Genomic DNA, 72,089 nt, shown 5'->3' with positions numbered 1-72,089 from the left:
CCATTGATTGCACAAAGCTTTCCACTGAGGCCCTAAGACCACTGGGAGCAAAGGAAAGCAACCGGCATTGTAATGGAGTTGATCTTAGTCATCTTCTTACCGGGGGTTTACTGATATAGAGAAGGAACAACATTGGTGCGAGGACGCAGCCGTGCCACACACCTCCCTCCAGTGCAAAAGAATCTGAACATTCACCGCCTGATCTGTACCTTACGACGGCTTTAATCCCACTGTGCACAGCCCTTAGAAATGCAACCAAATCTTGGTCCAGCCCTATCTCTGACAGAAAGTTACAGAGTTTACTGTGGGTTACCCTTTCAAAAGCGCTACTCAGATCCATAAAGGAGAGGTAGAAACCCCCCCTTTAGTGATGTATACTTATTGATCAAATAAAGGTTAAGGCATTATGATTATTATTAGAGTCAATCTAGCTAGACAGTCATCACCTGCCAAACTCACCTGTGCTTTTCTCGTTCTTCCCCGTTGTCCAACCAGACTATTGCCTGTCCTTCCTAATTTGTTCCCTCTGACACTCCATCTTGAGCGGTTCCCCACACTCTCCCACTATCACGCATTATACTGATTGGCTGCTCTGCATGACCCCGCCCCAATCCAGGGCTTGTTGTATGAGCACCTCAAAAGGATTAAATGTTGGTTTAAATCCTTTCTTTCCAATGGAACTCGCTTCATACTGCAGTTCTGGGATCATGCACTTCGCCCCCTCTAAGTTAATTTGTTAGGTACCCAACCAGTACGCCCCCTCCCCCCACCCTTGGACAATAATACTGATCTCACAATTATCTAAGGAAAAAATGTAACCCTTTTCGTAAGGAAATCATCCATCAAGAAATGCAACTTCTCTAACTTTCCTGCCCACTCTGACTCATCACAAAACCACCAACTCACCCATCTATCACCTATAACCCCAGACCCATTACCCGGAACTCTACCCATCAATCTGCCCACTCCAGCTCATGACCCTAACCCACCACCAGTCTATATTTCAATTCTCAATGTATTTCCCCGGTGGATTGCATGTGTTTTGCATTACGTATTGCATCTGAAGATGGTAACTGCTGTCCACTCAGAGGAATCGCCCCTTATAATTTGAAGGTATTGTCACTTCCCTGCAGAAATGATACACGGTTTTCCACACACTTTTAAAGAGCGGTGGCCACTTTGAGCCAGTCTCCATAATTCAGCAGTTGATCTGTGATTCAGAGCTTCTTTACTTTGCTTCACAGACAAAACCACCTAGCACAGTTTCTGCATCCACTCAGATCTATCACCCACTAATCGGATCCCTGATCCATCACTCACAAATGTGCCCCATTCATGTACTTTTCTTAACCCATGAACCTTCTAACATAGCACAATTACACTGATATGAGCCACTTGCCAGACTTCAACAAAGAGCTCAACCTTTGCTTTTCATGTTCTGGCTTGATAGCACAGCTGTTGCCAGACAATTATGTGAGCATCACTAGAGATGGCCTTTGACTCCACCCACATGTTGGCAGTCAGGAGTACATGTTTTGATTGGGCAGAAGTTGTGTGCTTTCATAAAAAGTGTCTGCCCTCCACACAGCTGTAATACTTTTTATTTATTTGTCCAGCTGTCTGACCTTGAACTTTCTGGGGCAAACACATGACATAGGAATACTGTAAATGCGTCTTAGATAACTACATAATGTATGGTGTTTGTCTTGCTCTGGCAGCAGCACAGATGGGAGGATTCTATATCATTATACAGGTTGCTGAATTTGTGTATGTTTCATTGTGATTGGGGTAGAGGGTGAATGCAAGAAGAGACTCAGGAGATGGTTGATTGGATGTATGAGTATAAGGACGAGTGACAGAGTGCATGAATGAAGACCTATAACGTGCCTAAACCCATCAGTGACACAAGATGTTTTATGGAATTAACCAGACCTATTGGCATTGCCGATGCTTGTTTGGTATAGAGGGAGGGCCCAGAAGGCAGAGGGTGTGGGTTAGTCTGTACTTTTGTGCAGATGAGGTCACTTAAGACCTGGTTGTTCCATCAGTAATGATGTTGTGTAGGATTGTGAGTGCATATTGTCTCTCTTTTCAAGTGGGACCTCCTAGCGCCGGGACACTCCTCGGAGTAGCCGTGCAGCTTTACAAAATTCCCCATAACATTAACATTAACATTAACATTAACATTAACATTGTGAAGATGCTGTTGGCACTGTGAAAGTGCATGGAGAGAGGGATCACGCATTAGCATAACATCCATTTCCGAGCACTTTCACGGCACTCCACTGCGTCTCTATGTTCAGCACATTGTTGCCACCCCTCCTGTTTCAGGTGGGAGACTAACGATTTCAAAACTAGTCTCCCGCCTCCCGATTCCTTCATGCAAAAACCAGATTCAGATTGTTGAATTGTGATCTGCAGGAAACAATGCGAAAGGCAAATATTGATGCCCGTCATGCACGCCCCCATCTCCCCCTCCAAGAATTACCCCCGACATCAAAGGTTAACGTTTTGTCCTTAACTCTTGAAGGGGGTGATTAGAGCGTGGCAGGTCCCCACACTTTAATTTTGGCAGTTTTACATTGTGCATAGAGAAACAGAGTTTAGAACTCTGTTTTTTCTTGTGTTATTTTATTAAACTGCCAAAAATGAAATGCTGATTGACTATCACCATATTTGCCAATAGTCCCGATTCAGGCAGATTGCCTTTGCTTCAGTCTAAGTTCAATGGGAAATTACCTTCTCCCAATTTTTTTTTTCAAATCTCCCACTTGCCTGCTCTAAAATGTTGGCATGTATGTCAGCCTGTCTAAACCTCCCTCACTCCACCCAGGTCAGAGCACAGGGAAGAAGACACATTAATGCTTGACTCGTTCTCAGCTTGAGCGTCCAAAAGGTCATTGAGCAGAACCACAGCCAGGCATCTGGCTCGAGCCGGGCTCTAGACTTTAGTGCCTCTTGCCGGGCTCTGGACTTCAGTGGCTCGAGCCGGGCTCTGGACTTCAGTGGCTCCAGCCGCGCTCTGGACTTCAGTGGCTCAAGCCGGGCTCTGGACTTCAGTGGCTCGAGCCGGGCTCTAGACTTCAGTGGCTCGAGCCGGGCTATGGATTTCAGTGGCTCGAGCCGGGCTCTAGACTTCAGTGGCTCGAACCGGGCTCTAGACTTCAGTGGCTTGAGCCGGGCTCTAGACTTCAGTGGCTCGAGCCGGGCTATGGACTTCAGTCGCTCGGCCACCTCTAGTGAAATAGTGTGCAGGAGGAGAGCGGTGGGGTGGGGCAGTCAGTGCCTGGGAGTACAAGGAGGGGGTCGGATGGAAAGGGGGGCCTAAAAGGCAAATCTCGAGTACAAAGAGTCCATAGCGGGCAGCGCCTTGACCCACAATGTATAAAATCTCCTTTCCTTTCAATCTCCCTCTTCGAATTTTTTCCGATTTTAAACCTTCTCATTAGTAAGTTTCTCGTCGTATAACGAGTCAGTATATTTTAAGAAGGGGCTGGATGAAAAGGCCGAGAACACAAATCTCACATTCTCAGGCGTTAGAAGCCCACTTCAGATATCAGGACCCTGAACTCACAGTAGTTTTATACAGGGATGCTGCTGTTATGAACAATATAAAAATAACATTTTGGTAGGAACCAGCCTATCTGTTTGAGTCCTGTATTGTGATCTACAGATATAAACATGGTCCAATGAGGACAAATTTTGCTGACCCTCAGTAGCTAAAGCTGAGCAACTCTCAGTCGTGGCTTGTCCCAGGAAGCAATATTGGGGTAAGGAGTGGGGAGGAGAAAAAGGGGGGAGGGGGGGGATGAGGGGAGGGGTTAACAAAAAAAAAAAAAGATCACTTCTCTTCCGGCCGGGTGGCTGGCCGACCGCTGCCCCTCTTCCGTCCTCTCCCTCCTCTTCCTGTCTTCTGTCCCAACAGAAAGCAGGAAGCACGCAGGTTCCCCTTAACCAATCACAACGCTGCAATTTGTATTTGTATTTGTATTTGTGGGTATTTATTAAGCGCAGCCTTTCGCTCCGGAAGGAGCATCTTGGCGCTGAGCGAGCGTGTATGAGATTGGATGATAAAGGATCTAGATGGCTGCCATCACATAGGTATCAGATTGCTGATAGACCCAAGTCTTCAGTTGTTTCCTGAAAAGACTCTCAGTCTCAATCAGTCTGAGGTTTACGGGCAGGTTGTTCCAAGCCCTTGCAGCAAGGACTGTGAAAGTTTTTCCACCCCTGGTTTTATATTTATACCTTGGGATCTTGGTGAGGTTGGTCCCTGAGGATCTCAGACAGCGTGCGGGGTCATAGTGGATAAAACGGTTGGCGAGGTATTTAGGACCTATGTTTTTCAGGGCTTTAAAAACTGTTAGTAAGAGTTTGAAAATGATTCTCTTATGCAGAGGCAACCAGTGGAGACAATTTAATGCTGCTGAGGCTGAAGATTTCCTGGGTAGTTTTAACACTAATCTTGCAGCAGCGTGCTGTACACTTTGCAATTTCTTCAGAGTGGACTTTTTCACTCCGGCCATCAGCCCATTGCAATAATTGAGTCGGGAGAGTATTAATGCAACCACGACCGATTCCCTAGAAGCAATGGGGAGGAAGTCAAAAAAATGTTTTAGAGATTTGATGAGTCCGAAACAGCAACCGGCCGTAATCCTGACGTGATCGTCAAAGGAGAGGGTTGCGTCAAACTGCACGCCCAGGTTGCGAGCAGAAGTCACTGCACTAGGCCTCTGAATCTTTGGGCCACCAATCCTTAGGGCAAAAGAGTAAATCTTTCCCTAATGGTATGATTTCAGTTTTCCCGCTGTTGCACTTCAAGTGGTTTGTATTCAACCACTGAAATACCTCCGTGAGACAATTCTGAAACCGCAGCTCTGTATCCGTGCAGTTTTTGTCGATAGAGACGACGAGTTGGGTGTCGTCAGCATATGACGTGACAAGGATCTCATAAGACTCTATCACAGCCAGGAGGGGTGCCATATAGATATTGAAAAGTAATGGGCTTAATATGGACCCCTGCGGTACTCCCGATGTAATGTTTTTTTCGCTGGATAGGTAGGGACCCAAAGACACAGATAGGGACCTATTGGTCAGGAAAGATTTTACCCATGCCAAAGCTGTGTCTGTCACGCCAATCTCACGCATCCTATCAATCAGGATGACATGAGAGATTGTATCGAACGCTGCTGTGAGATCAAGCAGGATGAGGATGGCTTTCCTTCCCTCATCCTGCAGGAACTTGATGGAATCGGAGAGTTCTATCAGGGCCGTTTCGGTAGAGTGGCTGGGGCGAAAGCCAGATTGCTGTGGGTGCAGAATGTTATGGTTCTCCACAAATGCTTTTAGCTCCCAGTACACTATCTGTTCCGTGATCTTAACTAGAACAGGCAGGAGTGAGATGGGGCGCATGTTCGTCAGATCCGTAGGGGATTTATTCTGCTTTTTCATCAGGGGTTTCACGATGGCCTTTTTCCATTGGGGTGAGTAAAGGATTTGACGATGGAGAAAACCGTTTTTTGCTTCTGATGGGCGTCGTTGATAGCTTTTGTGTAATACTCCTTTTTGGCGGACTTTATGCTTGAGAGGTATAATTTCCTCTGCTGAACATAGAGGGCTCTTGAAGCCTCATCGTATGTTTTCCTCCACTTCCTTTCTTTTATTCTACAAAGAAGGAGGCTCTCAGTTAAGGCCTGGGTGTACCATGGGGCGCTCAATTTCCTTCTGGGACACTTCACACGGTCGCCTTTAGAATTAGAGTTTTCCGAGATAATCTGATCCATCCAGTCGTGGAAGTTGCGAGAGTCAACCGATACGTCTCCCACCAACTTAGGGGCCTGTGCCAGTGGCTGGGAGTCCAGCTTAATACGGTCGGTCACCTTTCTCCAGTTTACCGAGAAGGAGGGTTGGGAGCGCTTTATTGTTGTTGAAACTAGGACTTGTTGCTCAATGTCAAAGGGAATGAAACTATGGTCGGTCCAAATTTGTGGAATGGGAGGGGACGTAGTCATTGTACTTAAGTTGGAACAAATACCGTCCAAAGTGTGGCTGGCTTGATGGGTAGGAGTGGTCACTAATTGAGCCAGTCCAAAGATATTTAGGGTATGTTGAAAACAAGTGGCATGTGGGTCGACGCACGATTCCAGTTGCATATTCATGTCTCCTAGTAGAGTAAAGTGAGGGTAGTGTAACATGAGTGACCCAAGTACTTCATCTAGGGAGTCCAAAAAGGAGGTGGCATTGCCTGTAGGGCGATAGATTAGGCCTCCCGAGAAAGAGGTAGAGGCATTGAGTTTGATCGAGAAGCCGATACTCTCGCTACCCTTAAGAGGGCCTAAATCAAATGTGTGGCACGGGGAAGACTTTTTTACAATGAGAGCAACCCCACCTCCTCGCCCGATTGGTCTGTCCTGCCTGAAGATGGTGAAATCAGGGGGAAGGGCAGTAGCCAAATCAGGATTAGAGGAGTTGTTGAGCCATGTTTCTGTTATAAAAAGAGCGTCAAGATCATAACACATGATTAAATCGTGTATATCTTGGCTGTGGCAGCCCAGCGAGCGGGCATTGATAAGACCTCCCTTGAAATTATTGCAGCCGTGCTTAGGGGGAGCGGAGCGATTGGGCATCTCTGTGGATGTCCAGAGAGACGTCCATTTACAATGTGAACATGAAAAGGGGCCCCAAATGTGGTCAGTGGGGAGACAACCCTTACATAGATCACCTATCCTAGGGCGAAGTGCCAACAATTCCCTTCTGTCATACCTGGTGGTGGATAGATGTTGCCCAGCATGCCCCACGCCCGGCGCAATCCTGGCGCGGACAGGCGCAGACGGGCTTGGCTTAGGCGCGCTTCGGCGCGCATCCGGCGCGCCCGCTGCGCCGTCTGGCCGGTCTACACATTATATAGGGAGAGAGGAGGGTGGGAGGACGGCGCGACTAGAGCACTCCCCCAGCCTCACCAAAGATGGCGCCCACTGCCGCCGAGTATCGGCAGGAAAGCGGCTGGGCGAGAAGGAAAGAAATTAAGAAATGGGTAAGGGTGTCAGTGTGCCTGGCTAGTAATTCCCACTTAACACTGTTAAAAGCCCCCAAAGTTAAAAGCAGTACAATATTAAAAAGCTCCTAAAGTGCATTCAAGATCGGCACCACGTTCTGATACACGCAGCTCGCAGCCCCTGTCACCCTCACTAGGGAGAGCTCCGTTAATGCACCGAGCTCGCTAAGAAGCCCTGCTAAATAATCCAGGAGGGCGGGAGGACGGCGCGACTAGAGCGCTCCCCCAGCCTCGCCAAAGATGGCGCCCACCGCCGCCGAGTATCGGCAGGAAAGCGGCTGGGCGAGGAGGAAAGAAATTAAGAAATGGGTAAGGGTGTCAGTGTGCCTGGCTAGTAATTCCCACTTAACACTGTTAAAAGCCCCCAAAGTTAAAAGCAGTACAATATTAAAAAGCTCCTAAAGTGCATTCAAGATCGGCACCACGTTCTGGTACACGCAGCTCGCAGCCCCAGTCACCCTCACTAGGGACAGCTCCGTTAAGGCTCTCGCAATGTTGTGAGTGGTCCCAGTGCTGCGGTTTGGCGCGCAGATGGGGAATAGGAGCTTGGGCGTGTTCTCTGTGGAGAACATGCAAAGTGCGCATGAGTGTTTGGCAGGCCCGAGAGGGCAGTCTAAACATTCATGGGCACTTAGGAAGTTGCCACCACTCCTCCCCGCTGTGCTGCCCAGCCTAGCCCCGCCCTCACATAACTGCCTCAGCACAGAAAATTAAAATGATAATAACATTACGGTTATTATCATTTTCTTTTTCGCCATGCTGAAAGGCAGTGTGGCGACGCTCCTTCACCTTAGCGGAAGAGCCGCCCCTCCTCAGAGAAAGTGCATAGTGCTGTGCATAACTCCCTAATTGTTACAATAATACGGTAGTATTTAAGCTTAAAAATATAAAACTTCAATAAGTCATCATCATCATCAAAATTACTTTATTCGGTATACAACAATATCATAAAAGTACAATAAAGTTAAAAGACAACAAGATTAAGGCCTAATTCCTAATACATGTACAAACAGTTCAGAAATATTAATCAAATATCTATAAAATTCATCTTTAGATTTATATAAATTCACCTCAGTTGCAATGAAACATCAGGGATTAATGAGCAATTACATTTAAAATCTGTCGGGATTGGGACACTAATATATAATGCAAATATGCTGGGGTCGGAACCCACCTCCCACATAATTCATTATTTAAAAATAGCATGAGTACTAATGCGAGGGAGTTAACATCAAGTGCAGTCACACATCACCTTTTGTGTTTCTAAGTCTCGCAGCCATCCTTAAAAAGTTAACAGTACAAAAAAGTGTTAAAACCTCTGCGGACAATTTTAGAAACAATAGGGCCACCTTTGTCTATTTGAACCTCGCATTCTTTAAAATGCGTTTTAAAAATAACTTCCTGGGGTGCGCATAGTAGGGGCACAACAGAACAAAATGAAGCGTGTCCTGCGGAGACCGTTGGTCGCAGCCGCACGGACCCCTCAACTCTGTGGGTGGTATGTGCCCCACGGGATCCCCCAGAATGTTTTGAATTAGGTTCAACCTGAACCGAGTCATTAGAAATCTGTCCTGTGCGTTATAAAAATAGGACAGATAAGGTTCCATGCCCATACAGGATTTAGCCAAAAGGCAGACTCTCACCGATGGTTTAGTCAGCTCCCTGTCTTCCCTGGTAGAGGCCATTTTCTTTAAGAATTCCGACTTGATAAGAGCCTTATCCCGGGGTAACAGTTTAGTCGGATGGTTAAAATAATCAGCGTAGCCCAGGCCTGAAGGAGTCTCTCTCACATATTTAAGCCAAGGGATGTTCCACCCACGCTCCCGGGCAGTGCAATCCATTATTAACTGCTGGCTTAATACAGCTTCGAGGTTTGTCAATATTTTAATCCAACAGGTGAGGAGTTTCAATTGGATCTTATCTCTGATGTAAGTAAGACCCAGTTCTTCAAGGATGATATGGGAAGGTATACTCTGGGGGACTCTAATTAACCGCCGCAGGTATTTATTTTCTTCAATTTGGATCTTCTGTGGGTCGATGAAGCCCCAGACCTCGCGACCATATATAGTTTTGGCATTACATATGGAGCTATACAGTTTCAGGATGTGTTCCGGGGACCAGCGACCCAGCCTCTGTGCAAAATTCATAATTGCCCCGGCAGAGGTGGTTAATGTTCTACATTTATCATCTGTCAGGGTTTTGAAACGAAAGTGGCTATCAAATAAAATTCCCAGGTAGGAAAAATAAATTACATTTGACAATATGATATATTTGACTAAAAGCAGAGCAACATTGTGAATAAAGAAAACTAAAGCAAAAGGAAAGTTATTGTTATAATCTACTTCCACCATAGCAGCGTTTCACCACCTGCTTTACTTGCTGTGGAACCTTAGATACGTCATTGGTGTCATGGGGTGAAGTTCTAATGCTAGCAGTTAGATGAGAAGAACTGCGAGGCGGCTGCTTAATTGCTGTTCAGTGAAGTTGGCTAACTCTTTACTTACCTGTATCCTGGTTCTCCTACGTGATTTGTGAACTTAACAGTTATTTAAATGCATATCCAACCTATAACGAGTCTAGTTTCATATGGGGTGCAATAATCTGAATCTTGCGTGGTACGTATTCTCCAACTTTTATTCAGGAGGTGAATGAAGGGAGTGTGGTATGCGCTCTAGTCTATGAGCGTGTACGCGATGACGCGTCACGCCATAGACTGGAGCGGTAGGCGCGCGCATGCGCGGAGTGGCGATGAGAAAGGCGCGAACGAGGGAAAACGGCAGTTGGCGACCGGAGCTGGAGAGAGATAGACGCTCGGCGCCCTAAGCTCTGAATACTTTGCATTATTGAATAAATACCAGTTTATCATCATCACCGGCCTCAGTGTGTACTTGTGGGGAGAGTAAGAAACGTTACAGTGGCGACGAAGGTGGGATCCGAACACCACCAGGCGCAGTGGACGAGAGCAAGCACCCCCCACAACCCACACACGAGCCAACAAGGCAGGATATCTACAAGGAAGAGCAAAGGGCGTGGCAGCAGCGCAGCAGCACGGCACAAACCAAAACACCAACCATATAAGCCAGGTTAGTGCTGCCCAAGACACAAGGAGCCCTCAGCCAGCAACCTGGCAACCAAGGGCACCACCCCCAAGCTAGAGGACGGGGGGAAGACTGAGCAAACCGCACAAGGTGCGAGGGACAATACCCCAGGTAGTCCCAGGGGCCAAGGCGACACGGCAGAGAGCGCAGGAGCATCCGGTGAGCCTACCCAACGAAGGGCCCAAGAGGGAGACCCTAGAGGCGAAGTCAGAATGGCAAATCAAGCTTCAGCCCTGATGGCACCCGTCCCTTTCCTACCCAGACCGGGAGAACCGCAGTTAAAATGGGAGGACTGGAAAGAATACTTTCTGAATTACATTGAGGCTCTAGGAGATGAAAGTGAAGGGGAATACACGCCGGAAAGGAAAAAGAGACTGTTGCTCCACAACTTAGGCCCGGAAGGGGTGAGGGTGTTTAAGAACCTGGTACCCAAGGAGAGGGGTGCAATGGAGACAGATGTCTTCCAGAATGCACTGGACGACTTGGACAGCCATTACCGCCCAGCAGTTTGTGTCTCTATAGACCGCTATATTTCCAACAGAGGAAACAAGAGGTGGGAGAATCCATTGATGACTATGTGGCGGCGCTCCGACACCTGGCTATCACGTGTCGGTATGGGGCGCTGCAGGATGAATACATAAAAGACCAAATTGTGATGCACACCACCAGCAGAGCGGTCCAGGACAAACTATGGGCGCTGAATGAGACATCCCTTAAAGAAGTGGTGGCGATGGTCAAGAAGGCAGAAATGTCTAAGCAAGGCGCAGACGCGGCAAAAAGGGAAAGTGGGCCGAGGCAGATGATTAACAAGATTGATGAGGCACCACAGTCCAGCAAGTCCAAAGGCACGTATGGAGACCAGAGGAAGGACACAAGAGGGACTGGAAAACAGACGGCCCGCTCCAGCCCTGGAAATAAATTTGCGTGTTACAGATGTGGCAGTGCAGCGCACACGGCTCAGGACAGACGTTGTCCCGCGTTCCGCGCCAGGTGCTCGTTCTGTGGTTTGACTGGCCATTTTGAAAAGGTGTGTCGGAAGAAGGGGTCGAAGTCCACCGTCAAGTGTATCGACTCAGCCACAGCAAACGTGAGTGAAGAGGATGACCTGGAAGAGGATAATTTGGTTCTGTGCATAGAGAACCAGGTGCTGGAAGTGGCAGGGAAGCAAAGAGATAAGCCCCGCACGGACATGCTCATCGGGGGAGTGAAGGTACATGTGGCCGTCGATTCAGGGTCCCCCTGGACCATCGTACAAAGATCGATATGGGAAGAGGACTTCGCACCGGTTGTGGGGCCAGACCTAAGGCCGCCGGACATCAGACCCATCTCTTATACAGAGGATTCCATCCCCCTGGTGGGGTGCCGGGACTTCGTGTTCGAATTTAGAGGAAGGTCGGCCACGTGCACCCTATACGTGGCGGAGAAGGGCCCATCGGTGCTGGGATGGAGAGACGCTGGGGATCTCGGAATCATACTCAACCCAGGAGGGAAAGAGCAGATACTGTTAACGGATGAATGGCCCCTCACGAAAGATGAAGACTGGAAGGCGGCATATCCCAAGGTCTTTGAGGGCACGGTGGGCAAACTGGACAAATTCGTACATAAAATGGTCCTCAAGGAGGGGGCAGTACCAGTTGTTCATAAGGTCCGGAACATACCCATATCTACGAGTGGTGCAGTGCAGCAAGAACTGCTGAAGTTGGAAGAACAAGGCATCATAGAGCCAGTGGACAGTGCGGAATGGCTATCGCCCTTGGTGGTGGTCAAGAAACCTAACGGTAAGGTCCGGCTCTGTGTGGACCTCAGAGAGCTCAACAAAAACCTCATCGTGGAAAGATTTCCGCTCCCCAGGATCGAGGAGATGCTGGCGAGAACAAAAGGTATCACCCATTTCTCCACAATAGACCTCACGTCAGCATATTACCAAATAGAACTGCATCCATCAAGTAGGAAGTACACGTCCTTCATTACGCCCTTTGGATGCTACCAATTCCGGAGGATGCCCTTTGGTTTGGCATCCGCTGCGGCCGTCTTCCAGAAGCTGATGCATAGGCTGTTTAAGGACATCTCGGGGGTGCAGTATTTTCAAGATGACATCTTAGTGATGGGCTCCGACAAAGGAGAGCACGATAAGAAGCTGCATAGAGTTCTAGGAGTGTTGCAAGGAAAAGGCTTAGCGGCGGAATGGAGCAAATGTAGAATTGGGACTCACTCGGTGACCTACTTAGGACACGAAATAGGGACACATGGCATCTCGCCGAAGGAACAAAATGTGAAAGCAATAAGGAATGCCAAAGCCCCATCTACCAAGGAGGAAGTGCGGTCATTTCTTGGAATGGCCGAGTATTACAGCAAGTTTGTCAGACACTTTGCCACTAGAACGTACAGGATGAGACATCTAATCAGAAACAATGTAAAATTCGAGTGGGACGCAGAAGCACAATCTGAATTTGAGACAATAAAGGACTGCATCAGCCAAGCTGTCCCACTGCAAGGGTACGTCCCCACCGGCAAGACCATAGTGACGACAGATGCAAGCGACAAGGGCTTGGGGGCGGTCCTGGCGCAGGAAAGGGAGGACGGATCCAAGGAAACGATCAGCTTTGCGTCTCGAGCGCTGTCCCCAACGGAGCAAAGGTACAGCATCATTGAAAAGGAGATGCTGGCGGTCACGTGGGCCTTGAACAAGTTTCAGCAGTTTATCTGGGGCACGAGATTCAAGCTTCAAACAGACCACAAGCCACTCATCAAGGTTTTGACGTCCTCGGGCCATGACACCGCGACCCCAAGAATCGCTAAAATGACCTTAAAACTGCTGGATTACACCTACGACGTGGAATATCTTCCAGGTACGCAAAACAAGGTAGCCGATTACCTCAGCCGGGCTGCAGCTATGGAGGAAGCGCCGGAGGAGGCCCCGGACAAGGAGGAGATGGTGGCCAGCATGGAGGATCACGAGATGTCGATTAGTGCTCAGGAATGGGAGGCCGCCTACGAGCTAGATGCGGAGAAGGTGGAAGTAAGGAGACACCTCACGTCGGGGTGGCCGGACAAAAAGAAGCTCACAGAAGGAGTGCGAAGATTCTATGAGATGAGAGAGGAACTGTCCCTGAGCGATTCGGGAATTTTCTTGTACAGAGGAGAAAGGGTTGTGCCCCCAGTGACACTGATACCACGGTTGTTGAAGCTACTACATGAAGGACATTTGGGCATTGTGAAAACCAAGGCGCTGGTCAAGCAGATGTATTGGTGGCCAGGCATGGATGCCCACATAGAAAGACAAGTGCGGGAGTGCGGGCAGTGCCAAGGAGCGGACAAGGTGCTACGCCCACTCAGACCTGCGTTGGGGAAGTTTGACACCCCGCAAAGCCCCTGGGAAAACGTGGCAATAGACATTCTGGGGCCCGTCCTAGACAGTAGAGGGGTGAACAAATATATATGTGTGATAATAGACAAGTATTCCAAATGGCCTGAAGTGGACATACAAGAGTCAATGGACACTGACACGATATTGAAATTCCTGACCTCGGTGTTCCTACGAGAGGGTATACCCAAATCCATTCTCAGTGACAACGGACTGCAATTTGTATCGGACAAATGGGTTCGATTTATGAAGAGGAACGGGATCGAGGTGAAACACACAGCCGTCTATCATCCGGCATGCAACGGCCAGGTAGAAAGGTTCAACCGTGTGCTCATGGGCTCCATTCAGGCAGCCATATCACAAGGAAAGGACTGGGAAGCGGAAGTAATGAGCATGCTGTGGGCCTACCGGATCACTCCCTCAGTAGTGGGGTACAGTCCGTTCCAAGTGCTGAGAGGACGGCATCCCTTCACCCGGGACAACGTAGCATGGAGGGAAAAGACCATCACCAGCAAGTGGTCCCCAGCGGTGGTGCAGCACAATCTGGAGAAGGCCCAGAAGATCTACGCTGCACACTATGACAAGCGACGCAACACAAAAGAAACCGTGCTGGAAGAGGGAGAATGGGTCAGGGTCAAACTCCCTACCATACAAAAGAAAGGTGAAAGTAAGTTTAGCCGGCCCCTACAGGTTAAGGAAGTACGAGGCAGGGCGGCTCTTCTCAGCGACGGCAAGGTGTGGTCACAAGACCGCATGGCCAGAGTCAATAAAATAATAGTATGGCCCAAGTCTGAGGAGGATGAGAGACGGATGGACTTCCAGGAAGAAAGACCCCAATCGGGGCACAGCACAGAAGACCGGTGGGAAGGTGCAGGTGAGGACAATGAAGTGGATGTTCCTGATGCAGTGTCTACCGACAGAGATGGCACACCGGTGAACGCAGCACAGAGAGGAGAGTTGAGAGAAGATGAGAGATCCCAAGGAGAGACAGAGGTGGAAGAGAACATGCCGGTAAGACACACCCGCAGTGGAAGGGCAGTTACCGTGCCCTCTCGCTATAGAGACTTTGTAATGGATGGACACTAGATACATGGTGCCACCTCCTGAGGTGCCCCACAGAGACATAAACTCACTGCCGGGTACACGCAACCTGTCAGGGGGAATGTTATGTTGTTTATATTAAAGGGGGGAGATATGTGGTATGCGCTCTAGTCTATGAGCGTGTACGCGATGACGCGTCACGCCATAGACTGGAGCAGTAGGCGCGCGCATGCACGGAGCGGCGATGAGAAAGGCGCGAACGAGGGAAAACGGCAGTTGGCGACCGGAGCTGGAGAGAGATAGACGCTCGGCGCCCTAAGCTCTGAATACTTTGCATTATTGAATAAATACCAGTTTATCATCATCACCGGCCTCAGTGTGTACTTGTGGGGAGAGTAAGAAACGTTACAGGGAGTGGATGTAAATAACAGAAAACAAAATAGTTTCTCGGAATTGGACGCTAGAGGTCAGGAGTGCACCACAAACATGAACCTGTGCAGTTCAGTCCACGGTGCTGAGACCGCTCTGAAGAAATACTGCAAGCATACTGCAAGCATGCTTCAAGCGACGCAGTCCTCTGGTGAAAAGGTTGTCTTGGTCCATAAGGCACCTCGCTATCTGCTCCAGGGTCCTGACCCCGAGCACACCAGTCTTTAGGATACAGTACGTCATATCAGTGTCAAGATGTTCCCACAACCGATCCAGTCCACTCACAGTTCCAGCACTACTTCTTAACTGTAGACCCCACACAGAGCAGCATTAGCATCGTCAAGACACTTAAAGCCACTGATTTCTGGAATAACATTGTCCAATAAGTAAACACATTTTCCGCTGTAAAGGCAGACTTTAATATCCCTGAATGTCAATTTTTGGGAGGTTACAGGAAGAAGCTACCCAGATATATGGGCCGCATAACGCCTCCTCATCTTTACAAAAAAGTAAAAATGTTTTAGGATCACACTCAAATGTCCTTAAGAGAAGTGTGCAAGCAGCCACCATGCGTTTTTTCTTCTTTTGTGTCACTTCATTAGGGCAAACATGCTCATTTTATAACGTTTAGGAATTAATCTAAATATCAAGGTATTGTGTTTTTTGAGTTCATGATAAAATAAGGTGATGCGGTTTCCAATAAGGTGAAAATAACACAAAAAAGTCTCGACACGGACCAGTCGCCGGCTGAGTTAACAAGCATTTGCAATGCAATAGGTCTCGCATTTGCAAAAGTTTGAGCTATTGGCATTGTAAATGACAAACCTTTTATCTATGTGTTGGTTTTGAAACCAGATAAATAAATGGCATTGTCATTTACAATGCCAATGGCTCAAACCCTCGTACTGTAAATGACAATGCCTTTTACTTATGCTATTAGAAAAAAAAACAAATAAAACACATTGTCATTTATAATACCAATAGCTCAGTGAGTTTATTTCTCGGAGAGCGGACAGGGCTACAGGAGATCTGTGTGGGGAAGAGCGTGGCATGGGGTTTGGGGGTGGGGGACGGGAGTTGTGGTGCTTGCCGCAGCTTGGAGCTTAGTTGGGCATACGAGGGGATTGTGTGGGCACGGTGGGGTTGGTTCTAGAGGGTAGGTGCAGGCGGTCCCGAAAAATGTAAAGTTTAAAAAAAAAAAGGCTCAAAACGTGCTCCCGTGGCTGGGTAACCTAAAGCTGTTCTCACCAATGAGAGCCCTCCTGCAGTGTACCAGCGAGCTCTAGGATTGGCTGATGCCTTTTAAGCCAATCCTAGATCGCTTGTTTGTCGTCCACGGCAAAAGATTGGAGCAACGGTTGCTACGGACGGTTGGTCAGCCTAACTTTACTGGGACTTTTAAAGATAACGTCCAACACACATTGTATTGGAACTTTTGTTGTTTACAGATGGAGACTTGAGGTGGTACGGGAAATCCCTGGTCCTCTGCTCTCTGACTCAGGAGCATAGTTGGCCGGGTCTTGTTCATCCTCAACTTGTACGCTGCTTAGGGTAAGTTCCACAGTCGGCACGAGCCGTGCCGGATTCTTCCCACTCTCCGAGCTCTTTACGAAAAGCAGACACATTCCTGTCTACTCAATCAATCACTCTACCCAATAACTTTATTTGCGGTACTTCTGCAGCATAAAAGCACAGCTCAAAGTAACCAGGAAGTCAGGCATCCTTGCCCGTGACATGGGCGGGGCCTGTGACGCGGCCGGAAGAGGCCGGTGTTGGTCGTTGATGCGGGGCTCCCATCATGGAGGGAGAGGCCCGCGGTCGCGTGAAGATCCTGATAAGTGCCCCGCGTGTGGAGATGCGCCGGAGAAAAGCAGCTCAGTGAGGCGACGCAACAAAAGAGCACGGTGAGTGGAGGGGGGGATATGTGTGTCTGTGTGTGCGCGTGAGCCCCGTGAGTGGTGGGGGAGGGGGGTGCGTGCGTGTGTGTGTGCCTGGGGGGGAAGGGGGGGATTGTGTGCGCGTGGGAATGTGTGTGCGCATGCGTGACTGTGTGATTGAGAGAGGCTGCGAATGCGAGGCAGAGAAGGTGCACGGCGACGTGCGCGCCCTCGAGGAGGAATCTGAGACAGCGAAGCTCGTGCCTGAACGCTGTCTCACATTCCTCCGAACACGCCAACAAAAGATGTCTTCGCAGACAAGCATGCTTCACATGCTTTTTAGGTCTGCTCGACCTAAAAAGTAACATTTTGTATTTGACTTTGCTATCAATAATATCTCGCTATAAAATTGAATATATATATATTTTTAAACCTGCAATCGTTTAATAATGAATTTATTGCACAAATATATACATTGAAATCCTTAACAAAATTTCAGCACAGGCAAACATTTGTAGGTCTGAATCCTTAACTGTGAAATGATTAACAGTCTCCATAAATAAACGCTACTTATAGAATTACTGCAATGTATCTATTAAAAAAGCAATGTAAAGGTTCATGTCTGGCCCTAGATGGCGCTAGAGACCGCTTCTTCATACCATGCCTGACTTTCAACAATTTAAATTGCGGTCTATAACTGCTAGAAATTAATAGTAAGGAAGAGAAAAAGAACACTTACAAAACTCCATATAGTCTCAACCGCGCAATCACACATTCCACGAGGTGAAATGTTCATGTTTTTAATTTTATATTGCATCTCCTATAAATAATAATATTGTATATCCTCATTCATCTCCCAAATACATACATTCGAATGTTCATACCAAACCCATTAACATTCAGACCGTCAGCTTCTACGAGACAAAGCCTTAAAATCGAGGAATACACTTTGTGGGGTCGAAGTTCTTCGTTTCCGCCCCTTGGTGACAGTCACTTGCTGCAAACCATCTAATGTGTAAATCGGCCGCCAGGGGCGGCCTTAGGCATGTGCAAGCTGTGCACCTGCACAGGGCCACCAAACCCCAGGGGCCGCCACGCCAATATATATCCTTAATATAATAATCTTCTGAGGATGGATACATATTTGCATGGCGTCTTCTGGCAGGGATTTGGCGGCCTCTGGCTCTGTTCCACTTCCAAACACCCTGACCCCCCCCCCCCCCCCCCCCTTCACTGGACTCCGTGCTCCGCCCCGCCTGGACCCCCTCTTCCGGGGCCCCCTACCTATGCTCCCTGCCCAGGGCCGCCATGAGCCTAGAGCCGCGCCTGCGGCCGCAGTTTTATGGAGATCTTCAAAATGTAAATGTATGGCTATATTGTGTTGACATCCATACTCGTAAAATGTTCTCCCTGTACCCCATTATATATCTACCCCGTAACACCGTCAGTATGAATTGTACAACATGAAATATATTTCGCAATCAGAGTCAAACAAGACCATTGGAATAATGCGACATGCGATTACCACATTATGTGGCAAGAAAAGGCTAATTGTGCTACCGAATGTGGCACATTTTTGCCCACGTTAATACTGCCGGGGCAAAGAGTTCAGTTTACTGGTATCAGTTTAAACCCAAGGCCAACCAATCAGTAGTTGGAGGATGAACAGTTAAGCTTTGCAAAGGTCCTACCACCGATCGGTAACTTTTTTTAGTAACTTTTGATCAATTTTCGAAGAAACATATTTTTTTGTTACAATCTGGAAATTATGCACTGGATAATTAATTATGTGGCAAGTGCGGCTAATTCATAACTATGCCGAAAATGCTGCAACCACTGAACTGCCCGAGTCCTGTGGCACGTATTGCAGTACATAAAAAGTGTATGAGACGGGACATTGTAGTTAATGAATCATGTTTTCTCAAATTTTCTATCACCCATGACACCGTGCAAAACATTTTCTCCCTGCTGGGACTTTTGCAACCTTATCCCACTGGCAACTATCATACAATCAATCTTTTATATTTGGGGGCCCCTTAAATATCAATTTTGAAAAAAATGAGCAACCCCTCACATTATATATCCTCCTGCGGTCCTAGATTGTGCCAACGTTTCTTTGGTAGCCTCAGGCGTTGAATGAACTCTGTGGAATAATCTGTACTGTATCTAATCTTTATGATTTTCTCTTCTTTAATGAACACCTCTTCAGTCCCACATTGGCGAACCCCTGTTGCACCCAGCCTTTGGCCAAACACAGAGAGGGTTAGCTGTAGAGCCCTGCATGTGCCCAAATTGCAAACCCCTATTTCCTTCTGCCTTTTTGAGGAACTCACAGTTAGCTCTGTCTAGCCCCAATCTCGGAATATAGCCACCCCTCTGAGGAGAAAGAGAATACAGGCAGGTACCTCCCACTCTCCCTGTGGATTATACACAACAGTGCAAGAGACATTTGGGGGGCCTCAGACCTGCCAGAGAACTCGCAGGGGCAGATTTACAAGCCCCTTGCGACAGTTTTACACCGCCGTTGCGTCACTTTTGTGATGCAACGGTGGCGTAAACCATGCACCGTATTTACAACGTGGCGCATCTAGGGAGATGCGTCACATTGTAAACCCCTGCGCCACATGAAACCTGCGTCAGGTTTCATGTGGGCGTTCCCGTGAACGGTGGGCGTTCCCTCTCAGGTATGGATCGTAAAAGTGACGCAGTAAAATCTACAAGATTTCACTGAGTCACTTTTACGGCCATACTGCGTCAAAACCGTGCGCCTGCTTGAAGCAGGCCTAAGGATTGACGCAGCATGTTAGGCATAGGGTAACCCCGAGCCTTGCTGGAGCCAAGTCGCACTTGCGACGCGACTCCAGCAATGCGCCGCCTTTTCCACCGGGTGATGTGACACGCATCTGCCCATCTGTGCGCCACGGCGCACCGTACTGTAAATGCGGCGCATCAGTGGTGGCGCACGGGTGGTTTGGCGAGTCTCAACTTTTCTGGCGCATCCCTGCTGATTAGCAGAGATGCGCCAGAAGTTGTAAATCTGCCCCACAGGGTTTATGAGGGATTATTCTGTTCCAAATATGTTCGAAACACAGATGATTACATTAGTAGGGATTTAATATACCCTGATCTAGTATAGTGTGTTAGGATTAGAATTGTCATGAGCAAAAAATAAATACTACGAAAGACAAGTAAAATGAGTAAAAACAATATGAAAGTACCAAGGATTATGGAAGAAGGTAAATCCTCTCCTGCAGTAATCACCCTTCGACCTGTGCATCCATATAGAACAATCCTGCATTACTTAGTATGGCCTGTGTTATCAGTCTTACCATACGGGTCACAGGAAATACATCACAATGGAGGGCAGCATTATGCAATAGCCTTTGACTAAATTATGCAGTGCAGCCTTTTTTACTCCGAAACATGTCGACGCACACATGAGGTAAATGTACCTTACAATACGTAAAAACCTCACCACACACTTTTTTAGCAGTACCAGCTCGGGGGCCCATTAAAACTTTTTTTAGCTACCCCACGAGCCTCACTTAAAACACTTCAAACCCCACTACTCACTGATTACCACTACCCTACACATGCCACACATAGTCTGTGTATAAGTGCTCCCACGTAGTCGTAGGTAGTAGCACGCCGCATCCCGTATAGGGGTGCGAAGACCCCAATGATGAAGCATGACACAAAGGGGCCTGTTGGTGTGTGAGAGGTATTTTAAAAACACACAGTGCTCCCCACCATTGTTGGGACCACTCTCACCCACCAGTGGATTCCATTTGTTTTTGATAATCTGGGAGTACGAATCCACATCTTCTCTCTCTCTCCCCTATTGTTTTTTTGTATAAATTATGCAATGAACATAGCCAAATTATGCAGCATAATGTGGCACTTTGTGTTGGAATATTATTTTATTTTGTCATTTCAACACACAGTAATGCTGCCTGAGCAAATGTTTCATCTCAGTAGTTTAACACCTAGCACATAGGCACAAATATGGTGACAATCACATAGAGATGCAGTCCACAACTGAAAGGTACCTAGTCAGCACTGTACTAAGGTCCTTATTTACGTGTACCCATTTTGGCGTAGGGCAGCGCAGAAAGGCACCTTGCTGTGCTGCCCTACGCCAAAGTGAAAGGGCAGGAATGCACCGTATTTAAGCAATGCAGTGCAGTGCATTCCTGTCCTTTCTGCGGGAGCTGGTGCCATATTTTGGGAGCGTAGCACCAACTTGGGCACCATAGTGCATGGTTGCCTCCGTTGCAGGCAGGATTGGGTTTTTTTTGCAGGAAGTGGCACTTTCCTCTTTCAATGTGTGCTGCAAAACGAGGAGATATGAACATATTTCTCCTCATAACGCCTCAACTCTGGAGTCGTATGGGCTTGACTCTTCCACAGGTTTACACCACTTTGCAAATCTGGGAAAGTGTCAAATTCTATGGGTGTTGCATGGGAACCTCTCCCCCGCAAACCCCATGGAATGCTTCCCGGCACAGAGTAAGGTGATGCAGTGATTTGCGATGCGCCACCTTACTCGATTTATGAGGCCACCCAAGGCCATGCAGGGTGGCTTTTGGTGTTGCCATAAATCCTTATGAGACACCTGTGTCACGCATGTACCACTGTATAAACGGCGGACTACCGGCGGCCGCCATGTTGGAAGAGTAAAAGATCTCAAAAGGTGCCTGATACTAACTCTTGCTCATTAGCGACTAGCGACTCAAATCCTAATTTCCAATGCTCTCAAAACTCCGCGGGACCACTTTACTGCCCTGATAAAACTAGAACGTCAACGTTTCGTGATCAACTACATACACGGAGCTGCCCAAGTTCGAGCGCCATGTTTAAATGGTCAAATTAGAGCTGATGCATTTAAAAATTACAAGCAAAGAGGACCTCATCTCCCCTGCCCTCAACAAACTGGACATAAACTAAAAGTGAATGAAATCAAAATGAAAAGATCAGTGTGTGATAAAAAGGGTGCATGTTTATAAAAACACAAAATACAATGTACTCTCCTCATGTTCAAAAAAACCTCATATTAATTACAAGTTGGATGATAAACATTCAATAATCACATGTACATTAATGCTCAAGCATGTGCACATATCAAACAGTGACCACAGGTCCTCAATTACAAAAAACATGCAAAGTCTATCCGTTCATTTAACCCTTTCGGATCCTGGGTACCCAGTTTTTTTATCCAGAATATTTCTCTCTGGAGGAGGGATCGGGTCTGATCCGTGCCCTCAGAATAAGAAACTTGTTCAAGAATGGAAAATTGTAATTGCGATATGGTGTGTCTTTCCTGTGTCCAATGTGATGCTACCCTACTCTTCATGTTTTTATTCCTAATTGTGCTTTTATGTTCAGAAATTCGCACTTTGAGTTTTCTTTCTTTCTTGCCTACATATAATTTCCCACAAGGACATTCAATGTAATAAATCAAGTTGCTGGAATTGCAATCAGCGTTGTGATATAATTTAATCTCTTTACCCGACGGGGGATGATGTAAGCTTCCTCCTACGATGACATTCTTGCAATGTATGTACATTGCAACAATGTCATCGTACAACGCTGATTTGGCAAGTATGTGCCTAGTGTAGTGAATTAATAATTATGTAGAACAATCTGTTGCCACAAAATCATGTAATTCCAGTGACCCTGCTTATCGACAGTAGAGCATGCTTGGACAAGACTGCCTCCATTTCTAAAAGTCACATTTGATGCTGGTCTGTACCAGAAAATTAAGTTCCAGAATAATTTGCAGGGATCCTAATAAGATTGAGCAAGGATTAACTGAATGGAAGTGCTTGCTCTCTGTAGGGACAACGGAATTTAGGAGGAAGATAAGCATACACAGGACAGCACCTGAAAGATAGTAAAGAAAAAGAACAGAAGCTGAGGAGTGGAGCGGGTTGAAATGGAATGTGATCAGCGAACTGGACATGAACTGGAAAATTATGCAAAACAGACACCAGGCGGGAACCATGCATAGAAACACATGGAAGGAGAAAGCAGGAAATTCAACCTATAATAAAGCTAGTTTGTATCCTTGGAATAAGATCTCTCTCTGATATTGGCAAGGAGCAGTTAATCTCACAAGTATCGGTAGACACCCAGCAGCTCTTGTGGAAGAGAGCTCTGGGGGAGAGTATGTGCCAGAGGCAGTAAGCCTGAAAATCTCACTAACACTCTTGATGACAATGATTGAAGCAGTGCTTAACTTGTACTAACAAGCACTGGCGTTGCCAATAGGTCTCGCAGTAGGAAAGTTGGAGCTATTACAATTGCAAATAACAATGCCTTTTATTTTTGTTTTCATTTTAAAAACATAAAGGGCTTTGTCATTTACAAAACCAATAGCTCCAACTTTCCTACTGCGAGACCTATTGGCAACGCCAGTGCTTGTTTTACCTTTCTGTGGTCTCGGGCTTCTGCGGAGCCCGCACAGAAAATTCAATAAATACATTAGACCCAGAAATCACATTCCACTGCTTTCCGCTCCACTGGAAATCCAAGTTGCTTAATTACCTGTGAAATTACAATTTCACGTCTCTTTTTTTCCTGCTTTAAAAATAGCCCAATCACACAGGTTGCTAAAAATCGCCACCCTAATCAAGACGGTCTTTCAGTTAATCAACGTATTTAATTAAAAATTAGTTTTTGACATGTCTGGATGGAGTGACCCATGCCTCGATTTCTGGAGCTGTTTGATAACATCTTAAGTGCCAAAATTTGAAAAAGAATATGAAATTATAATAATTATGAGAATATTTGGAAAATGTAAGCTTAGATGAGGCTTGTACACTGCCGAGGCTGGTGAAATATGCAAGTCTTTTCTGTACCTCCTACGTGCACCCACCGCTTCCATATAAACACAATTATCCAAATAAGGATGGCATGCTTTTTTTTTTTTTAATGGATGCTTTAGGGAATGCTTCCCAAGAAACAAGTATCTTTTTTATACTTTTGGGAAGCATTTGGATACATTCATGGTGAATCCTTTGGTGAAGGGAGTTTGCTTCAGCTTTCCCATTCACACCGTTCTGTACTCTCAGATTTGTATTGGTCATTGTGATGGGACTGGGGTGTGGCACGCTCGCGGTCACCATGCCCCCCCACCCCCCTCACCCCCGTTCCATAGCCCCTGTAACAGTACATGTTCAGACGACCATTAGCTAGAAAAAATACACAGAGGCCCAAGAACCCGTCCCGAGGCTCGGAAATAGGGTTGAAACTGGCAGCAAACAGCGCCTCACTGTCTGTGCCAAAGTTTGCATTCATTAAGCGCAGCTTTCAGCACAGCTGCCTGGCCCAGAAAGACCCGTTGTGACTGTGACCGCAGTAAATACACGAGACCCGGTGGGGACAGGTAAAGCAACGTTACACATTAGCGCCAACCACTTGTGCTGATGGCAGAGGAGCATAACCCTTCTCAGAAGCACCTTGATTTCTTTCCCGCACGTTGGGGTAGCCTACTAATTTAAGCTCTGTGCTTATATATTTATTTATATGTAAAATATTAATGAGAGTTTCCATGACCTTGGGCACCACAAGTTCTGAGATGTGTTTTTTTACATCCCTAGATTACATACATAACAGTGGCATGTTCAGGGCCCTGAGGACACTGGAATTATCTGATTCTGCGGCAATTGCATTTTTCCATATAATTATGGGCTTGTCACATTTGCCACATAAATCCATCATATGATGCATAATCTGCCGCTTTTACCCAAAAAATTGTTTCTATTGTAAACAGATCCAGTGTTACTAAAAACGTGGCTGCTCATGCTCGCAAGCAGAGGAAGGCCCTTCGCAAAGGTTGACTGGCCATGTTTCAATTGCTTATTGCTATATTTGGGTAGTTAAACTGGTATTGATAAAGTGAAATCTTACAGAAAATGGAAGCTCTTTCCGTAAATTGGAGCAAATGGTGCATAAGAACAGAAATGGCACATGCATAGAGGATATGGCGCAGTGAGAAGACAAAGCGACAGAAAGCATAAAAGCACACGGCGAGACGGCACCAAGGAGATGACTAAGCAGCATAGAAAGGGTAGAGAGGCACACAGCGAGTAAGCAAAACGAAAACTGAGAGAAGGTTTGGGGGTGAGCACAGAAGCACAGGGCAAGACAGAACAACCTGAAGACCGGAGTCGATGGCAAAGAAGCACCGACAGAGCAACACGGAGAAGGGAGTAAAGAAGCACCCAGTGAGACGTAGTAAAGCGTACGGCAACAAGGAGATGACTAAGCAGCATGGAAGGGGTAGAGAGGCACACAGCGAGTAAGCAAAACGAAAACTGAGAGAAGGTTTGGGGGTGAGCCAACACGTACCTGATAATGCAATTAGGGGAGGAGAAGCCGCAGAGCGCACGCTGGGCGAAGCCCTTTGATGTGCTGTGCGGCCGTGAATGCGCGTGCTTGTTTGGTCACGTGATTCACGTGAACTTAAACAAAACCGCATGAACGAAGCCCTTGGTTTCACAAGCGTTTTGAGGACATGAATTCTCGCTAAGCTCAATGTGCTTGCGCCCATTGATAGGTCGCGAGACCTAAAAAGATGTTCCAGGCCCCTCTGGAGGATGCCACTGCAGCTTGCACCACCCATTGCCCCTGCCAGCAGTGGCAATGACAGAACCAACACAACCACTAACCATCACACTCCTACTAGTGCGCCAATTCAGACTATTCCAGGCGCAGCCAAGGCATGGCTTTGGAGGAAGGTAGTAGTAATTTTTTCATGAATACTGTATTACTGAACAACTGTACTTGTACTCGTCTCGAATTAGACAAATAGCGCCACAATGTGGCTGACTGTCGTAAGTGCTGGTGTTGACGATTAAGTGCTGGTGCAAAGCACCAGAAACCACTGGTTTAAAATAGGTACTGGATCAAGATTTAAACACAGGCACAAGAAATGCTTAAAGATAATAGAACCGGAAACACTGAATACAGAATTAGGTTCAGGGAAAAGCAGGCTCATAATCAAGAACAGGAACTGGGCTGGGTTAGAAGTAAGCATACAGCACTATGAACGCTGGAAATCTGCACACTAACAAAGGTTGGGTGGATGTATGCAAACAACAGGGAACACAGCAATACAAGACAAGGACAGGTCAGTAAAGGTGTAGGCTGAAATAGAACTAGGAAAATGACAGTCTTGTCTGTTTCTGTTCCTTATCATTTCTGCCTCTCTGTCCCCAAGTAGCTAACAGCAAAATGGGAACAAGAAAGAAGAGAAACCAAATAACACAGAACCAAAGAGCAAGCCTGGAAGCATAGCAGCAGGAGGAGTCTCAGCAGTAAGGACTGTTGTGAGCTGCTGTGCACTGAGATCACAGAACTGGGATAGGTGGAAGCTCAGAGAAGCAGCACACGTGAAGTGAGAGAACTAGGTGCAAGAAATAAACCTGGTGGTAAAAATCAGAGAATGCCAAACGAAGGGATGGTTAAACTGTGACTTTCAAATGGAAAATTCGGTGAAACCAGAATGCACAAGAGGGGAACCAGAAAAGCCCGCAATGGGGTGCAGATCAAACACATGAGAGAGAAAAGTCCAGATGTAATTTCTGAAAGGATTAGAATAACTGTGGGATCCAAGAACAAAGATCCACCACCATGATGTTATCTAGGCATGGTTTGGCAACGCAAAGTACTACAAGGACCATGATGCATCAGGACTGGAATGTGAAGTCAAACTATAAATGCAAGGTGTAGAAGAGTGTACAGTCATGTACCGTGTAACAGATGGGCCTTCGTTAGTAGCACCTGATGGCGGGACGTCACCATACGATGACAGCTTGTGGTTTATAATTGTATTATTCTATGATTCTGACCTCTGTAGAAAAAGCTATAGTCTAGAACATAAGTTAAAAAAGATTTGTATGAAAAGACCTCATAAAAAAATTATAGAAACGGTTCTGCTATCGACCATTAATCAGGGCTGTGCAAAAAGCATTTTTTTAATTTAGTTTTTAACAAAAAAAATGCAGAAGCAAACTAACAACTGTTCTTTCCCAAAAATAACGGAATTAAAAATATCTTAACAGATGTATATATTTCTGCACCTTTAGATATAAGTAGCGGCGCTTTGAGTGGATGGTATTCCTTTGTTCTCCGAAAATGATTTGCGTTCCACACAGCATGTAGGTCTGTCGTATGTGGTCCCCATCAATGGCAGCCTACGCTTCATGTACTTCACGTTATCATCCGTGCAGGTAATATATGTCGCATATTTTCATTAGATTGCCTCTTATCGATGTTCAGGACCACTGTGATTATGTGATTGCGTGGCTGCTGCGATTTTTGCGTAATTATACATTTGCTGCATTTTGAAACATAATCCATCATCTGCAGCATATTCTGAAGAATGTAGTAAAAAAATGTTTCTAGCTCAAGCAGTACAAAAGTTACCAAAAATGCAGCAACATTTGTTGCAGAGCAGTAGAAGGCCCTTTGCAAAAGCTGACTGGTCACTTTTCTGTAGCTTATTGCTGTGTTTGGGTGTTAAACTGGAACTAATAAGTTGCAACTAATGCCCAGGCAATGTAAACGAGTTTAAAAATTACAAAAAAGTGGAGAAATACTATCCCAAAACCTGCCTCATAATGCTGCATAATTTACCCAACCCTGCCACATAATTTGTCCGTCCCCTGCCGCATACTTCCACTGGACCCACCTATATTATAAGCACGCTCATGCTTCGATTTTAGCTCTCATCAATACTAGATTTTTCACTGCTGTAGCTCACCATTATTCCTTGGTCGAGTGTTTGTTGCACAGAAGGCAAGTTATATGGTTCGTTTTATATGTTTTCTCTTCTTGGTACGTAAGCATCCACCTCTTTTGCCCACACTTTGTCCTCAGGACATTCAGGCCCCAGGGGGAGGTTGGTGGTATCTTCTGAAGGGGAAGCCATGTTTTTCAATTGTAAAAAGAGCATTAGCGCCCACAAATCTTTCAACACAGAAAGAGATCTCCTCACTGGTACAATTTTCAAAGCATTCAAAACTTCCCAATTAATGGAATGTATTACTTTTTGGTAGAGAAACATTGCATGTTCAATGACAATCGTCCAATGATGCACAGAGCTGTTAACCATTGTTAAAACATCAGCTCTTCATATAAAAAAACGACATAGACTATGTCTATGGCAAACATGTTGATTACAATGGTTATCGATAGTGAACTCACCTAGGCAAACATGCTCGCGGTCTGTGACTCTTAGACCTAGGGCCGTATGTATGAACATTTTTCCATTGACACAGAATGTTTAAATCCCTTTCATGCATATGGCCCCTAGTTTCTGGGCCCATGACCAGAACAAGAAGTCCTGCTCACACATAGACCAAACTGTCTCATGGTTACAGAGAAAATAATTGTGGAGCCTAATAAATTGGTTGATGGGTAATCCAAACACCTTATGTCTGAGGGGCAAATATATTTAGCAATGACAATACCTGTCCTTATAAATGAAAGTGCCTCTTCTGTCACTGTTGGACATACCGACGCATTGAGTCATTTCTCATGCATTATTGCACCCACCTGTTTCGTGCATCCATTCATCCATCCACTGACTCATTTATGCATTCACCCTCTTACACAGCAAAAACACACAAATGCAACAAGTCAAATTCAAAGATTAAACGTAGAAAAAATAAAACATGTTTCCTAAACATGGCGGCCATATGCTTAAAATACTAAATAAAATTAAACACAGCAACAGTGGCCCATTTTGCAATGGTATTGTACATAGTGTATCATTGTTTTAAAGTTCCTGCATTGGGCATGCTTGGGAGCAACGTTTGGAATGGTAAATGATACACTATGGACAATACCATTCCATGACAGTCACATGGTTTAGATGCAGTGGTTGTACACGATGCAGCACAATACACAGAAAATAGGTGGCGAGCAAGCAGCCTGTTTCCACTGTCTGGAGAGCTATAGTATACTCTAAATATGAAAATGAAAATAAAAAGAGGAGACGAAAAGGAATTAAAGTGTACCTATGAATTGCAAATTCATTTTTTCAGGTTGATGTGCACATGTAATCAGACAAATGCAGTTACTCATAGGGAAATTAAGCCAATGGCAAAAGTGGGCTGACCTATTGCCCCGGGTTGTATGCGGTCATGGCTGGAAGCAAAGTGTAAAGACACTCACTAAGGCCAATGGCAGAAGAGGCTTTACGCAGAGCCTATCTGTATTTTTTAATTAATGTATTTTTGTAGGAAAGTGAAGTTTTATGTAGAGAGCCTGGTTAGGATACCATAGGTAATGTTCTCACAATACCCCAAAGAAAGGTCCTTTAGATTCAAAATAATAAATCCTTAGCTCAGTCATGGTAGAGTGCCACACAGCAGTCAGGCTTTACCAGAGGAACATGTTAAGAATTTCAGAGTACCAACATGGACAATATGTAATTGACACGACAAAAGAAACCAGACACCAATTTATAAGCATACAGCAGAAATGTATTTAAATGTAGACACCAAAACAGACACAATTGAATAAGTATAACCAGAGGTATGGATTTTAGAAGGAAAAATAAATCAGTGCAATTCACTACTGCAAAAGTTTAACAAAGCAGTCAATTGAGAAGACAGGTGAGAATCGGTAACTTGCATGTCACATGAAGTAGAAACCACTGAGCGTTAAGGTGATGCGAGTCACAGGGCCAAGCCACGACAGGCAGCTCATATTTGTCTTGTTCATGGTGTCCAACTGCAGAGTTGTCCTGGCTGTCCTTGGTGCTGAAACCGGAGCCGCAAGGCTGCTGCTTTTGCCACTTACATGGTGTAGGGTATGAAACAGATGCAAAAACTCTGCCACAGGGCCACCGAGTTGACAGGGGAGGGAAGGGCCGTCTTCACAGCATTATAGGGCCCCAGGAAAAGCACTGCACTGGGCCCTGCCTACACAACCACTCACAGGAATAAACCTGTTTAACAGAACATTAGTGTTAAATTCTGGTCTGCGTGGGTCCCCCCCAGGCAACTGCCCAGCGTACCTATGGATTAAGACAGCATTGGGTGAAGGTGCTGCGGAGTTTCCTCAAGGCATAGAGTCGAACGAAGTTAGTGGTAGTCGGGCTGACCACCAACAATCCTTGGCAGCAGTAAGCTCAGCCTTGAGTTATTTCGATGTCCTGGAGTACGAAGAGCAATGGTAGTTACCTGAAATTTGCTGGAGGTCAGGACGATGTTTCCCACAATGCACTACATCATACTTTTGGGTGATCCCTCGGCAGGCCCAATGGCCAGTGAGCCTTTGGTTACAGAAACATGCTTTTTACCTGCAGGGGACTAGTACCTCTAGTCCAAGGGAGTTCTAGGGTTGCCCTTGATGCTCAGAGAGGTTCCTCTTGACTTTGGAATCAGTCTAGTATGGGATGAGTTGCAGTTATGCAGGTACAGGGTTTCGTACCTTTGCGCAGGTCCTGAAGTCAGAAACTCCGGTCTCGTCTTTGTCCTTTATTGCAAGTTATTTCACATCCGAGGTTCTGGTGCCTGGGTTGGCCTTTTAACTTCTAGATTTAGGGACATTAGGGGTGTGGGTGCAAGTAGCCAATGGGCTACTAGCCCCAGCAACTAATGTGCACCAGAAGTCACCACTTAAGAGGGAGGGGGGGGGGGGGAGGGGCACCTTTTCTACCCACAATCCTCTGTTCTGCCACTTTTAAAAATGGCAGCACCCTTCCTTGGCTTAACAGACCAAGTAGCCCATCCTAGGTTTGCGACTAGCCTTCTGGGGATGTGCAAAGCCTGCCTACCTAATTTTCCCACCTGCCTGGGTGCAAATGTGCCTGGGGGATGGAGGAGGGCTGTTCTTCATTCCGTGGGCAACCTGGTTCCATCTCAGAGGCGGTGATAGCTTTGTAGCTCACCACCTTGATGTGCCACTTCACAAGCCATCCTGTCGGGGAAATGCACCCAGGCAGGCGTTGCATGTCACATTAAATCGGACTTCGGGAAAAAGTTGGATTTGATGAGACCAGATGTTTGATAACGAACATGACGCTTTTCAGTGGGACCTTAATGGAGCTGGCAACCTCGGAGTGCCTGGGTGATAGCCCATTTTATCCTATGGCCCCATGATCACTTATAGAAGCCCCTATAGGAAAGGACTACTATAGTGTCATAGGAGCTTGCAATAATATGTCCACACCTTTAATACAATGCACCCTGCCTCCTGGACTAAGGAGGCCTACCTCAGAGATGACGGACATGAAAAATAGCAGTTTTACCATACCATTCATGGTGAGGGCAAAGTCAAGTTGGAGCAGTTTTCACTGCTCCTGAAGTAGTCATTGGCAGGCTTGCGGTCATTCGTTTACTTGGGCCACAGAGGGTGGTACAAAAAGTGCTTCAGGCCCTGGTGACCCAATTAACTGCCATGTCCTGGGGGGAAACGAGCGTGGGGTTGACCATACAAAAAAGTGCACTTTCCTACAATTTTTATTACCAAATCATAGCACATAACCAAGTCTGTCAGACCTTTCAAAGAAATTGTAGCAAGAATTAATACTGTGCAAATTTTCTACCCCTAGGATTTTTCAAAGGGGGTAATTAACACTAAACTCCTTGTTTATGTAACTACCATGGGGCAGAGGCTAAATAATTCCACATTTGTAAAGCATGATCACCCCTAGGGGTATACAGGCGCTGGTGACCATCGGGGAGATTAAGTGAGCTATTGCCCGGAGTCGCATGAAGCGGAGCTGCCACCAGCGATTGAACCATGGGCGCCCCTCGCTCCAGAGTGAGCAACTGCACGACTTCTCGCCCATTCTCTGTACTACTTCTGAAAGCTCTTTTTGATCACAAGGTAAAAACAGCTGTGATGTCAAGCTAGACCTAAAGAAAATCCAATGAACACTTCTCAGGTGCCACCCAGTAGTGTAGCCTTGACAAACACGCTGCCCAGTTCTGCATCTGCGCAACTTATTTAAACAAAAAAAAAAAGATATATAATTGTCAAGAAGGTAAATATCCCTTAATTTAAACAAAAATCTCTTAATTGATGTAAAAGAAGGTCTAATTGATTTTGATTTAACTTTATTTAAGCTTTGGAAGAGACAGTAACATCTTCCTTCCTTTTTTAGGTCTCGCAGAGAGACCTATTGCCGCCCATCCACAAAGCTGACTTTTACGATCCGGATTTGTAGAAGTGCACATGCTCGTGACCGCGCTTCTATCCCCCTGCCTTGTCTTCAAAGGCTCCCCTTACCGTGACTCACATTCCTGCCCAGCCACCTCATGCCCGAGCCTTTCCACTGCCAGCAGCATTTCTCCATGGCCGCCAGGCCACATCAAAGGTTTACCCAGCACTTGCATCATTCATGACATGGTCAGTGACATCTCATTTGACATCACTGATGACATCATCCAGTGACTGTTTCTGTAAAGTTTAAATAGGTTTTACATATTGAAGAATGAGTGGATGTATAAGTGTCTGGATGAAGGATTTAGTAGGTGCGTGACTGACTGTACGAGTGAGTGATTAAATGTCTTACTAAATGCATGGGTTAGTGACTAAACTGTCTGAATGTGTGCATCAGTATGCCTGTTGTGTAAGCTGCTGCATGTGTTGATCAGTAGCAATATGAGTGGCTATATGGGTTATTGATTGGTTGCCCAAGTACTTGAATGGGAGACAGTGTGTGGGTGGCAGGGAGGTGTGTGACTGCATAGATGTGTGAGCAGTTGATTCACTAGGTGTGTGAGTTCAAGAGTGCATGTTGAAACAGCTATCTGGGCGGTTGACTGTGTGCATGGGTGTGTTGGTGAGAAAATGGATATCTCAGTGCTACATGTCCAAGTAAGTACACATGTAAAACACAGTGCATGTGAGAGTTGGCATATATAAATGACTATACACGAGAGCCAGTGAATGTGCGAGTGGCTGTATGGATCATAGTGTACTTGTATCAGTGATTGTATAATTGAGTAAGTATGCGTTAGTATATGTTTGAATAAGTAAGGTGTTGTGTGTGTATAACTGTATAGTTGAGGAAATGGAAGTGTGATTGATTCTTTGCATGGCTGACTAGGCGTGTGTGTAACTCCATGGATGAGTGGCAGTGTGTGAGTCTGTATAGGTGTAGGAGTGCATATGATAGTGTCGTATTGATGAGTGACTATGTATGAGTGATTCTATGAGTGAATGTGTGTGTGTAGACCTAGGAATCAGTGAGTGCGTATGTATTTAACAGTGGGTGTATCAAATGTTATATTAGAGTGTGAGGAGGTGCATCATTTTATCACATGAATGATATCAGTGATGTCAAATGAGATAGTGATGTCATTTGAGATGTCATCAGTGATGTCACTGACCATGTCATGAATGATGTAAAATGATGTAATATGTGACAGCAGTGGATTGCGGGTGCGCGAAATATAGTTAGTACAACTAACTATATTGGAGCAATTTCAATGGTTTTTTAAATGCTAATTCCTAAATATATAAGGCCTGAAACCTATGTTTTTTTCAGTGAATTTGCAAGGTTTTTTTAAATGCTAATTCCTGACTATATCAGGCGTGAAACCTATATTTTTTTTCAATAAAATTTCTACGGTTTTGTAAAAGCTAATTCTATTAGCGGATAACGTTTATATATGTTATTATCCTTCTGGGACCACCTGAGCAGCCATCTTGTTTCTCAGGAGAAGTGAGGCACAAGAGAGCAGAAAACGAGTAGAAAACACGAAGGGGGCAGGGTTGAGACCCCCTGACCCCCTAGCCCTTCTCAGGGGGTCCCAGAAGGACCACCAAGTGCACATTTTTTTTTTTAAATCGCAGGGTACGCGTACGGTGAGCGTACCCCGCAAGTTTTTGGATTTTTTTTCCCTTGGGGGTCCTTTTGGGACCCCTGAGAAGGGCTAGAGGGTTTGGGGGTCTCTACCCTGCCCCCTTTTCGTGTTTTCCACTCTTGTTTTGGGCTCTTGTGCCTCAGTTCTCCTGAAAAACAAGATGGTGGCCAAAACTTCCTGGTTTGGACAGTTTGGAATGTTGACTGTCTACTGCCAGCCAATCAGAAACTCGCTTGCGCACATAAGGGTACACACGCATATAGATATATAATTTGCTCAAATTCAATTTCTCAACAACTACTGTAGGGATTTTCACCAAATATAGAAAAGGCACTACTGCATACCTGTCCCTACTATTTTGCAAAGTTTGGTGCAATTCCGTTCTGCCGTTCGGGCTGTAGCAGTGTCTAAAGGTCCCTACGGAAATTAACATGGGGAAAACAGGTTTTGGGACCCCCCCTTTCGGCCCCCGCTTGACGAACCCCCCCAAAACTTTCAGGGAAGGAGCAGAGCTGGCCAAAATTATGCAAAATTACACAGATTCCTCAATCGGCGCCAAAGGTATTCCCAATAGAATGTTGAGCGCATATAGATATATAATTTGCTCAAATTCAATTTCTCAACAACTACTGGAGGGATTTTCACCAAATATAGAAAAGGCACTACTGCATACCTGTCCCTACCATTTTGCCAAGTTTGGTGTAATTCCGTTCAGCCGTTCGAGCTGTAGCCTTGTCAGAATGTCCCTATGGAAATTAACATTGGGAAAACACGTTTTGGGGCCCCCCTTTTTTCTCGGCCCCCGCTTGACGAATCCCCCCGAAACTTTCAGGGAAGGAGCGCAGAGAGGCAAATTTAAGGAAAATTACAGGCAGATCCGTCAATCGGCGCCAAAGTTATTCCCAATAGAATGTTCGGAATTTCCTATGGTAACTAGGTCCTAACTATATATACCTACTGGCTATCGCCAGTAGGTAATATATATATCTGACCTGCACACACTCTTACTAAGCTATCCGTAGGGGTGGAGAAAAGCTTTTGATACATATTTACCATTGCAGTACACCCCCAGATTATATGTCACCTCGCTACCCTTGAGAAACCTGCAGCATTTCCAGTCCTAAAAAAACCAAAAAGTCCAAACAGGCCAAGAGTAAAAACGCTGCTATACCACCACACAGTGGCAGTTGCTTTGCAATGTAAACTTTGCACCTTTCAGTTGCTAGATTTACTTTTTGGGGGGGGGTTTACACTTCTATGCAGCTATGACACAGTAAAGGTGACCAACAATTTGAAACCCTCAAAGGAATCATGCCCCCTCAAAGGAATCATGCCTCTTATCCCAGCAGACGGCTTAAAAACTACACTTCAATGTCTTATCTTCAAATTGGACAATGACAACCTGTTGCTGGCTAGCAGTCCCAAAAATTCACCTACGCCCTACAAAGGCAGCCCTCAAATCCACAGCTCACCAGAAGAAGAAGATCCAGTCATGTCACTCCAATTCTACCTACCCATTGAGAAAAAGCGCATTAATAAACTGAATTGAATCACAGTCACAAGGCTATTGACAACGGAGTAGATAAATAGCTAGCACACAAATGCATCTTATTGCCTACATGGATAACCAACCACAGGGCAAATCAGGGTTTTTGTTTTTACCCACTTTTTCAGGGCTGCATCATAACAGCATTATTTTTCTTGACGTGCAGTGAAGGTGGGCACTCCCAAAGCAGTGGATGATGTTAGTTGGATCCTGTTTCAGTGTGGTAGTTGAGTTTTCAATATGATTTGTATAAGAGGTATAATGCATAGATTTTGAGATGTAATTACTCATACAGAGTGGTAGCTTACAAGGTACCGTTTCCATAGTGCTGTGAATGGCAGGCTTCACAGGACGGTGACGGGATGCCCACAGAGTACGTTGGGGCGCACCTGTAAAGTGTTTGGGGTGTTAACGGGGAGGGGCATTGTGTCATCTGCAGTTAAAAGGCTATACTTTGCTTTTAGCATTGGATGATACCTGCTACAGGTTGTGTTAATGTTCATTGTAAGGACAGGGGCTTGTGATGGAGTCAGTGTAGGACTGTAGGCCTCTTTGGATCAAGTCTCTTGCGCTGGGTGGTGTTGTTCAGAGGCAGTGCAACAGCACCCTCTATGTAATAAGACTGCTCTTGTAAATTGTGGTTACTCCTGCATGTAAGATGAGTGAAAACATTCTGAATGTTAATGACTTCAGAATGTTTCAGCTATTAAATGTTGCCAACTAGCTCCAAACCTATGCATTAGCATCCACGCCTAGGTACGCCATCTCCCTCTATCACCGCTTGTGGAGAGGACCTTTTAATGAAAAAGAAAAAAAAAAAAAAAAAAAAAAAAGGTCAGCCAGCCTCCCAGTAGTCTCGATCATTAGTTGATCAAAAACAGGTAATACTGCTGAGTATATGAAAACCAGTTAGACTTTTTTAAAAATTGTACAATGAGAACTTTTATTTCTCAACTCAAATTTTACTTTAACATTGTTTCTTAAAACAATTATGCAAAGGACATGACATTAAAATAAGCAGCTTTTTTACATGCGGTGCCAGCACTACTTGGATACAAAGCAAGTGTAACCAAAATAGCTGTATAAATTTTATACAATTACAGGAACAATTGCAAGCTTTTCAATAAAGCAAGAAACTCACTATTTTCGGTGGTGCTAGACTTAAACTATATACAGTTTGTATAGTTTCACCTCAGTTGAAGCAGTGGTTAATGCAAGCATGTAGTTGCACCTGCGACTTGGGTTAAAAGCATAGGACTCTGTTTAGTCCATATTTAACCACCTCTTAATAAAGTATACTGAAACGTACAATTTCACTGTGAAGTATTAGAACACCAACGCTAAGCTGCTCTAACAACCTGGCATTGTAGCACGTCACGGTTGTACATTAACTTCAGTACAAAAAAATATCTACCAAACTTGTGGTATTACATTTTGAGCATCCCAGTACAATTTTGTTTGAAACAAACTCATTAAAACGGTTTGTAATGAGGCACATGGACATTTAATCCACCAATCACCCCAGTCGTCTTTCAGGCACAACTTGCAGTACAGAAACCGGACCACAGAGCTGAATAAAACATTAGAAGCAATCAGTCTAGCCGTAAATGCTGCAGGATAAAGAAAAAAGGAACCCACATCACCGAGATGAGGGCTCAATTGTGCAGACCCACAATACACCAGGATTAGAGGGATGCATGTTTTGCAAGAGCAGCTCTTTGAACAATGGCTTTTAGATGTGCTTGAGCCAATGAAACATTTCAACCAGTGAAAGAAGGCTTCTCCTAGACTTTCATGCTTTAAAATATTTCTAAAGCAAAATATAACTTGGAGGCTGAATTCTTAAAAACTTAAAATTGTGTCATTCGTCAAGAGTCTGTAAAATACTGGCATTTTGGATTGCCTCTTTTTCCAAGATAGTTTTTTGCTTCTTTAAAATAAAGTTTTGCTTCTTTAAAATAAAGTTTTAAGTCCAGCCAGACTGGCTCAGATCAGGAAGATGATCTCGTCTGACACCATGATGTGGTTGGCATCCTGCATGTGGTCCAGTGCAGCCTGGACCTCCTCTTTGGAGAAGGGACTTGCATTGTCCTTGTTGATGGCATCCATCAGGTTCCGCATGGTGATCGACTGGGCGTGCGCAGCCTTGAAGGCATCCAGAAGTGCAGCTTTGAACTGCTTCAGCCTAAAGGACAGGGAATAAGGAAAAAAATGAAGAGTAAGTCATGTTACACATAAGCCATCCGAGAAAGAAGAATACAGGCAAAGAATTTTTGGACCAGAACACAAAATCTGTACCCTCACGAGTTTAGACAACTACTTTGCAAACATACTACAGTAGGTCTATAACAATATCCACCATATCAAAAGGGCTTGAATCTTGCCAGTAGGGACAGTGTCAGAGTGCACAATTAAGCTGTATTCCAAACACCTTAGAGGTCCATCCGGGGGATTTATGTCACAGGCTGGGCAGACCAAGGCTGGGCAGACCAAGGCTGGGCAGACCAAGGCTGGGCAGACCAAGGCTGGGCAGACCAAGGCTGGGCAGACCAAGGCTGGGCAGACCAAGGCTGGGCAGACCAAGGCTGGGCTACTGTTCGCGCGAGTAAGAGACCGAGGGCTGTGTAAAGAACAGTCTACACTGGATGGCCCTTTAAATTATGGTGTTGCCTACCTAATGCAAATCACCATTGTAGATACTGAAGACAAATTGTTTTCCTAAAGTAGTGCCATGCACGTTATTGCAACATGCAGGGCAATTTAATCGGTAATTTAGCCGGCCCATCCGACTAAAAAACATTTCAAACTACTAATATCCAGGCTTTTTTTTTTTTTAAATTTTTTTTTACAAGGGAAGAACTCACCTCTCATCCGCTAAGCCTGTCTTTTTGGCCTCGCTTGTGTCCATTGGCTGCTCCTCTGAAGGTTCAGGGGCTTTGGGAGTAGCTACCTTCACTGTGTCAAGAAAATAAAATGCTGTTAAAAAGGGGCAGCAACAGCTCAGACTCCACTGGTCCATCGGGCACCTAGCACAGTTATTTATATAGACTTGCATTGATTTTTCATTTTTGAGTGCTAAGGAGAGGGGGCAAGTAAAGCTACAAATCAATGGTACTTCTGAGATTACACAAAGCATACAATGAGTAATTATTGGCAGTAAGGCCAATGAAGGAAAAAGATTTGAAAAAGTTTTTTAAAGTAAAAGCTGGCAATGCAGGATTGCCACTGAACTGCTGACCAATTGAGAAGAAAGGTTTGAGCAACTTGGAGGGGGCATTAAATACAGAACCATTTTTCAAAAACCTTGTTTGCCCAACCACTTCACAGTGATAATTTATGAAAGGGCTAAAAAAAGTTTTAGCGCAATATACATAAGGGAAGCTTAGCCCCTACACGCAAAGCGATTTGTCATCCACTCAAGTTAAGTGCCTTTACAAAATAAACAAAGTCCTATGTGTACCTATATCACTTGCACCTCTGGAGGAGAAGGGTCAGGGATTACTTTTACATCTATTTGCTGCATTCTTTTTTTTGGTACAGGCAAGAATGCAACTGGCAGAAGTGATACTTATCAAAATCAGCTAGGGCAGAACACACTTTAGAATAGGGTAATGCTTCATGTGCTTTTTACTTTTGAAAAAACGATTTGTACTGCTTGAAACGCAAATTAACACTTTCAAATTCATAAAAGGGGAACACGTGCCACCAGAATGCGACACTCATAACTTGGCTCAGTTCATGGTTTGTCTTTTTCTACACAACTGGGTTGAGAAACACGAGCATGTTACCTGCTGGCAGCTCGTCTTCTGCATCACTGAACTCGTAGGGATCATGTTCACTATCCTTCTGATCGCCAGCATCCTTTTCCTTGCCGTCCTTTGAGCGGCTCTTCCGCCTAGAAAGGAGACCATGCGAATTCATCAAAAAAGCCTAGCTATCAGAATGTACAAGCACCAAATAGGCCCAACAGTTACTGTTTAACGAAAACAAAAGCAAGCCTAATGTCCATGTGAACACCGGTATCAAGTAACCTTGGAACAAGTATTCACATGGAACTCAATTCAAGAAAAGATTGTAGTGACAATTCTGCATGGGCTTACATCTATACCACCATTTTAGTTCAACTTTATGAACGAAATATTCTTGTCTTGGTTTAATCTATATAAACATTGTAAGAGAAGTATCTTGGTGTATTTTGATTCAGCTGAACCGAACTTCATTCTTAGACAATTAGGCAGTCTCTGTATTTTTTGTGTCTGCGGCTTTTTGAGCCTAAATTCAAATACTAGAGTCTCAATAGGACTCTGGTAACCTGGGGATGGCAGTTTTGGGAGGCCCTACCCACTCCCTTGGGGACCACTAGGGGTATGGTGACCAAGCCCAGAGTGTAATGGTCACTGGTAGGCTCAGGTTAATCACGAAGGTGGCAGCTAGTGCCAAATCACGAGGGCATGATATCCCATGTTGCTCCTGTAAAGAGGCTTTACAGTACTTCATGTGCAAGGATAGGCTAAAAAAATGTAGCCCATGTTTGGGACAAGATGATTCCCAATTGTTCAGAATAACCACTCTCCTGATCGAAGATGGGATTAACTGATGGCCATCAAATATTCCTGATCCCTATACTGACAGTGATCCCCAACAGAGTGGGTAGGGCCTCTCCTACTCAGCCATTCCTTCACCTGGGGCTTACTTTTCCCACAAAAAAATCTTTCACTTACATTTTTACGAGTCTAAAGACTGCATATTTGTCTTTTTCAAAGAAAAGTAAAATTTGGTTCGGCGGAATCAAAGTACACAAGATACAGGCTTGTAATTAAGGTTTATACAGATCTAATCAAGACAGGAATTATTCGGTCATAAAAAGTTGAACTAAAATGTTGGTACAGAATAATTCCACTCAAATCTATCACTTCAATCTTTTCTATAAATGAGTTCCAAGTGAATACTTGTGCCATGGTTACCAAACATTAATAAAGGCCACTTTTAAAAACAGAAATTGCTAATATACATTATGTACCGTCTGCTAGAAGCTCAACACACCACACTTGACTACCAGTACATGTCAAAGAAACTGTACAATGCAAAACTGTACAATGCCAAAACGTGGTCTACAATATCAGGCAGCATGATTGAACATTTGGCCAAACCTACAAACATTACTGTCCAACGCAGCCCAATTTTCTGATAATTCACAAAAGAGCAGTTTTCCAATTTCCTACGCAATTTTTTTACGGCCAGTTCTGATCTGTTAGGCTGCATATCAATCGGCAAGTAGAAATGTGACTTTGATCAAATTCAAACTGACAAAGTGTAAATATGTAAAACATATAAAGCAAAAGGCTGATGGGCGTTCCAGGCAAATTTGTCACAAAATTAAGGGTATGCCAAGGGCCATCATGGAAAGTTATCGGCGCGCCAAGCAAGAGCCATTAGTGTCAAGTGTGGTTAATTATCAGAGTCCAACCGTTTAGATGGAAGTTGGTCGACCTTGAAATGTGTGGTGTGCTGTATAGCAAATGTAGAATCTGCACCTTTCCTGTACATGCTTCAATAGACTAACAGAATGCTACAACGTAATTGTCGCAGAGACTGATGTGTGGTTGAGAAATCTACTCTTAATTTGCATCGATCTAGGGAACCAAACCAAAGAGTTTGGTATGGGCAATAGATTGAGAAACAGATGCGATGGTGGCTCCAAGATGTCCCTCAATTTATGGCTGTTATTAATGTTCGTAAAGTGGGGACAACAAGATTGGATACTCGAGTCCAAAGACGTTAACCACACCTATGAAAAGGAGGCAAGGCTGCTTGGGTTAAGGGAACATAGAATGGAAGGACATACACGATTGCCTGACTAGCCATGAAGAGGGGATGTCCACTTATATGTGGACCCACAAAATTGCCTTTAACATCCACAGGACCCATTTAAAAGTCAACTCTATCACTCTTTCTGGCAAGCACATAATAGAACGCATGAAGCTTGAAACGTACAGGATTGTTATCATATCCGCCCACTATCTAGGCTGCCATTTGTAGGTCTCGCCTGTCGATGCGCATGCGCATCGAGCTTGCGAGACTATGGGGGCTTATCCACTCTTGAACCAACTTGCAAGGAATCGTGGCGATTCCTTGCAGTGCCCGTGACTTTTAAGCTCAATGCACACCCTCAAACATCCTCACTCACCCTCACTCACCCACACCCTCATCCTCACACACCCTCACACACCTGCTGCACTCTCCTGCTCTCTAGAGATGTGGCCTAACGACCAGAGCTGCCATCTATGTCACGTAAATACAAAACATGTTGCATTCAAAATGCTATAGGTGTCACATTCGCGAAAGTTATAACTATTGGCGTTGTAAATGACAAAGCTATCAATTTAGCTATTTGAAAAACCAACAAATAAATAAAATATTTGTCATTTACAAGACCAATAGCTCCAACTTTTCTAATGCGAGACCTATTGCATTTCCAATGCTTGTTACAGGTTGCCACTATGTTAAACAGGGACACCTACAGTGATGGCTAAACATCTGCAAATGAACAGAGATGCTGCATTTATCTGAATACTTTGTCTTGTAGCGTCTTTAGTCTCGCCAACTTAGAAATACGAGATAAAAATGGCAAACTTAGTATAAAAACTCAGGTATATCCAACCATTAACTAGGAGGGTTCAGGACAGAACTATTAAAAAGCCCCAGTTAGGGGCTGCTCAAAAAACAGGGAAGTAGACTGCCTGGTATTGATTCCCATTCCAGGGAAAAGGCTGCGACAGAATAGTTAAACAGTCATTGCATACTGAGAAAAGGTAAGCTATTCAATAAGTCCTAAGAAACTCGATTTATGGGCTAGCTATTTCCTGCTTCTGCTAAATGTTAGTATAGGGTTCAGTAGGGATAGGGTGCTAGGAACTTGTTTACAGTGTTACACTGACCGCACCGACCACACAGGAGGAGGAGGAATCGCTATCGTCCATAAGAAATCAATCCGCATCTCAACCAGCTCTGACGCCAACCTCGCTAACTCCGAACACCTCCACTTCCAGATCCACATCGACCCCAAGACCACACTCAGAGGCACCCTCCTCTACAGACCACCAGGACCCCGCGCAAAATTCAGTGAAGACATCACAGACTTCATCACTCCACACGCGCTCCCCTCCAAAGACTACATCCTTCTGGGAGACCTCAACTTTCACCTTGAAAAGATCAACGACAGCAACTCCGCCACCCTCTTAGACAACCTCGCCAACCTCGGACTTCAACTAGTCACTTCCCCCACCCACATCGCTGGTCGCACACTCGACCCCATCTTCACCTCCAGCAATCATGTCTCCTTCAGCCACACTACGGATCTCCTCTGGACTGACCACAGCTGCGTTCACTTCACCTACAACAAACCAAAACCTACCAACCACCTCCAACCAACTCTGCAAAGAAACTGGAACAAAATCACCACGGACCAGATCTCCGCGTCGCTCCTTCTAAACACCCCAGCCCACTCTTCTAACGCAAACGAAGCCGCCGCCAACCTCACCCTATGGTTATCCAACACCGCCGACACCTTAGCACCACTGAAAAAACGTCAAAGCAAACCTGGCAGCAAAAAGGCCTCATGGTTCAACGATGATCTTAAGAAGTCCAAGAAACTCTGCCGCTCCCTTGAAAAGGCCTGGAAAAAAGACCCAACCACTAGCTCCAAGGACGCCTTCAAAAACGCCACCCGCACTCACCACCAACTAATCCGAAAGGCCAAGAAAACAGCATTCAAGGATCGACTTGACAACAACGCCCACAACAGCAAGGAACTTTTCAACATCGTCAAGGAATTTTCCAATCCCTCGGCCAACTCCAACGACATCACCCCCTCTCAAGCCCTCTGCGACTCCCTAGCCTCATTCTTCCACAACAAGATTGCAGACATCCACAACAGCTTCGACAACCAACCCGGAGACCAACCCGCCCAACCATATGCTGAACACTCTCCCCCCGTGAACACCCTTAACGACTGGAACCCAATCTCCACTGAGGACACCATCCGCCTGATGAACTCCATCCACTCAGGATCCCCCACAGACCCATGTCCTCACCACATCTTCAACAAAGCAGACTCAGTCATAGCACCGCACCTCCGAGACGTCATCAACCTTCAACTCCGCAACCTTCCCTGAGAGCTGGAAACACGCTGAACTCACCGCCCTTCTGAAAAAACCCACAGCGGACCCCACAGAACTCAAAAATTACCGCCCCATCTCGCTCCTACCATTCCCGGCCAAAGTCATCGAGAAAGCTGTCAACAACCAGCTCGCCGCCTTCCTCGAAGCCAACAAATCCCTCGACTCCTCACAATCTGGCTTCCGAGCAAAACACAGCACTGAGACCGCCCTCATCGCAGCAACAGACGACATTCGAACTCTACTGGACAATGGAGACAGTCGCCCTCATCCTCCTCGACCTCTCTGCAGCATTCGACACAGTCTGCCACAGCACCCTCCTACATCGCCTCAATAACATCGGCATCCAAGGAAAAGCACTTGAATGGATCACCTCGTTCCTCACCGGAAGAACCCAGAGAGTCCGCCTCCCACCATTCAAGTCCGAAGCCACTGAAGTCATCTGTGGCGTACCACAAGGATCCTCACTCAGCCCCACCCTCTTCAACGTATACATGAGCCCCCTCGCGGCCATCGCCCGCCAACACAACCTCAACATCATCTCTTACGCGGATGACACTCAACTAATCCTTTCTCCCACCAATGACCCCAGCACCGCCAAAACTAACCTACACGAAGGAATGAAAGAAGTTGCCGAATGGATGAAACAAAGCCGTCTGAAACTGAACTCAGACAAAACTGAAGTCCTCATCTTAGGTACATCCCCCTCTGCATGGGACGACTCCTGGTGGCCGGAAGCCCTCGGAAAAGCACCCATCCCGACAGACCACGCACGGAACCTAGGCGTCATCCTGGATTCTTCACTCTCAATGAACAGACAAGTCAGCGCCGTATCCTCTTCCTGCTTCAACATTCTTCGCATGCTCAGAAAAACATTTCGCTGGATTCCCACCGAAACAAGGAAAACAGTCACCCATGCTCTGGTCACAAGCCGACTGGACTACGGAAACACCCTCTACGCAGGCACTACCGCTAAACTCCAGAAAAAACTCCAACGAATTTAAAACGCCTCAGCCAGGATCATATTAGACATCCCACGCAATGAACACATCTCCGATCACCTTAATGACCTCCACTGGCTACCCATCAATAAGAGGATCACTTTCCGACTGCTAACCCACGCACACAAATCACTCTACGACATCGGACCAGAATGCCTCAACTCACGACTGTCCTTCTACACCCCCTCCCGCCAACTACGTTCTTCAAGCCAAGCCCTCGCCACTGTTCCTCGCATCAACAAGACCACCATGGGAGGCAGATCCTTCTCATACCTGGCTGCTAAAACATGGAACTCACTCCCCGCTTACCTTCGCCTTACCCAGAACCACCTAGCATTCAGAAAGCAACTTAAAACGTGGATATTTGACAAGTAATACTCCTCCCCTTTCTAAGCGCCTTGAGACCCTCTGGGTATGTAGTGCGCTATATAAATTCTCTGACTTGACTTGACTTGAATGCCAACTAACTTCTAGTTGGTCTTTCATTATAAAAGGAATTTTATGTAAACTCGCCTACTGGATCTTTCCTTTCCAGAATATAAAAACGAACAAATGGCATGTGGCCTGTACATTTCCCAGTGGAAGGTAGCAGCCCAACCCATATCCCACTTTGAGGGAATGTTAAGAACTAAATGATTAGCATCGTTAAACTTGCGCTTACCTCTTTTTACGAGCTTCCTTTTCCTCCTGTGTCGTTTCCTCACCCTCTGTGTCTGTCCCTTCATCCCTCTTCTTGCGCTTCTTCTCCTTCTCAAGTACCTAGGAGTGACGAGCAAAAAATTACTACCTGGTTCTTAATAAACTGACCAGACAGCAATTGCACCAAGGATGATGTTGAGCCAGGTTGAGTCTCAATGGTGCATGTCAAACCATCTATGCATTTACAAATAACCGGACGGCTGCCACTCATTTTGGGAAGAAATAAAAAAAAAAACACAAAACCAGAAATAAAAATGCAAACAGGAGGTGCAAAAGATAAGTTATAGTAGCAGTTCTAACAATTAGAACAGGAGTGCTTAGTCAGGCTTCAGTAAAACTAACTGGAAAGTATTTTAGGGATTACCTTCAGTTCCAAAACGGATTCATTAATGCTGTTTATCAGTATATACCATGCTTTGTATCATTTGATCGCTCATAAGTTTCCCCAATCCTACTTGGTGATAATGGACTATCTCCCATAGATGATAGTATTGGAAACCGTTACAGCAGAAGGACAACAACGAAAAAAAATACAGCTTCAGTGTTTGAAATCTGGCCCTTCCAGTGCCGGCTACCAGACACTCATCTAAATGTAGATTACAGTACTGTTCCAATGAAAAGCAGTAGCTACAAAAGCCATACACTCCTATTCTCAAAGTTTGGAGTCTACGCAAGGTTTTACTTGGTGTTCATACTTTACGTACAATTTCCCTGGAATGCAGAAATTTTTCCATGGGTGCCAACCCCTTCAATTTTTCTATGGACTCATTACATCAAGCAGAGGAGAAAACTTTTAAGTCTTAGAAATAGTAGTTTAACCAGGATGTTCACTTCCTGGTTGGAAGAAAAGTTAAGTTGGAATATGGGGCTGGAGAATCAAAGTTTGTTTCTGTAGCCAATAAGATGGTAAAAACTAATCTTCCTACGGGGCACGGATGTGGTAGAATAGCATCAGTGATTTGAAGGCGAAGGAGCACCTTTGCAGTAGCTTAATCCGGTTAAGTTCCTCTGCCTTGGACGTTTCAGCCTTTGCTGGAAAGGCACCCAATTTGCCAAGTTATGTCAGATGGTTATGCAGGGAGTATATCAGCATACTGGAGCTGAGACCTGCCATACTCGTTTAACTGTATTGGTCTTCTCTTTCTGCAGCCTAGAGGATTTTATTTTTCTTGATTTTCTGCCTGTCTTGTGTGGATTTTGTGAAAGTGACTACTACATTTACATTAGACAATCAAATCTATTATTTCTTTTGCAATGCAGCAGTTACAGGGGTAGTGCAACAGGACAGCACACTACAAAGAGGCCAAAGCATAGAGCTAACCAGGTCTGTAACATCCTTTGAGTGAAGTAGAAAGTGGTCAAAAGTTAGCATGCCATTCTTTTGAATGGCATTACCAGGGTGGAGAGTTCTGCCCTCTATCCAATTCAACAGAATTGTGTAATTAGGAGGACATCTTTAACTATACCAAGACATTCTGCCATTTATAAAATATCAACGAGATTCCCATGGAAAACCTCAAGCCATTTCCAGGTGACATGTCAGAACAGAAAAAATGTTCTAAGCAGGAACAGACTCCGCTATCGCTCATGGTTTTTAGTAAATCAAAATACTTGCAGTTATATGACTATTTTGGGGTGGCTGGCAGGCTTGGGGAAGAATGGGCACAATGCCACCTATTCTTCAGCTGCTCAGTGAAATTCTGGTGTAGGGACCAAAAAAAATGAATTATTGAGTCATCCAAATACTTACCTTCTTGAAATAGGCAAATTGCATAAGTTCCACGGCAACCTCTGCGTCCTCGAGGTCAATGGTCTTGGACATTCGCGCCCTGGCGTGGGCAGTAGCCAAACGGATCATTGTTTCCAAACTACGGGCTGTAACAGGGGAAGTCTAGAAAGAAATATGTAGAAATTAGACAAGAGACAAAAGTCCGCTCAGGAGGAAACATCAATATGGTGAGACCCCAATATACTCATACAAAACATGGGGGAATGGCTAGATTCAGAGCCAAGACCTACAAAGGGGCTAGGACTAAGATATCCGAAAAAGAAGCAGCGTTGCAATCACTAGAATGATAATTACGCACCTATATAGCGCACGACTACCCGGAGGCTTCTCAGGGCTTGTACTCACCGGAAGAACCCAGAGAGTCCGCCTTCCACCATTCAAGTCAGAGGCCACTGAAGTCATCTGCGGCGTACCACAAGGATCCTCACTCAGCCCCACCCTCTTTAACGTATACATGAGCCCCCTCGCGGCCATCGCACGCCAACATAACCTCAACATCATCTCCTACGCTGATGACACTCAACTGATCCTCTCACTCACCAAAGACCCTAACACCGCCAAAACCAACCTGCATGAAGGAATGAAAGAAGTAGCCGAATGGATGAAGCACAGCCGTCTGAAACTGAACTCAGACAAAACAAAAGTCCTCATTCTAGGCACCTCCCCCTCCGCCTGGGATGACTCTTGGTGGCCAGAGGCCCTTGGAAAAGCACCCATCCCGACGGGCCACGCACGGAACCTGGGCGTCATCCTGGATTCCTCACTCGATGAACAGACAAGTCAACGCCGTCTCTTCATCTTGCTTCAACATTCTTCGCATGCTCAAAAAAACATTTTGTTGGATCCCCACCGAAACTAGAAAAACAGTCACCCACGCTCTGGTCACGAGGCGTCTGGACTACGGAAACACCCTCTACGCCGGTACCACCGCAAAACTCCAGAAAAAACTCCAACGCATCCAGAACGCTTCAGCCAGGCTCATACTAGACATCCCACGTAAAGATCACATCTCTGGACACCTGAAAAACCTCCACTGGCTCCCCGTCAATAAAAGGATTACCTTCCGGCTCCTAACCCACGCACACAAAGCGCTCTACGAAATCGGACTCGAATGCCTCAACACAAGACTGTCCTCCTACACCCCCTCCCGCCAGCTACAATCCGCCAACCAAGCCCTTGCCACTGTACCTCGCATCAACAAAACCACCATGGGAGGTAGATCCTTCTCCTACCTGGCAGCTAAAACCTGGAACTCACTTCCCACTCACCTTCGCCTTACTCAGAACCACCTAGCATTCAGAAAGCAACTTAAAACGTGGATATTTGACAAGTAATTCCCCACCCTTCTCCAAGCGCCTTGAGACCCTTTGGGTATGTAGCGCGCTATATAAATTTATTGACTTGACTTGACACTCCTGGGCACGCCCAAGGTGAAATCAGGCATCCTCAGCGTTGTTGGGGCCATTGTAGAGATTAAGCAAGCTATTGCACAGAGGTGCAGAGTGGGGCTCATGATCATAATAGGCAACGAGGTGAGAATTATCAGGTACGAGGAAATTGAGCCCAAGACCCGCCGAGGCGGGAATTGAAAGAAGGCTCCATTATATAAGGTTACAAACAGGTTCTATAATGCAACAGTAGGCAGAGTAAAGCACTACTGTGTTACAATTAAAAGTAGGACATGAACGAACTGGTTATGGGAAGGTGGATTCCAATGATGGCAAGGTGAAAACTGGTGCGTTGTTCCAGCTTTAATAGGCAAAGCCCAAAGGAATCCTATATATGGGAGGTCTGATTTTATTTGAAGCAAAGGCGTTTGCCAGAAATGACTGCAATTAAGCCAGAACCTGCTTGATGAGAGGGTGGGCTCCACCTTGCTATGTATGCCTGCAGTAAGAAAAGAACTGCCACCTATACAGGCTATTAATTAGCAGTGCGCAAGGACCACAGTTTTACCAGGTGCCCGATTCAGATAAGTGGACAAGAAATACATCCTGAAGTAGAAAATTGGGCAGCAAGCAGAAGTGCCTCAAATTAGGAGAAGGTGTGCCTTAAGGAAGCAACTCAAGACCTGACTGTTCAAGCAGTAGCGGACCCCCCCTCCCCTGGCGCCTTGAGACCCTCTGGGTGAGTAGTGCGCTATATAAATGCTTTGATTGATTAAAGGTACAGTTTAGCTTCTTCCCTCATACTATCAGCTGCCAACCCATAGCTTGGCAAGGTTGCAAAAACAGCATACGATGTGGCAAGGGTATATAGCCATCTAGTCATGGATCTAGTATCTGCTCCAACACTCACTCTTGCAAGATCTGAGCTTATCTGGTCCTGGCTCCTCAGCCGAGAGTACTGGTCGGCGATGTAGGTACAAGTTTCCTGGGTCAGCACTGGAGTGACCATCTTAGCCACATGTATGTATTTTCTCATGAACTCCATGCTGACCACTTTATCCCTGCAGGAGTAACAAAGAATTCAGGTTAACACTGTCCCTAAAAAGCTAACAAAATGACTGAGCTGTAAACAATCCATACATACTTGCGCCTCTTGGAGCCATGCAGCAGGTTGTCGTGCTTCTCATACACCTGCAGCTCTTCTTGTTCTTCTTGAGTGGTGTTGGGGTCTTCAGTGGCTAAGATGTCAACAGCACTTCCAAATGGCATAGCTGAAAAGAAAATAGAGCCCAGTTCACACTTGTTCTAGAACAAAAATTAACAGCCATCAAGTATAGAATTCTGCATAAACCTAGAACAGCATACAATAAATCTTAAATAGGCAATAATATCAGTACAACTTAAGCTCCCCAAAAAAGTGGGAGGGGGGGCTGAAACATGTCACAGTTCTACATTCACATCATTAGTAGCAATGTAATTCAAAAGGCAGCATGTTCTGACATAAGACTAGCATTTGATGGTCTAATGTGATGGTGTGCTTTCCTGAATTATATGGGAAAAGTTGCCGATAGTCAAACTATGCAATAAAAGACAATGGACTGATCCCCATTTTAAACAGATGTCCACAACCATGGGCAACATTCAGTAGTTGTACCACCCTAATACTAGACTTGTATGGTCGCCAAGAAGCAACCTAGCAAAATTCAGAAGCAATGTACGCTCAACCAGTCAATAATGGAAGTGAGTAATGGGAAAGGTTTTGTTGCGCCACACAAACCAAGCAATGAGTTGCTTCCCAGATGAACGTACCATCTCCATCTTGCTCCCCGGCTGCCCTGTACCGATGCATGCGCAACACATGGTCTGAAATTTCACGATCCTGCTCTGGGTCCATCTGGTCAAGCATGATGAAAAGCAGGTCGAATCGGGAAAGCAGGGAGTCTTGAAGGCCAATGTTCTCCATGGGAGTTTTATATTGGTTATACTGCAAGAGAAACAATCAGTTCACACCAGCAAACCACGCACTTCAGTAAGCAACTGCAGGGTGTGAGTAGGCAGAGCAGTAGACACGGTTATATCAGACTCACCCTTCCATAGACTGGATTGGCTGCAGCCAGTACACTGCAGCGGGCATTCAGGCGTGCATGGATCCCAGCCTTTGCAATAGTGACGCGACCCTGTTCCATGACCTCATGGATGGCTGTACGATCCATATCGGACATCTTGTCAAACTCATCAATGCAGACCACACCTTTGTCAGCTAGCACCATGGCACCAGCTTCTAGACGCCTTTCACCTGAAGGAACATGAATGGCAAAGCATTAAACTTGCATAGCTTTCAACACTATTAGATTTCAAGGTTGGTGTAAGTAAGACATGCAAGGATAGTCACAGGGCTACTACAAAGTCCAGTTCCTCTTAATTTTGCAGCTCTGCATTATTTGCAAATCCTGTCCGATTGAACCCTTTCCCCAGAGAAATAAAATGAAGGAATATTTGTGTACCCAGGAGCAGTGGAGAAAACTTCTAGAATTAGTTGCCAGAAAGGCTGGACTAGGCAAAGAGAATGTTATTCTTTATTTTTAAAGGGGGTATCCACTAATCAGAACAGTGTCTCAATAGCCAAGATTACTTCGCTTATACCCATGAAGGCTTGAAGCGGAAAGCAAACTGATTCCTAGTGGTCTGTTTTTCAACTCGATTCAATTGCCTCCAACAGGGTGCTGGCCACTTCCTGGAATAAGTTTCCCCAAGTCCGTTTAATCAAGTTGAAAATATACACACACTGATCAACCTGATTAACATGTTTACCTCGCACTCTTGCTTTATTCACTGCAACATTAAATCATGTAAAGGGGGAAATTCTCAAATACTTTCAAGTTCAGAAACTTAATGTCACCCCACAGAGTAATAGAAAAAATGTTTTTTAAAAAACACGAACTTAAAAGTACCATTTTGGAGGTGTGACTTGCAAGCCAAATAGTTACATGCCTGGTGCATTCAGCCCTCTGGGTCCAGTATGACCCCCTCTGCTCGGACTCTTCCCTCCTCTACTGGTTTTACTACTTTGAAAAACTTTATAAAAACCCTCCACTGGTTCACTAGCAAAGAACTGGGCCGTTTTCAAACCCACAGCCACTAAACATCTGCAAGCTAGAAAGATGCATATAAATAAAAGTGTGCTACTCTTGGTTGCTAGTAACACCCTCCCACCCCGATTTAGAAAAAACAAAGATGGGGGCCTATTGTGGGTTAGTGCTGCCTTCAGCAGCGGAAGGCACCTATAAACTCATCCACTATGAGTAGTTAGAGAAAGCTACTGGGAACATACCACAATAAAGTAAGAGCATACACAAGTACTGAAGTGCCTGGAGAGCACTGCAGGAAGGACGCGCCAGAAAACAGACATTCATACCAGGGGTTGAGATGTAGTAACTGTGTGTATGCAGTAATCAATTCAATGCACAGAAGAGTGTGCACAAAATGCGCCTTGTGGCTACTCACCGGTTTCTTGGTCGGTGGTGACTGCAGCAGTCAGACCAACACCAGAGGACCCCCGCCCAGTGGTGGGAATGGCACGAGGAGCAGTACAGAGAACATACCGAAGAAGCTGGGACTTCGCGACAGAGGGGTCACCTAAAATTTAACAAAAAAGGTTATGTTACAGTCATTATTACAGACTAGGGTCAAAGCCAATGAGCTTAGCAACGGAAAGTAACATACATGGCATTCCACGACAATCAATTAGATTCTGAAGCCTTCTGGTACAATTGGGGCAATATTCAGTGTAACACACTTCTGCTCAAGAGTACCATTATCATGGTTTAGATTTTAGAAGAACTGGCCTTTATACATGCAATGTGCCTCCAGAAAATCATGTACATGACATGGTATTTTTTAATGCAGACGTTCACACAAGTCTCTTGGGGCTAAAATAACAGGTTTTGGTTTCCAAACTTAAATCTGACTCATTGTAAACCTCATTAGAATGAACGTCCGAGTGGACATGCGACCCAGGGGACAGACGGGCCCTGGAGTGGGTTCATTAGTCCACTGAAATTTGTAAATTGAATACAAAGGCTCTATCCTTGGTAGAAGACAAAATGATCTTGGCCAAACGTCGACACGCATGGACCGTATTAAACTCATACAAAGGATTAAAACCGCAACCTTACCTCGTGGCACACTTCCGGCTATCTTTAAAAATGAAATTGATGGCTTTTAGACTGGGCGACCATTTTTCTTAAGATTTGATACCATCGTGGAAAAACACACAACAAAAAATAAGATGTAGACTATGTGGGTACCACACGGAAACCTTATGCCATTTAATGTGTACGTGAGAGTCAATAAAAGATGAGAAGAACTTTGCTGAAATCCGTTCTAAATGCCCTTCAGATCCGCACCTGCAGACAGGCTGTTACTAGCTGGATGGGTGCGGGCTTGAACATTTTGATATGCCGCGGGGTAAAATTCATAAAGAAAGTAGAGGCTCTTCTTTCAAAGGCCGAAGTAGCTTAAGACTGGGGACAGGAAAACAATGTCTTAATTTTTTAGAACTAAAAAAATTAAGAAAATGAATTTTATCTTTTTTTACTATTTGTAATTTGTATATGTACACTTTATGGTTGTGACAAACCAAATATAGTTAATTTTGACTGACATTAGTCCAGTGAGCTACCAATCCAGCAGCCTGTTAAACACCCAAAAATGATGCACAAGCCCAAAAACAGCTTGGATTGGTGCATGGAATTTTTTTAACCCGCCCCCAATTAGCATTGTCCGTTCAGTCCCTTCGAGATTATCCAGTTGTGTTGTCCAAGAGCTCAGAGAAAAATGACTGGCCAATACTGAAATTAATACGATGCATGCGACATGATGGCCAAAGGACTGCTTATGAACACTACACATTAGCAGGAGAGAAACGCTAGAAGCCGTAGACCACACAGTATCAAAACACTAGGTCTAAGTTTATAAAGTTTTACCTATCAGCAGAACATTGATATCGCCTCGGATGCGACTCCCGTTCTCCAGAATCTTCTCCACACCTCCAAGGAGCATGCAAAGGATGGCCTTCTTAACATACTCGTGACCATGAATACTTGGAGCAAGAGAGCGCGAAAGCTGCTCGAAGATATCCTGATGGAACAAGAAAATATAAATATTACCTGGCAAAGCTTGCTTTGATGGAGGTCTCCAATAGAAAAACGAGGACACCAATATGTCAATAAAAAGGCTATTCCATCACCACATGTGCACTTCTGTTATTTGTTTGGCACTGGCGCTTTCATAGCGAGATTGCTCTGGACATAAGATTTTCCTTGACTACTTGCTTTTATTGGTAGGTGAAAAACTGAACCGGTCATGGAGCCTTGTACTGTAGGGTTTATGGACAGGCAGTAGCTATTTAACTTTGCTGCATTTCATTTTAACTATTCTATATGGCATGAGCTGCCCGCCAAAACATCAGGGAAAATCCTCAGGGTGACGTTATCAAATTAATTACTTGGTGCTGTGAACAGCTCACAATTGTGATCCCAGGGCAGACAGGGGTTGCCTAAGTATTCCATGGCACTGGTGATATGGCTTTCGTGAGTGTGTCAGGAGTCCGGTGTATTTTGCAGGACTGCTCAACATGTGCTGCTGGATAGTAGGCGCAGACTTAATGAGGGCAGACTGCAATTTGAATTACTGGGTTTGATGTATGGGTTGACCAGTGGGCTGTTGAGCAACTGTGTAGTATGGGTGTTGGCATGGTGGCAATGTTATATGGTACACAAAAGCACAGATATAATTTTAACATACCCGTTGAGCACTGGGCAGCCCTGTGGGAGAAAACGCATACCTAGCCTATATTAACCAAAGTACAGGTATTTTCTTATAATAAGCATAAATGAATGTTTCTCAACCCTTAGGCATTTGTTGTGTTCTAACTAGGACGTGGTGTTTGTGAGGTGGGAGTGGTTCTCTCTGGTGTGTTGTAGTTATGCCAATAAAGAGTTCCGTTTAGGGTAGCCTCAACATTTTTTGACATTGCAGATGGGAGTTATATGAATAAACTATGTGTCTTTGGGCGGAGCAAAAATGTTGTCCAGTGGGACATGGTAGGTACAGATTTCAAGTGCGTTTTAGCGGCCAATGTCATTACAGGTGGAGGGCTAGTTCAATATAAAGCAATTCTGTGCAGAAAGTCCATGCTGATGACAAGCGACTGCAGTTCTCACGTTCCAAAAACGAAAAACTTAAAGTGGGCAGAAAACTTCTCCCGATAAGTACCTTGGAGCGACTTTTACTGAACTTCTTGATTTTGGCAACATCATCAGCAGAGAATAGAGGCTGCTCCTCTTTATTCAGCTCCTTCAGATGACAGGCTATCATGATGGTTCTATAGAAGAAAAAAAACACATCAGTACCAAGAATTGTCCATATGACGCAGGAGGTTTATCACTTCAGGCAACCAAGCGCAATTCGCAAAGCGGTGTTGGTTAAAATAAAAACCATAAGGACAGATCATTTGTGGGTCAAATCTCATCCGGTAATGCCAGCCCTGAACATTAGTTTGATAAAAAACCATACTTCAAGATACCTGAAGGTCCCAGAAGTGTATCCTCCTTTCTTTGCAGGCAAGCAGCGGTAGGTGCCAATCACCTGCACCCGATCCCCTGGTTTTACTATATCCACAAGGTCATCGTCCACAATGATATCAACTGAGCGAGGGAGCTGGCCTGCAGGAGACTTCTCTGGCATCTCCTGGATGGTGATGGTTTGGTGGTCTTTGTATGTAGACAGACCAAATTCCGTCTCCAGGGGGTTGTTTTCTTCATCCTACAATCAATAAAAAAAAAAAAGGTCTGAATGTTTAAATGCAAAAGGAGCACTGGAAGACACAAAAAGCGATACTGCCCTACTTGATACACGTGTTATAGAAAGTCAGAGAGACTTCAGATACAAAAGAATAGTTTGTGGTATCTGATGAAGTGGAATGAAGAACTAGACCCAATATATTGCTGGTGCACATTCATTCTATTGTTTAGACCGTGAGCTTCTGACATCACTGACAAAAAGCATGGTTTCCATTCCCCTGTGTGAACCGAAAACCCAACAATGCAAAACTCTGCAAACCCCAAGAGAACGTCCAAGCCACACGCATCTAGGGACGGCTGAATCAACAGGTGTAGGGACCATGGGTTCATTCTTTGGCGAGAGAATCTTCCCCAAGGAGGCATCTGTTAAACAGTTTAAGTTAACACTGTATTTGTCATGCACCATTCGATTTAAATGACAATATAGTGACTAACTGTGGTGCACACCACAACATTCATTCCAACCCTCCATTAGATTGAAATCCACCAAGGAAGGGCAATTTGCAGTGGTAGCAGTTATATTTCCCAGAGACAGTTGACGCACTTTCCAATTCCGTCAGTGAAGGGGCATCGTGAGAAAAAGGATTTCTAATGCCAGCCTTTTGCAATCCAAACATCTATGTTCAATCATTCACAGCCCGTCACGGTTGGTCAGGTTAGCTAATACTCGCCTTGGTGGGATAGACCGCAGAGGAGGGAAAGGCATCCAGACTGGTCATGTCCTTGTATTGCCGCTCTATTGTCTTTTTGGTATTAGGGCAGTAATGGACACTGCGAACAACCTTGGGGCGCACAAGAGAGCCTAAGAATAGAAACAGAAGCACAAATGAGGGAAAGTACATGCTTCAACACTAGGACAACAAACAATATTCAGAACTAGGTAATACAGCTTCAGAACGCAGTAAAGTCACCATCAACAATGTTCACTCGATCACTACTCGTCTATGGAACAAAATTTCAGGTTCGACCTGTCAATCGCAGGGTAGGTAAAAGGGAGTTACACCTTCATGGGCAGACAGTGTGAATTATAAACTGGCACCGATAATCATCATGTGACCCCCAGAGAGCAGTGTTTACCAAAACGAGAAGACTCGTTTCCTGCCCAAACATTCAGTAACACCGCTGTTTTGAGACAACACGGCCAAAAATATATGTACTTACAAATGACCAATTTAGTAAAAGGAAGAATCTGAACACTGCCATGCAAGTCTAGCAGAACAAGAGTTACTGGCACAGGACAATGGCTGCAAAGATGCTCCTGATGGGGCTGGTAGACTAGTTTTTAAGTTGGGTAAACCAGAGCTGTGGGCCACTGTTAACCATACTTAAACCATTTATATTACACAACTGATTCGAAAGCGGACTTTCCAAGGTTGCAGTCAAGGGTGTAAACTCACTACTCACATTTGGTGACAATCCCTTCGACACAGACTACGCAGCCTAGTAAGCGCGAGGTTAAAGTGCGAGGGGTAACATGCTTGGAGCCAAAGCTGCCCTCCAGCCCAATGTAGAACTCTTCATACTGCTTTGCGTAGGTGGCATCAATGGAGCCAACAAAGTCTTTGAGCGCCCGCTGGAAGGCAATGAGCTCTGCAAAGGCATTGTTCACAAGGCTGTCAGAAAAACAAAAGATAGGGTTAGAATTGAGCAAATCAGAACAGTAAGCACAGTAGCAATGTGTGGAGATTAAACATGTTGGACTGTTCGTCCTTGGTGTTAGATTAAGGTATGCCTTGCACAGGTTAACTGCATTCCACTTCTGCTCCCTACATCCAGGGAACCTATGACCTGGCTCTCACATGGTACTACTCAAAACTCTGGTATGGGAGGTCAGGAGACCTTTTGAACCAGGAAGGTTGGGGAGATCCTTTTGTGTCTCAAAGGAGGAGGGAGATGTGGTTCCTATAAACTGTACATTAACCAAAACGGGATGCCTTAAAGGCAACTTTCAGAAGGGGGGGGGTTAATATGTGCAATGCTTATTCACAATCTCTGTAGAAGACGGGGGGGGGGGGGGGCATTTTGTTTAAATAAGTAACCCATGTCCACTCTAGTAGTGGCATGCTTCATATTCTGGTTAACCCGTAACTCTAAAAGTCAGGGTGTGCTCGACCACAATCCTGGGAGCTCTTTAAATATTCCCATCTAGAAGGACTTATCAAATAAACAAAATTCCTCATCCAACCCTAAGGTATCACGAAGAGAATGGGAAAGATTAAAAATAACTATGTAAGGGACACTCAGGATGTTGTGGTCCTATGACCTTTAAAACACCAGCATGTTTCTGGCCTACACTGTGCTTAATGTGAACCAGTGGTTTCCAGTGCTCAAAACCGGCAAGTAATCATCAACACCAGCGCTTTTCACAAGCGCCATTTAAGGACACGTCCATTTACAGGGAGATTAAGCAAGTTGCCCAGAATCACAGGATGTTGAGACAATGCCGAGACTTGAACTCTGTTGCCCAGATCCTCCCCTCCCTAAGCGCCTTGAGACCCTCTGGGTATGTAGTGCGCTATATAAATTTTATGACTTGACATCCACTCCCCACTTCCATAGTTAGCTCCGTTTTAGGCAGCGCTAACAGGAAAAATGAGATTGTGCAAGTTGCCTCCTGAAAAGCTCTGGCACTTTTTTTAAATTAACCATTGCCTTCACTACTGGCCTTTATAGATCCTGGGCATTCGTCACGGGGAGGGGGTTGCTTTTCTAGCACTTCTCGGTGACATTATGCCTCTTTGAATTGCATGCATATTTATTTGTAAGCATGCAAATATACTTGCATCACAGTAAGTACATGCAAAGCAAAAAATGTAAGGCATAGACAAAATTTGTGCTAAGGTGCGTGTATGTTAATTAAGTAGTTATGCCTCTCCCCAGATAGTAATGTTCAAAGAGCTCCCTGGAATATGGTTGAGCCCATCCCGATTTCTAGGGGCCAGGTTGAACCCGATGAAGCACGCCACTATTAGAGTGGGCGAGGGTTACTTGTAAGATTACTTTTCCCCGTCTCCTACTAAGGTGGTGTATTGGCGTAGCATGTATTAATGCCCAGACATCTTGAACGTGAACGGTGGCAGCAGGCCGCGGTTCCAAAATGGAGGCTAAAACACTCATCTCCCACTCTCATACCACACGGATGTTCCACAGACGTTAAGCTGCATTACTTACAGGTTGGCCCGGTCCTCGTTCTTCTTGCGTAGATCGTTCACATTCACTATCAGGCGAAATCGATTGTCACTGATCATGTCTCGGACTTTACTCTGATAGATCCCCTGGTCTTCCTGCAATCGTAATACATTATGGGTAAATAATAGCAGGTAAGTCCGAAGGACGATCAGAACAATCGCAAAAGTCCTTACGGAGACCTATATACCGAAATAGTCGCATTAATTACATTATTAACCTAGAGTCCTAAGAATGGTGGTCGATCTAACTATAAGGATGCCCTTCGCCACTTCTAGCCAACTAGCGCGCTGCAAGCAAGAAACGTGCTCCGCCTTAACCACTCTTGAGGTTTGCAACAAGTTAAATGTATGACCAGCATATCAAAACCAAATAACCTAAAGTGGATCGTGCGCTTAAAATAAAAGTGTCATGGAAAAGCCATATCAACAGAGTCTGCACATCAGTAAGGTGGCCAGGTAGCAGAAACAACTTGCACAATGCCAGGAAATGAAGGAACACTAGAATTTAAATCCAGCACTCCATTATAACTTCAGAAGTGTCTCCGTGAATAACGAGATCGGTAAACAACGCAAGGATGGTGTGTGTGGTAAGCCTAGAGGTCTGGTAGGCGGGAAACCCGGGAGATATGGCGAACTCTTTAGGTGGCTTTAGTGGAGTGTGTAGTAATGAAGGTTCGCGGTAATTAGGTTTTAAGTTTTATTTAATACAGCCCCACAGGGAGCACGCTTCAGTTAGGCTCAGGAGAAAACGAGGACGGTTGGGAACAGGGGGGAGAGGTAGCATTGGAATTTTGCTTAGTCAATGGGAGGGGTGAACACAAGGATGCTCTCGCGCAGGAGAGTAAAGGCAGTTACTGTCATGCGCTGGCAGGGGGAACCGCTGGTAAAGAGAGGCTGCCTTGGACGGGAAGGGCTCCCTGGGTAAGACGGTATCGCGTTGGTGGCGGGGGTGAAGACTTTGGGGGAAGTAGGTGGGCGCCGAGACGTCAGGGGCCGTAACGGGAGCGAAGAACCGAAATACTAAATAACTGGTTGGGGGACGTGGCGGGACTGCAACACGGATCAGGTCATGCGTCGCCCCTGTCGCGAGAAACTCACATCTCAGGCCGGGTCTCTTTGTTCTCTTTCCTGGCTCAAGTCGGACTCACCTCATCGTCCAGAAAATCCAAGTAGTCTCGCTGCGCCTCGCGCATTTCCCTGTCGTCCACCAAATCAGTCTGCGGAGCTGCGGCCATGCTGGCGGTTCAAGGGGTGTAGGTAACGGGAAGAATTAGCTATCGGGCGGTGCTGGTTGTTGCGATCAGATGGCAGAGCCGCTGGTCTTCCTTCTGCCCGACTCACTGCTCTAAGCGAATGGCGCGAAAACTTCGCCTAGATTTCCCGCCACCAGGGGTCACAACACCCACAGATAGTCATGGGTATGCGGATTGGCCAGCCGGTATAGCCACGGCACGCGTAGCTGAGTAACGACCAATCACAAAAGGGCGAGGTCCTCTTGCACCGATGCCCCGCCTAATTGCGAGTTCACTATAGAAACGTTTCTACGCTCAATATGGCGCCTCCACAGTACGAAATGCGGCCATTTTAGAAAAGAAATTCTTGTGGTAAGTGAACAGAGAATGGAACAGTTCAACCATAAAATAGGAAAAACAAACGTGTAATGTTGAACAGCAAATATTGTTCAAAAATTGCAATCACTTGTAAATGATTTATACTTAATCATACTGCTTGCCGCTCGTGTTTTTCTTTTTTTTAAAAAGGCTACTCGAGTTCATTAAACCATTACCTTTTTCTTAGCTTCATCCTAAAAAGTCTGGTTTATAAGGTCCATCCATGTCAAATATATGTATTTTTCCTGTTGGCCGCTGCCACTGTTTAAAAATGGGGGCGTACTAGATCTAGTGTTTTTTCATCTTCAGATCTTTCAGTACCTGACTGTGGATTTTTCAAGCGCTATTTCTGGAAAGCTTTAATTTGATTAAAGACACGGGGCGAACGTATTGCTCTCGTTCTTACCATTTAATCGAAGAGCAGCTAGAAAGAGAAGGATGTTAGTGAACGATACAACTCTAAAAGTGGTGCCAAGCTTTGATTACTTGGGGTAAAAACTGACCAGGAACCTATGCTGGACACCACAGTTGAAAAACACCCATGTATCCTTAATTCAACATATAGCACTTATAGGGGAAATCCACAGGAAAACAATATCAAGAAGGGTGGGTCCAGCATTGGAAATTTATAACGTGAATGCCCTAGGGGCGGTTCTCTATGGCTCTGAGCTGTGGGGTAATCTCATACCAAAGGCCTATCCATAGTGGAGCAGCGGTTTTTAAGAACCCTATTGAATCTGCCCATAAGTATACACCCCTGTCCCCTCTATATTGGGACCTGGGCCAAAAGAAAATAGCTGATAAAATTGAATGTAGAATGTTGATCTTTTGGCACAGGTCAACCCCTGCCCTTGAGTCTTACAGTGAGGGTGTAAAATAACTTTTGGTTTCTGATTACGCACAGAAAATTCCCTGGCTCTGTGCTATGAAGAATTTGCTTAATTGATTGAATATGGACGAGTTTTTGACAAACTCCAAAAGCATGTGCCTGAATGGCAAGGCCAGTATAAAAGGGCTTTTTTGGTAAAATGAGGTGGTCAACAACATTAGGATGTGTATAGGTTCCTTAATCATGTCTTTTTTCGACTGGAAACAGCTAGCCGCCTATGAAGGTTCTATTGATGAAATTGCTCATTCACTTGCCAGGAAACATTATTTGCAATTTAGGTATGGTATCCTACCCATAAGGTCATTTACTAGTCAATGGCAGCAGGAAAAGGGGCAAAGAGTTGTATGTGTCCGGGCTGTGGGGAATGTTTTGAAACATCCATTCATGTACTGTTCTTTTGTCCATTATATAAACAAATACAGGATAAATGGATTGTTTTCTTGTGTTAAAATTCTGGGCTGTAGGAATGAAGGAAGCGGGCTCTGTATATACTATACCAAAGTGAGGTAAAGTGTGCACAGAGTCCTGTGGAACCCGAAAGGTAGGCAGAGGTAAAGTAGATAGCACCTCACTCTCTATTTATGGTAGTAAGGCTTTATCCGAGGACAGTATTAAGCATTTGTTGTACACACCCAGTCAGCAAATGAATTCACACTCTCAAAGACTGAACTTCAGGCCAATTATTTTTGTATAAAAATATTCTTTTAGTTATTTTATTTTCTAGAACCAAGCACGACTGGCATGGGTAAGCAATAAATACTTTACAGTAGTAATGCAGCTTGTAAATAATTTGAATTGCAATTGTAAATGTACTTTGATTTGATTACAGTAGTGTTACTGATGATGCAATGCATTTCAGAATACAGTACATATACTTTGTATAGTATTTTTAGTAAAATTACAGGTAAGTTACTTTTGAGATTACTTATCTTCCACATTACAGTATGCCTGGATAATGCACTGGGACACTTCCTGTAAACAGGTAAGTAAACATGTTTTTGTTAGTTAGTACAATTCTTTTTAGGTTTTCCAACTCCACACTTGCATAGGATTCTAATAGAAGACCTGGGGTGGAATTGAAAATGTGCTTTCCGTTCTATACACAAAGTGTGTTCCAGCCACCAGTTTGCCTCTTTTCATGATTTTGGATCCAAAGGAATGGCATCTGAATAGCTTGACCCTTTTCTCAAAAGTCAATTGTTCCGTTTTTTAATGGAGGGCATGGCAAATTAGAGGGCCCAGAAATACAGCTTGAATAGAAGTAAGTAGACCCAAAATCCATACCAGATGGCATAACAATATTTGTAAGACCGACAGTAAGTGAATAGATCTTTCCTGATGGTAAGTAATTACGACTATGGAAGCTGAATCCAACAATTCTATGGATCGGACTGGAGTTCATAGAGATTTTGGTTGGTTTATTACACACCTTCCAGAAATTAAATTGTGCTTTTAAGATGACTCAATAGAACCTATTTGTCTTAAGACAAGATAAAGATGTAGTCCAGGTAGATTAGAAGGTGACACGTTTGCCCAAGTGAGGTGGGGTAGAGATGGGTCCTTGACAGGCCCGTATTGACCGTGGGGTCCAGCAAGGGGTTTGTTCTGGCCGCCACTCTTTTTACGCTGTGTATCAATGGTGTAAGTGGCTTTCTAGATCAGGATGGGTGCAATGCCCCTAAAATAGGTGGGCAGATGATTTCTGCACTTCTCTTTGTGGATGATACCTTCCTAATCTCAAAATCGGCGCAGGGTTTGCAACAACTCTTGAACTCTTTTCAACTGTTTTGTGTGGATTGAGGCCTGGAGCTTAACATGTACTTTGATTTGATTACAGTAGTGTTACTGATGATGAAATGCTTTTCAGAACACAGTACATATACTTTGTATAGGATTTTTAGTAAAATTACAGGTGATTTACTGTTGAGATTAGTTTTCTTACCCAGTGCAGTATGCCTGGATACTGCACTGGGACATTTCCTGTAAACAGGTAAGTTAAAGCGTTTTTGGTAGTTAGTACAATTTTAAAGAATTTCTTTAGGTTTTTCAAGTCCACGCTTAAAAACTTTTCACAGAAAAAAAGACAATGTTATTGTTGGTGTTCTGGGGTTAGACTCAGGTACCCCCAGGGTCAAGGATGCACTCTTGTTACACCATCAGTGGCACTAGTCCGGCCGGCTGCAGAGTGCTGAGGCCCAATGTTACCTAATGGGGGATAGGGGGCCTCCGTTGGTGGCTGCTGACAAGCAGGCCACTGGGCTGTGGTAGCAAAGCTCCTGGACCTAAGCTCAGGACAAGTGGAGATTTAGGCCAGCACAAAAGATGCACCCTCAGCGGCACTGGGGCGGCTGAGTGCAGAGTGCTGTTTTGGTCTGGTGCCCTGTAGCTCTTAATGCGGAGTCTCTGGATTGCAAAAGCAAAAGCACTGCAGGCTCGGGGAAGAAGGTCTCCTGGGTGCGAGCACCACTTGGAGAGGTAAGTTGGGATCTTGGGGGTGGGTTAGGAACCATCGGTTGGGCCTCCAAAGGGGTGCCTTTTAGGGTCGGATCTTCTGACCCGCTCCTGGTCGCGGTTGTGGGGTCCTTCCGGCTTGAGGCTGCAGGCGTTGGTTGGAGGCTTGAGGCAGGTCAGGGGTCTCCGGATCTTGGGCCAGGATCGCCGGGTAGACCTCCTCATGATATTTGCCCACTCGAGCTCGGGCCGTGGTCGGCCAGTGCCAAATGATTTCCTGTTGGGGCCAGAGGTTTTTGATATACAAATAAGGTGTTCACATGAGACACAGTCTTTGTGGTTGAAGGCAGGCAGGTCCTCCGGGGTTTTTGAGGTTGCTGGGTGCAGGACACACCCGGATTTCGCAGGAGCAGGTTCGAGGTGGAGACAGGCCTGTGGGGCTGGGGCCAAGTCGGTGGGTGTCTTCCTCTTGTTAGCTTCGGCACAGCTGTTCGGTCCTCCTTCTTCTTCTTTTCTTCTTGCAGGTTCTTGTCTGAGGAAGCAAGGTTCAGGGGTGACCCTAAGTACTAGATTTAGGGGTGTTACAGGTAGGTAAAAGGATGGGTCCAATGGGTCCCTTCCCTGGGGTGGTTACACCCCCTATTATGCTACCCTCTAGTGGGAGGAGGCATAAGGCTTTCCCTGGTTGGCTGGGTCCCCCCCATCTGCAAGATGGTGGGGACTGAAAGTTGTGCTTCACCTCGCCTTCCCCACCTGAGGGGTGGAGTTGGCAAAGGTGGGCACACCTCTCTTCCTCACTTGTTTTTCCCTCCAGTTATCCCGCCCGAAGTGGGGGTCAGAACCAGTGGGGACCAGTTGCTGAAAGCAGCAAGTGGCCTGGGGAAGCTCACAAAGGCAGCAAGCTTTTGAAGCTTCCCCTTCGTGGACGCTGCCCATCCTGGGGGAGGAGGCTTGGCTCCCTGTCCCAGGATGTGCATTTTTTCAGGCCCCTGACAGCAGCAGGCTCTCGACCGAGGGGCCCAGAAACATTTCTTGTGGTGGCAGCTGAAAGCAGCCACTCAGCCTGGACACTAGTAGTAGGTTGTTTTTTCAGGGGGCATCTCTAAGATGCCCTCTGTGTGCATTTTTCATTAAATCCTACACTGGCATCAGTGTGGGTTTAGTGTGCTGAGAAGTTTGATACCAAACGTCTCAGTTTTCAGTGCAGCCATTATGGTGCTGTGGAGTTCGTAATGACAAGCTCCCAGCACTATATACTCTTAATGGCAGTACTGCACTTACAATGACTCAGAATGAACGGAGTCACAGTAGGGGTACAGGGCTCATGCACCTGTACCCTCACCACTGGTGTAGGGCACCCAGCTAGAGGGATGACTGATCTATGCCAGGGCAGTGGGTTGTAGGCATGGCACTCAGGGATGTGTGCCATGTCAACTCTTTACTTTGTTCTGCACCAAGACAAGCAGCCTGCAAATGCAGTGTGTGAGTGCAATGGTACAGGGCCTCTAAGGGTGGCACTATAAGTGTTGCAGCCCTTAGCATTCTTCCCTGGTCACAGTGCCCTGTGTACCTGTGGTACCATTTACCTGGGGCTGATCTGTGACCAGAGATGCCAATTGGGTTTTGTTTAGTTTTGGGGAAAGAGCACAGGCCCAGGGAACCTGATTGTCAGGGACCCAGGGCACCTCAAGTCAAAAGGGCATCAGTAGTCTGGTAAAAAGTGTGTGGGGGGGGGGGGGGGGGGAGTTACTGCAACAGAATCCCAGTTTCTCACAAGGAGGCATAGGGAAATGTTCAGAACATTACAGAATGATACCAGCCATATAGTAGTCTGTTGTGTGGCCATGTTTTTTGGGGCATTTTAGATTAAGCGTTTGAAACTCTTACAGTCTGCTATGGTTTTTATATAACTATGGTTTTATTGTGGGAGGCACTGAGTTGTGACATTCAGTATTTTAAAGATGAATGTAATTTTTTGCGATTTCGATACTCTCTATTTTCTTATATTGCAGTGATTGTGTAATGATTACTAGTGCCTTTTTGAACCAATATCAGTGGCGGAAGCTCCATTAGGGCGTTTGAGCGCCGCCCCACTGCTTTCTTGCAGTGCGAGAAGCAGAAAATAAAATGGTATTTTAGATACCATTTTATTTTCTGCTTCTCGTGCTGTGAGAAAGCAGAATAAAGTGGCATGCATGGTTGGGGGTGGGCGGGAGGATATGCCTGGTTGGGGGTGTGCGTGTAGGGGAGGAGTGGCAGTCATGCACACTCTACATTTTCTCTATGTAGGCTGCATGCAGCCTACATAGAGTAAAAAATGGCCTCCCTACAGGTGCCCGGGAGGGCCCCGTACGGGACTCCGCACCAATCACAACGCTGCCATTGCAGCATTGTGATTGGCTTGCAGGTGGGGAGGGCGCATGCCTGTTCCTGTTAGCAGAGGTGGCGCAGGACCCAGCCAGGAGCAGAGGGCAGAAGCGGCACGGACCCGGTCAGGTAGGTTTTCATTTTATTATTATTTTAACGTCCCCCCGTGGTAACCCCTGCACGAAACCCCACACGGCCCCTCCTCCCTCCCTCCTCCCTCGTCCCTCCTCCTTCCTCCTCCCTCCTCCTCCTCCCCCTCCCCTTCCCCCCTGAGCCAGCTGCATTCTAGCCAAACGTGTTGTAGAAATGCCAAGGTAACAGGAATTTGCATAATCCAACATTTCGACTGTGTCCCCTCTCACACTTGTACAACTGCTAATGCTTTTTTAATCTCATTACCACATGAGACCACAGTAGAAAAAAGAGCCCCACACCAGGGCACAGGTAATTGTCACCACTGCCCTCTTTTAACTCTGCCACTAAGGCAGCATTTAAGGGAAGCCCTCGCCTTTCTCTCGTCCTGACTTCAAGACTCTGGCAGGATAACAGAGGTTGTGAGGGGTCAAGGGAGGAGGCAGGAGGCTCTGATTCACTCAGCTGATTTATGGTGAGACCCGGCTAACGGTGAGATCCAGTTTGTCCTAGGCCAGCCTTGGCAGAGGACTCTGCTGTGGGTGCACATACCAGAGCTTGCTGGATGCATGCTATGGGTTCAATTTGGGCTGGGCTGGAATACAGGTTATCTTGCGAGTCTAGCCTATGATCCAGGAGATCAGTGCTGTGTTGGGGGTAGTGTAGGGGCTGCACCTTCTTTAATGTCAAGGAGATCTGATGTGTTTTTATAAGCTTTCTCAGGATCTAAGTAAGCAGACATGTTGTTTTGGGATACTGTCCCGAGATCCGTGAGACCTGCCTGTATGCTATAGGTCGTGTAAGGGCTGCAACCACCAGACTGCCCCAGAAATGGGGAAACCTAGTATGTATTTGGGGACTAGCTAGGCATATTGCCTGATTTGAGAGACTGCCACGAGAACATGGAGACCGGTTTCTGTTATTGTTGTGTATCAGTCGTATCCAATAGTGAATGGTGAGTCTGTGTGAGCACAGGGTGAGTTGTGTGGATGTTTATTTTTATTTATTTATTTATTTAGAAGTTTTCTATAGCGCTAACAAGACCCGAAGGTATCAGAGCGCTTCACAGTAGTGGGCATGAAAAAGAGAACAACATGAAACAAACCCAATAAAAGCAATCGGCGACAGACAATTTGGAAATAAGAAAAGTTCGGACAGCAGGGCTTCTCAGTACTGGATTCAACAATACCGCATGGATTCTGAGACGTTTGCAGCTCCAAGTTATCCATAACCAAGGGAGCGGATCAGGCACAAGGATTTAAGTTGGCTCTTGAATTCTGCATAGGACGGTAGAGTTCTGATGTGCGGGGGGATGGCGTTCCATTGCCCTCATGAGTGAGGGTTGAGTGAGTGGTGTTAATACACTGGATGAGTTGTGTGCCCCTCTGAGTGCAGGGTGAGCAGTCTACTTTTGTGAGTGTAGGGAGAGCGAAACAGTGTGCATCTTTCAGTGCAGTGCAGCGAAGGCTGAGTAATGTCTGTGTGAGTGCAGGTTGATCAGTGTGCCTGTGTGAGTCCAGGGTGAGTGAAGTAGATGGGTGAATGCAGGCTTAGTGATGTGTCAGGGAAGGGTGAGTAATGGGTCTATGAGTGCAGGGTGAGTAGTGTGCCTATGTGAATACAGGGAGAGTGATGTATCTGCAAGTGCAAAGAGAGTGGTGATTTAAATTGAGCTCACTCACGCTTTATATTCAACTCAAAACTTTCTGCCTTACCACTTTTAAAAGGCACCAGCCGCCACTGACCAATATGCTTATTCATTGCCATTTTTAAAAGAGTATTTTATGTATTTGTTAACTGCGTAATTGTTTGTCTATACGTTTATGATTGTTGATGATCAAACTAAAGTTCTTATGATAATGATGATTAGAAGGGGAAAACTCTGAGCTCTATAATGAGTTATGGCCAGTCTTAAAAGCACGGTGAAACATGAAGGCGCTGAGAAAAGGCCAAACAGAAGGTCTGTGAATTGGTAGAATTTGTTTTTCCATAGGAACGGGAGTAATTTGTGATGTAGGAGGTGAACTGTAAAAAATAAATATCCCTCTTTTATATTCATATGCACCATCCATTTGTACGTTTATAGACAATCCCTGAAGTATTAAATTGTATCGGTCTTCAAGTTTATATGTACTACAATTTGGTTAAATTGCTGCAGGTTTATTACAGGTCTTAGTTTCTTGTTTTTCTTTTTTACCAGAAAAAGATTGCTCAAATAACGTAATGAATCGTAAGTTGTTTCTTCTATGGCACTCTTTGTCAGCAGTTCTTTTATATATTGCAAAATTCAGATGAGTGTCTGTGTGTGAAAAAATGTATAGCGTGAGAAAAGAAAGTTTGAACTGGAGCATTGAATTATTATATATTTGGTACCCCCATAATTCTCTGTAGAATCAGAGGATCTGTGGATGCTTAAAACCACGTTTGATAAAACATTACAGTCCTCCCTCCTCAGTTTTGGTAGAATTGGTTGTGCATTTACAGTTGGTGACATAAAGGCTTTTGTGGCTTTTAAACTGGTTTCTGCTACCTCTTCTCATCTGGAGATAGAAGGTGGGTCTGTTGTATGAGAACTCAGAATGGCCTCAAGAATTGTAAAGTTAGGACTGATTATCATTTTGGCTTCAATTTGCAAAACAGGCCCTTTTCTACCAGTCAGGAAAAAAAACACGCTGTCTGAATAGTCTTTTTAAGGGAAAGTGGAGATTAGTCCAGGGTGTTCAATGTAGTGACATATTTCAAGATTTCTTAATAACATTGTCTCCAAATCATTGGCCCATGGTGCAGGGCCTTCTTTCATGGTAACCAATTGTGTGAGTTTTGGGTCTAGCTTGAGAAGTAAACCCTTATTTCTCACTGTGAAGCCTGCAGAACTAGCATTGCCAAATAAACAGATAATATGCTGGATCCAATTAGAAAGTTTCAACAATTCCTGGAAGAGCCCCATACTATCCAATAATTTGTACTTGCAAGTTAAACAGGCTCTGTCTATTCCTTTCTTGGAATCTTTCATGTATTTCTAGAAAAAAGTTAACAATTGAGGTCTATAAATGGAACACTCAAAATGTGGTCAGCCATGATTGACCAGGACAATTTGACCTACATTTATTTCTCACAACTTTGTCCAAAAGACCGCTGATTTTTATGTGAATTAATTCCTCAACATGGTGGATCAATCAAAAGATCATGGATGGCAAGGCTCGAACAAGAGTTCCCCTGAAGTATCATACATTTCAGGAGGTTTTTATTTTCCTTTTTTAAATTTATATAGTCTCTTGATTTTATTTTCCTTAGGGCCAAACCCATTTAAATTAGAATTGTGTTGCTTCTCTGATTCTGTGTCTCAGGTTTGAGCAAATATGTCTGAATCTAAATCTGAGTGGACAGAGAGGGTATCTAGAAAGTGCTGCATTCTACAACATCCATCTACCTGTTTTTTCAAGGGTATTTTGATTGGTGGAATGTTATCATCGTCGTAGGAGTTGTCCACCACAATCATCTCTCTGACAACATCAAAACTCTGAAGAGTGTTAACTGCGGAACTCTTTGCCGGTTTATTATTTGATGAAAAGTATGTCGATTTTTTCTTTTTTAAGAAGATGTGCCTGGTGTTTTAATAATTATCCTGCTTCCACTAGCAGGTAAGGTCTCAGCTGGCAAAATTATTTTGTTCATATTTTTTTCAATGTCTTACACATTAGCTTCTATAATACATGGAATTCTGTAATCCCTGTATATTTGTCTGTCTCTAATTTCTTTGTAATCGGCCACTCATCCAGTCGGCGATTATAAAGAAAAGACGTCAGAACTCGACTATTATAAGGTATTACAACTGAGTTCCGACGCCACAATGCCTGCTACCGGAGCCAAAAGCTGAGGTGAAAGAAAGGCAGGGCAGGTCTGGGAGCATAATTGAAGCAACTGTTTAAAGCAATGAAAACAGAACAATGCTTCTCTTTCGCTTCTCTATTTTTTGGCTTACAAAGAGAAGCAGAGAGAACATGTTTATTTTTTACACTAGAAAATAAGAACACAAAAAGTAAGCAAGAACATAACAATACACAAACAAGAAATAAAAAATATTTTAAATGTCAGAGTGAACCAGTAATAGTAGTACAATTACTTTATTTAGACAATCAAGTCAATTGAAGTGCATGCAAACATTATTTCAAAGATGTACAAATTTAGCACATCTTTCTTAGTTAAAATATACACAAAATGGTTAGACCTCAATGTGATCAACAGTATAAAGTACAGATGTCTGTTTACAGAATCATAATTGTTTCTTGATTGAAGTATTCTTAAAATGGACAAATCTCAATAAAAATACTGGTGTAAAGTGCAAATGACTGTTTACAGAATCAATAATCAATAAGCAGCAAAACATTATGGGTTCCACGCTGTTAGCATAATGTTTCTAAGATTGAGTGATGACATTTAATTACGTTTATCATCACCTACCAAAAAAAAGAACCTGTATGAATGAGCCGTAGTTCTTTAAACTACCACAAAGGTATATAAAGTGCTAAATCTAGTGCAAGATTGTGCTGTGCTCTGTTAAGATAAAGTTCTAAATCTAGTGCAAGACAGATAGTATAGATATGTGTTTTGCAGGTCAAGTGCCTGGTCTACATAAATAAAAGTGGGAGAATTTAAGGAATTACATAAAAATGGCTCCATGGTGAGATACAGATCTGTATCTAATACAGCCCTGATGTTATGTGGAGGAGATTAATAAGTGATTTCCACTTTGAGCATTCTGCAATCACAACAGGACTAGAAGGGCTATTCATATAGAACAAGCATGGAAACCTTTGAACCATGCTTCTCTAAAAAAGTCTGACTCATAAAACAGTTGTGAGACATGCTGCGATGAACAGTTACATTCATTGTTTTCCTAATGGGGGTAGGGTCGTTAAGGTTTTCCATTTAAGCCGATCATCTGATTTGAAGATAAAATCAAGATAAAAATATGTCAATCTTCCTCTAGCAGCCTGACTGCTGTGCCCACGAATAGCCCATTATTCTACGAATGAGTAACACATTCATTAAGCTTCCATGGAAGCTTGACTGCTTGTCCAAATGTTGTCATGATTTGTCCATATTCTCCCTTCAGAGTTAAACTACCACCAACCGCCCGACAAAATTTGTTTTATTTATTGATAGGTTTTATTGCTAGGTTTACTTACCTCTAATCGGTCGTAATCGGTAGTTTACCACCCCCCACCATGCCCCTCTCCTGCCGCACATCAGCGCCCAGCAGCACTCCCACCACGGGCCGCTACTTGTTAGTCTCCTGATCCTGGTTAACAACACCAACACACCTTGAGAACTGACTCAAATGCCAGATCTCACCATCACTTAAACAGGCAGCATTGGTGAGCAATTCAACCGTCTTAAGAGATAGGGAAAGGTTGCTTTCACTCTTCCTGGACTGCTCAACTTTCTATACTCATTCCCAATGACCTATTTCAGAACAAACATCCTTGTCACCAGGTTAAAATTTATAATAGTCAGTCTCATCTCATCGTGGTACCGTGATTCTGTCATTTAAAAGACAACCAGTTCTTGCTAAATAGTTCTTTACCCCTTAAGATTTTGAATGGACTAAAACCTGTCCAAGTAGGGGTAACCTAATAGAACAACATAATTCTCGTTACCTCCTTTTCCCAGCATCCCCTCTGCCTAACTGCCAATTGAAAAATACCCACAATGATATGGTTGAAGCGCTCAACAGCCTCACTACCATCTGGGTTGTAAAGAGAGGTATCCCTGTGGATGCTGCCTTTTCGTTAAAAGAAATCCTTCTAAGCATAGAATGAAGTTGAGCACCACTGTCGCTTACAATAGATCTCAGTTTCCCTTACCTTTGGAAAATTTAGACAAGAAATTCAGATAATTTTTGCATACACTACAAATCATTGGCCAATTAGAAAAGAAGTCCAAAGCTCTAAAAAATACCTGTTCACTCCCCTCTCATCTAAAATAGGTCCCAAAATGTCCATACCTAGGATCTCTCAAGGCAACTCAGGACATGGCACAAAGTTGGATGCTTAAGAACCTGGAATAGATCTGTACTATAATAGCCACAACAGATGTACTATTTTTTCCTCACACCGGGCCAACCAGTACTGGTCATTGATCAGTATATAATTTTTGATAATACAGAGCTGTCCTTCATGACTGCTACTCAAAATCTTGTCTCTCAAGGCCTCGAGGGGCACAGCACACTTGCTTCTCAAAAGGAATCTTCCTTTTTGGTTATATGACTTATAATCTGAAGCACTGAACACT

General features: G+C 45.0%; 1 protein-coding gene across 1 annotated transcript; it reads right to left on the bottom strand.

Annotated features, from left to right (window-relative positions):
* Positions 1-36,167: 36,167 nt before the first annotated feature.
* Positions 36,168-59,710, bottom strand: MCM3 (minichromosome maintenance complex component 3). Its single transcript, XM_086926199.1, has 17 exons — positions 59,495-59,710; positions 58,330-58,442; positions 56,563-56,771; positions 55,830-55,960; positions 54,882-55,120; positions 54,572-54,680; positions 53,281-53,434; positions 51,800-51,931; positions 50,383-50,591; positions 50,105-50,279; positions 49,440-49,566; positions 49,206-49,356; positions 46,869-47,009; positions 45,081-45,178; positions 39,030-39,136; positions 38,106-38,196; positions 36,168-37,426 (listed from the first exon to the last, which is right to left on the bottom strand). Exons 1-17 carry the CDS (start codon positions 59,579-59,581, stop codon positions 37,228-37,230), a joined length of 2,472 nt encoding a protein of 823 aa, XP_086782325.1. The 5' UTR covers positions 59,582-59,710; the 3' UTR covers positions 36,168-37,227.
* Between the last annotated feature and the right edge of the window lie 12,379 nt (positions 59,711-72,089).

The sequence above is a fragment of the Lissotriton vulgaris genome, chromosome 6 (assembly GCF_964263255.1).
Source record: "Lissotriton vulgaris chromosome 6, aLisVul1.2, whole genome shotgun sequence".
Lineage (NCBI taxonomy): Eukaryota > Metazoa > Chordata > Amphibia > Caudata > Salamandridae > Lissotriton > Lissotriton vulgaris.
Note: the sequence above shows the minus strand (reverse complement) of the source record. Positions and strands in the feature narration are given on the sequence as shown.

Bases quoted from the DNA above. Each gene is read 5' to 3' on its own strand.
- MCM3 (XM_086926199.1), bottom strand. From the start codon at position 59,581: ATGGCCGCAGCTCCGCAGACTGATTTGGTGGACGACAGGGAAATGCGC. The intron at 51,932-53,280 runs GTAAAACTTTAT...GTTAAATTTTAG, and splicing joins TATCAATGTTCTGCTGATAG to GTGACCCCTCTGTCGCGAAG. The intron at 49,567-50,104 runs GTACGTTCATCT...TTTTCTTTTCAG, and splicing joins CGGGGAGCAAGATGGAGATG to CTATGCCATTTGGAAGTGCT.